At 37.8% G+C, this 72089-nt stretch overlaps 2 protein-coding genes across 2 annotated transcripts; both read right to left on the bottom strand.

Annotated features, from left to right (window-relative positions):
- Nucleotides 1-6176: 6176 nt before the first annotated feature.
- LOC135712249 (uncharacterized) lies at nt 6177-9165 on the bottom strand. Its single transcript, XM_065235206.1, has 3 exons — nt 9034-9165; nt 6501-6689; nt 6177-6383 (listed from the first exon to the last, which is right to left on the bottom strand). The coding sequence occupies exons 1-3, from the start codon at nt 9163-9165 to the stop codon at nt 6177-6179; spliced, it is 528 nt and encodes a 175-aa protein (XP_065091278.1).
- Nucleotides 9166-17181: 8016 nt separating this feature from the next.
- On the bottom strand, nt 17182-61067 carry LOC135712293 (uncharacterized). Its single transcript, XM_065235260.1, has 3 exons — nt 60900-61067; nt 28298-28396; nt 17182-17975 (listed from the first exon to the last, which is right to left on the bottom strand). Exons 1-3 carry the CDS (start codon nt 61032-61034, stop codon nt 17583-17585), a joined length of 627 nt encoding a protein of 208 aa, XP_065091332.1. The 5' UTR covers nt 61035-61067; the 3' UTR covers nt 17182-17582.
- Nucleotides 61068-72089: the final 11022 nt, after the last annotated feature.

Below are 72089 nucleotides of genomic sequence, written 5' to 3'. Positions count from 1 at the left end.
CCGAACTATTGGGAAGTCCTATAAATGATAAGGTAAGGCCTGCCGAACTTCGGGAAAGTCCTGCAAAAGTTCAAGGAAATCCTGCCAAAGTTCAGGGAACTCCTGCCGAAGTGATTTATTAGATTTTTCGACTGGTACGTATGGAGATTTCTTCTATTTGGCTTTCTAAGTCTAGGATAATCCAAACAGGGAAATGCAAAACTGACTGTTTGGATTACCCTAGATTGAAAAAGCCATATAAAAGAAATCTCCTGCCGAAGTTCAGAGAAGTTCTACCGAAGCTCAGGGAAGTCCTAACAAAGTTCCGGGAAGTCCTGCCAAAGATTAAAGGAAGCCCTGTCGTAGTTCAGGGAAGTTTTGTCAAAGTTCAGGGAACTCCTGCTGAAGTTCAGCGAAGTCCTGCAGAAGTTTAATTATCTTATTATCTTTAAAAATACCAAGATATATCAAATACCCTCATAAAAAAGGCTGACATTTGAAAAAAAATGTACTCTAATACTTGTGAAACAACTTGGTAAATTTGAAGATCAAATTGGTTTAAAAAATGGCAGTGGATACCTGCTGATTTTTAGTACCTATTGATTAGTATATAACTCGTAGATAAAAGATGGATTCTTCAGTGGTGTTGAGTACTTGGCACTGATGAAGTCTGCAAGTAGTAGACGAAATACGCGTATCTGTCAAAAGATAAGCAATTATAACGGAATTTAAAGGAAATAAACCAACCCACTCAAAGCTCTTCATAAAGGGATTCCGTTAAGAGGTTCGACAAATTTAAAGGATTAAAAAATATGTTTTTGATGATTTCTACAATATTTGAAGCTATAGTTCAATTTATCTAATTATCGTTAAAAATACCAAGATATATCCGAATACCTTCATCAAATAGGCTGAAACTTTCACAGAGTATCCTTAAACTAGCTTACGCATATACACAGAATTGTTTTTATTTTATCACAAATACACGCGTTTCCAACATGAACAGCGATTTAATATGTTGACGCACAAAACACCCCTCAAATCACGATTTTTACCTTGATTAAGGAGATAAACGCGATTAAAGATTTCAAAGCCCAAAACACCCCTGAAATCACGTTTTTAACCTTGATTAGGGAGATAAACGCGATTGAACATTTCAAACTTTAAAGCATCCCTCAAATCATGATTGAGGATTTTATTGAGGAGATAAACGCTGTCGAAGATTTCCCCAAACACCCCTCAAATCGCGATATAGGCCTTAATTAAGGAGATTAACGCGAATACAGATTTCGAACCCCAAAACACCCAACCGGTCAAGATTAAGACCTCAATTGAGGAAATAATCACGATTAAAGATTTCGAAGCCCGAAACACCCCTTCAGCATGAGCTTGAGCATGATTGACCGCCCGCGGATGCCACTCCGTTATTGCCAGATCAGTTGTAACTACAAAGAGAACTAACAGATGATGCTTTAGTAGTCATCTTCAATGTGAAAAATCGGAACAGCCGTGTCTACATGCAGGTCAAGAACGGATTTGGTAGGAATGTTTTAGCGTGACACTCGCTTTGTTGGAAGGCGAGAAATCCTCTGCACTTCTACGAGAAATCACTGGGATCTTAGATACAAAGATTGGTTATACAGCAAGGTTCAGTTTTCTCTGAATTACAGTGATGGGTCGAGTTAAAAAAACCTACTAACACATCTGGAATGTGGAGTGGTATTAGATTAAACTCATGATGGTCTGTTCAGTAAGCAAAAACAGTTGCTCTCAGGCCACCGAGCCCATCATATTGTTGTAGCCATTCAAACACGGCACCGATGAAAACGACGGAAATTTTCACAAAACACGGTTTGCGAACCAATATTAGTCCTTGCTCGCTTTCTACTCTCTATATGCAATTTTAACACTGCTTTACTCTGACGGAACTATCAATTCTATACTTTCATCTCCTCATCTATCGTATAAAAATTACCACTTTAGTCTGTTATTTGAAATTAGCATCTTCAACTAGGTAAATTAATTAGGCCAGTTAAACCCATGGAACCATCAAAGTGAACTTACAACTGTCTAGATATCAATAATGTGAAAGCTATTGCATGAAATTTTTAATTGACGAAGAAATGCATGAGGTTTTGACGAAGGTTTATGTGAGAGTTAATTCTTCCTGTGACAATGTCAACATTTATTCTGTCAATATCGCGTGAAAACTTTCAAGGCAATTGCAGGGTAATTCCAAAAACATCATAATAAAAATAGTGAGTACTTCAGAGAAGTACCAGTATAGATTAAAAAGCTTCAAGGTGGTCCTTTAACCTTCGCTAATATTCAAAGAACTTTAGAAGTACCGAGAATCATTGAGAAGTTTCTTGAACAAACTGTGGGACCATAATACAAATTCCTAAAAAATCAGGAAATGTTTTGGGCTCTGCTAGGAAGCTTCAAGAATTATGTCGGCATTGGTCGCAAATTGATATGGCCGGTGCGGACCTGGGTCTCCCATACGTTGTACTCGTGAACTGAAGCCTGACTGTGTACTAGTAAACTGAAGATGATGGAACGTGGACGTCCTTTTTTCCTATGCTGAGATCCCTCTAGTTTGGGTAGCTAGTGTGTGTTTCGTGGTTGATGGGAGTTTACGCTGCTGTGTGCGAAATGAAAGGCGAGAGGGAACACCGGTTGAAGAAGTAGTGGCAACTTATCTATGGGAGCTCTTCGAAATCATCGTGATGGACTCCTTTGCATCATACCGGGTAAGATCTGTCCTTTATTGTATATTTACAGACATTAAATCCTAGGTGCGGGAGGGTCCACCAGGGCACCATGTTGAAGTGAAATGCATAGGAAGAGTGGAAATGTCTATAACATTTCGTGAATAGAAGGTGGGCTCTTCTCCCTACTCATTGGGGCAACTTCCTGTTGGAAGGGCTTATTTTATGACCGGTTGTATTATCCTGTTGTTGGAAGGAGATTCAAATTTATTCCGTGGATTCACTTAGGTGATGTTACACACGAATTCACCCAAACCGTTTCTGGTCCTTTATACAATGGCAGATTGATTATATTTAGAGGTTATTAAACTTGATCAAGTCGAACATGCGAGGATAGTCCACAGTCAACAGACAGTTGTCTGTGAGTGGTAGTTCCATATCATCATCATCATCATCATCATCATCATCATCATCATCATCATCATCATCATCATCATCATCATCATCATCATCATCATCATCATCATCATCATCATCATCATCATCATCATCATCATCATCATCATCATCATCATCATCATCATCATCATCATCATCATCATCATCATCATCATCATCATCATCATCATCATCATCATCATCATCATCATCATCATCATCATCATCATCATCATCATCATCATCATCATCATCATCATCATCATCATCATCATCATCATCATCATCATCATCATCATCATCATCATCATCATCATCATCACCATCATCATCATCATCATCATCATCAGGAAATATTGGGGGATGTTCGAAGAACTTGATGAAAATTATTGAAACTTTAAAGAAGTTCCAAGAAGCTCATGGAAGCAAGGTTTAGTAATCTTCAAGGAAGCTCAGAGATTAAATGGGCAGTTTCACTAACTTCAGGAATATTTCGAGTGGTGTTTCCTTTTAACGACCATTTTTGGTTTCTCGGGAAACGAGAAATTTGGTTTCATTTTTAATCAAAGTGTATTGTAACTTCGTACGTGAAGTTTACGATTTCCAGAGCTGGGAAGAAATGCTATACTAATATCAACATGAAGCTTTAGTGTTATAATTTATAAGCTACAGAAAGTTCTTAAATTAATAGATTGTCAGTCCCTCTAGAGTACGACAGTCTGAAAATTGAATAGAAGTTGAAATTGAGCGAAGGGCCATTTATGCGACCATTCTAATTAATTTTAATAGTTTTGCTTCTATTAGAAAAATAATACCATGAAGCTAATTTCCTTTCGACTTGTGTCGTAAATTTACGTTACTACATGAGAGCTTATTTTTAACCCACAATCTTCGCATAGGCAACTCAGACGAACTTCTGAATAAATTCTAGGAGAGTTGGAAGAGACTTCTGGGAGGTCTCTTCCAACTTTCAAGAATACATTCAAAAGTTTTTTCTGGCTTCCACGATAGCTTCTTTTGACTTCCGATTGAAGGTTCATCCAACTTCTTCAGCAAGCTTCTAATAACATTAATTTGATTGTTTTAAGCTACGCCAGGATTCCACATCCCCTGAAGTTTATTTGAGTCTGTTTGGCTTCGCACAGAAATGTCCTCAGATTTGCCTTAAAGTTTTTAGTGGAAATTTTATCTAGCTCCCCCGAAAAGATCTTCCGACTTCTTTTGGAACTTTCATCCGATTTACCTTAGCAGATCTTCAGATTCCTCTGGAAGTTAATCAAAACTTTCTCTTTAGAAGTTTCTTTTCGCTCCTCTGGGAAATTTCTAGGATTTTTCACCCCAAAAATCCTTCTAAATGTGTTTCTCGAAAAATTGGAACAGATTTCCAGGATGTCCCGGGTAGGAAACAACAATTTCGAGAATTTATGGAAAGTCTAGGCTTTTGAGATGTTTAGTAAACCGATGGTCCATGATGGGCATCCCGGAAAAATTCTCAACAAGAACCAAAACCCGTTGTATGACATATCAAACTTTTTGATTTTACATGACTTGACCGGTAATGGCTATTCATTCACGGTTACACTAGCCCTCTTGGCCATGTTCTGGTGTCTGGTGCCCCCAGAAATGTTCCGTTGCTCCCGGTTCCCCGGCCAATTCTCCAAAAAGCCCAAAACTCGTCGTGCGACAGTTAAAACTTCTTGATTTCACAAAACTTGGCCGGTAATGGCCTTATTGATAGGCCATGGTCCAAGACATGCACACTAAGAAATACCTAATTTTACACGTGACGGAATCCATCTTTGACATAAAGGATGAGACGTAAATAAACATGTCATGTAAAATTAAGTGCTCCGAGACTGAAAAATTCGTTACTCGACGAAAAGTACGTTTGATTGAGCTGAATTTCGCGTCTATTATGACTCAATTTTGTGTCATAATTGACGCTCGTATATGTCAGTCTCAGAGCATCTAAATTTACATGAATTTTTCTAAGTGTGTGGAAATAATCCGGTGCCCTCCGGGAACTGGCCAATTGTCAACTAGAATTAAAACCCGTCGTGCGACACATTAAGTTTCATGATGTTGCAAAATTCAACCAGTAATGGCCTTACTCAGAGTCCACGGTCTTCCCGTATGCTTCCGTGCCCATAGCAGTGTTCCGATACCACGAGGAAATCGCCAATTTCCAACAGGAACCGTATCAATATTGATGATGCTCTCACATTCAGAACTTGCGGCACTATACATGATAAATATGGCAATTTGGAACAAAGGACTGGAATATCGTCAATCTGCAAACAGCTCGAATGAAGGTAAATTTCATATAGATCACTACGCACATGGATAAAAAAATCAGTGAGTAACCAGCTCTAAATTTACCATCAATCTCTGACTCAGTCCAAAATGAACATCGCAGTCAATGCCGGAAAGGAAATCCAGTAGAACATCGAAATCAAACTTGTTATACCTAGTCCAACGCAAGCTCATCAATCTCATTCATATTCATATCCATATCGGAAATTTTCTAACATCGCATTTTTCCTCTAATTGCTTAACACGTGAACATATGATTTTTTTTTAAACTAGTAACTTTAACACATTTTAGGTGAATCGTTTCTTATCCGCTAATGATATTTGATGTCGTGACCTTCAGCGTGAGAGGCATTTTTAAGAACTAATATCTACGATCAAGTTCAAGAAGGTTCCTTCGATTCAACAAAACAAGACCCAACCAAAATATTAATGCTTCATGTATTATTCCATTTAAATACCAGAGAATGCTTAACAATCAATACAAGTTGCAACCTACGAGCTAATGGTAACTGTTCCACCGGGTAACTGTCTCCCTCCATGTGTGTAACTCTTAAAAACTAGATGTAAATAAATTAACAGTGAGTGTGTTTGTGATTCCTGCACCCACTATACCTGCTGCTGCTGCTCCTGACTGCGATAGTTCCTCCTAAATCTAAATCTAGTAGTAGTTCAATTAGAAAAATCCCTTGAATAGCTTGGCAGTTTCTCAGTTTCATCTCAGTTAGGAACGACAGCCTATTTGATTTCGTTGGTATCGGCACTGCTGACAGTCGTAGCAGCAGTAGTTGTTGTCATAGCAGCAGTACTGGTGCTGGTGGTCGTAGCCCGTCTGGTCGTAGTCCTTGCCGTCGTGGTCGTCGTGGTCGGAATTTCAATCGTCAGATTATTACCGATCAGCGGTTGGAAGATCCACAGGAATTCGCCGGCACGGCGAGCAGAGTTCTAAAAACCGAAAACAAAAAATGCATAAGCTCATGTTAGTACTAAAGCCCCGATAAGCGGGGGGTATTTCACAGATGGCGCTACGAGCTAAAAGCTCGCGCTTTCGACGTCGCCTACCATGATCAGGTTGCCGAACTGCGTTGAAATGTTCGTTACGAGCGAAAACGAGCTTCCGAAGACGGCGTCCGGCACCTGGAGGGAGACTTTCTGCCGATTGAACTCGACAGCGTCGTCAGTGGGGGACTTCGGAGGCGGTGTGGTCGGGTTGATGGCGTCCTTTACGGCTTGGTTGGCCTGTTGGCTGGCCTGGAAGGGTGAAAGCGAAGATGAATAAGTGAATAGTTTTGTCAAATGTGTGAGAACTGTGTTGTATGCAATAGGATTGTATGGTAGATGAAAAATAGGTCGATAGTCAAATAATAAAATAGACACTCTGAAATATCATTTGAAGTGCATAAAGTTTGATAAAAGTTTACGACAAATAGTTTTGGTATCTTCGGAGCACTTCTGTTTGTCTTCACAAGAAATAAGTGTACCAAAGACTTGTAATTTCATCGTAGACAATCCAATAATATGTTCGTTCCTATACTTTGAATCTACAATGCATTGGTAATGAGGGGCTTAGGGACATAAGGTCGAAAGCATGCTTGGCACACACAGTTTTGGTCATTAACTGCTCATTTGCTAATAATTTTGCACACAGTTGACGAAACATAGTTATTTTAGAGGCAGTAGATAGAATAGAGTTTAAGCTTGTTATAGATACGTAAAAAAAAAGTAAATATTAATTCTAGTAATAAACTGTATTTGATTTTGCGTTGTAAAAATGAAGTGAAAAATGCTCGCTACACATCTCGGACTCTAAGTGTAAAAATTCATTGGTGTTGATTCAAATGATAATATTTACCTACCCTTTGCATATCTATAGTAATCTATGATCCCAATCTATCGATTACTTTAAAGAAAAACAAATTTCAACACCTGAGTGAAAAGTTATTAAAAAATGAGCAGTTGGTGTATACAACTGTGCAATTCAAGCCTGGTCGAAAGGCCTAATCTGATGTGAATCTCGATGAACATTCCAAAAAATCTTACGCGGTGAATGAGAACGACCCAAATTTAAGTTTAGTTAACTCATAAATCAGATAAAGTGCAGGAGCTCAGCGATGAGTAAATTTACCTTATTTATACTCAGGATTTTTTTCAGATTTTTCCAGGAAAAAATTCCCGAGTATGAGAAAAGTAAAGATTGGATTCATTCAGTCTACTATAATACCACAACTAGTACTGAGTAAAATTTTCGTCAATTTTCCTCATTTACTGGCAGATTTTTTAAGTTTTCCACAAGAAACCAAGAGGCAAATTTACTCATCGCTGAGTTCCTGTACTTTTGGTGAGTATGAGTCAACCAAACTAATATTTGGGTAGTTCTCGTTCGCCGTGTATCTGCATTGATCGTTCTATTCACAGTAACCGCAAAATACCCAATAATGACTACAAAGTAAGCATTTTCGAGGGAAACTGGGACTACCCATTAAATGAGTAGTATTTTACCCATTTATGAGTAATTACAAATAAAAAAATTAGTAGTAAGTATTCATATGTGATTAACAAATACTCATAAATGGATTTTTTTTTTCTATAGTCACTTTAACACTCTTGGGTCATTCGTGACTTGTCCGGGGGTGAGATTTGAACTCGTGACTTTGGCGTGAGAGGTATGGATGCTAACCACTACGCCGGGGTCGCCCCCATAAATGGGTAATCTTTTTACTCATTTAATGGGTGTCCCAGTCTCCCTCGAAAATGATTACTTTGTAGTCAATATCGAGTATTTTATAGCCATTATTGGGTATTTTGCAGTTACCATGTTTAAGGATTTTCTTTTTCGTTATAAACGCAAATACACAGTTAAAAAGTAGTGTAAATTTACATACTACAAATTTACTTTTTTCTACCGAGCTCAACTGTGCAAATATCGGCAAAAAAAGTTTTCCTGAGATCTCAGCAAATATTTCATTTGTTTGCTGAGATTGAGCTAAGGATTATCCAAGACTCAGCAATCAAATGTCACTTTTGTTGAGATCTCAGTGAAACATATTTTTGCACAGCCGAGCTCGGTAGAAAAAAACTAAGTGTGTATGATGCACATAAATGGAACATCATATATCCTACAAGCCTACAAGTTTACACTGGAGATGTGTAAATTTATAAGACATGTCATGCAATATTCCATGTATTGTATGCAACTGTCCATTTCTTGCAAGCTCCTAGTTACGTGAAAAGGAAGTTTACATCATCAGTAAAATTCAGATTTTTTTTTGTCTGTGTTCTTTTGAATTGTTTATCTAAAAATATTTTGAAACTGGTCTGTCATGACTTAAAACAAATTCTCAAAAGCAAAATATGACTTAGTTCTGATTTCCCTTCTGTTCGTGAAAGCTACTCGTGCTTTTAAATTTGATTTACAGATGACTTATGTTTTGAGCTGCTGAATGGCATCCTTAACTTCCCTCAGCGTGGGAGTTGGATCAGTTCCGTTCTCTGCTGCACTGACGTAGTCGTTTCCTCCATTGCGCTGGTCTCCCGTGCCTACGTTCTCCTCGCCATTCAGGTGCGCATCGAAGTGCTGTTTCCACCTTTCAATCACCTCACGTCCGTTCGTCAAGAGGCTCCCGTCCTTATACTTGCACATTTCGGCTCGCGACACGAAGCCGCTGCGGAATGCATTGAGCTTCTGGTAGAACTTCAGTGTTTCTTGGGAACGGCACAGCAGTTCCATTTCCTCGCACTCCGCTTCTTCCAGGCGGCGTTTTTTCTCCCGAAAGATGCGGGTCTGCTGTTTCCGCTTCTGTTTATACCGTTCCACGTTCTGTCGGGTTCCATGCTGCTGCATTACCGCTCGCGCTGCGTTCTTCTCCTCCAAAATCGCTCTGCACTCCTCGTCGAACCATTCATTCCGTCGACTTCTTTCCACGTACCCGATGGTGCTCTCGGATGCGTCGGTAATGGCTGCTTTTACTGTACTCCAGCAGTCCTCTAGAGGGGGCACATCGAGCTCGCCTTCCTCTGGCAACGCTGCCTCAAGATTCTGCGCGTATGCTAAGGCAACATCCGGTTGCTTCAGTCGCTCTAGGTTGTACCGTGGCGGGCGTCGGTACCGTACATTGTGGTCAGAGTCGACGTAAGCGCCACGATAATGTCGGAGAAGTGCAGTCCATCAATCAGAACGTGGTAGATTTTCGATTCCGTCTGCTGTGGTGATCTCCAGGTGTAACGATAGGGGAGGCTGTGTTGGAAGAAGGTGCTACGTATGGCCATGTTCTTGGAGGCGGCGAAATCGATGAGTCGTAGGCCGTTCCCGTTCGTCAGCTGAACCTTGCAATCGCCGGTCTGAATTCCTCCTCCTGGCCTACCTGAGCGCTTAGGTCTCCTATGATAATCTTGACGTCGTGGCTTGGACAGCGATCGTACTCGCGGTCGAACTGCGCGTAAAATGCGTCCTTGTCATCATCAGTGCTTCCGGAGTGGGGGCTGTGCACGTTGATTATGCTAAAGTTGAAGAATCGGCCCTTGATTCTCAACCTGCACATTCTTTCGTCGATCGGCCACCAACCGATCACGCGCTTCTGCATCGCGTGAGTTGCCGCAATTATGGTAGATGGTATGATTACCTCTAAACGTTCGCACCATGGATCCTGTCCAACACACCTCCTGCAGCGCTGCGATGCCGAATCCGCGGTCCTTCAGTTGATTGGCGAGTATTCGGGTGCTCCCGATGAAATTGATAGATCGACAGTTCCACGTGCCGAGTTTCCAATCGCAAGTCCTATTTCGTCGCTGGGGTCGTTGCCGTTGGTCTCGGTTCGTATTCCTCTGTTGTTGATTTTCCGTTGCAATGCTTTGTTTACGGCTGGCTCGCACCAACCTCCTAACTTTCCGCAGGACCAGGGTGCACAGTTGTGCTTAGAGACCTTCACTGGCACTCGGATGTAGATAAGCCACCCTAACATGGGGAACAGACGCTTTTGTGAACCGCTCCTCCTCAAGAACAGACGCTCAGGCTTGCCGAAGCAAACCCCCCCCCCCCTTTCCTGTCAGCCTATGACCAAAGCTCCCACCGGAGTTGGTTACCCGATCTTCCCTAAGGTTGCTCACAGTTCCCAGCCGGTACCATGGGGAGGTAGGGATAGGTGTTGCTGGGAAGAGGCTAGTGATCTCAATAGGATCTGTATTGCGCATTACCCAGAATTTATCGACCTATTAATCATGGACGAGAACGGCTTTCCTGGGAAGCTAATCAGACTGATCATAGCAACGATGGACGGTGTGCAAAACTGCGTAAGGATTTCGGGTGAACTATCCAGTTCATTTGAATCTCGCCGGGGACTGCGACAAGGTGACGGACTCTCATCAAAATCGCTCTAGAAGGTGTAATGCGATGAGCTGGGGTACGATTTTCACGAAATCCGGTCAATTTGTGTGCTTTGCGGACGACATGGACATTATCGCAAGAGCATTTGGAACGGTGGCAGTACTATACACCCACCTGAAACACGAAGCAGCAAAGTTCGGACTGGTGTTGAGTGCGTCAAAAACAAAGTACATGCTAGTAGGCGGAACCGAACATGACAGAATTTGTCTAGGAAGTAATGTCACGATAGACGAGGATACTTTCGAGGTAGAGGAGGAATTCGTTTACCTTGGATCCTTACTTACGGCTGACAACAATGTGAGTCGTGAAATACGAAGGCGCATCATCAGTGGAAGTCGTGCCTACTACGGGCTCCAGAAGAAACTACGGTCAAAAAAGATTCACCCCCGCACCAATGGTACCATGTAAAGAACGCTAATAAGACCGGTGGTCCTCTATGGACACGAGACATGGACTATGCTCGAGGAGGACCTGCAAGCACTCGGAGTTTTCGAGCGACGTGTGCTAAGGACGATCTCCGGCGGTGTGCAGGAGAACGGTGAGTAGCGGCGAAGAATGAACCACGAGCTCACTGCACTCTACGGCGAACCCAGCATCCAGGAGGTGGCCAAAGCCGGAAGTATGTGGTGGGCAGGGCATGTTGCAAGAATGCCGGACAACAACCCTGCAAAGTTGGTGTTCGCTATTGATCCGGTTGGCACAAGAAGGCGTGGAGCGCAGAGAGCACGATGGGCGGACCAGGTAAAGCGTGATCTAGCGAGCATTGGGCATGACCGAGGATGGAGAGCGGCAACCGCAAACCGAGTATTGTGGCGTACTATTGTTGATTATGTTTTATCTTAAATGTGATGTTGTACAAATAAATGTATGTATGTATGACTTATGTTTAGCGACGCCGGTGGTGAAGTGGTGAGCGTGATTACTTCTCACCCCAGCAGGCCTGCGTTCAATCCCAGTCGGCGCCACCGGGATGTTCTGAGGCATAACAATCTCTGGTCACGTCTTCCTTCGGAAGGGAAGTAAAGCCGTTGGTCCCCATGTGTGTTATTGAATGGGTGCAATATCCTACTCAGGTGTGGAAGCTGCCTTCTTGCACATTCGATTATCGTCAATGGATGGCAATCGATGTCCGTCGGTGATTGGTCTAGATTGCGGAACAGAGACTGACGTTAAATTAAGGAATGAAGAGAGAAAAATTCCTTAAAAATGTAACATTTTGATTTCTTACAAAATTACCCAACCCTAATCATAGAAAATAACTTTCGAAATGTAGCTTTAAACCCATCGACAGATGATTCACAACCTAAAAGTTTAACATAACATCTCTGATCACGGGAAGTAAAGCCGTTGGTCCCCGGTTCATGAGTTGATGGGTCGATTGGTAGGGTCCAGGTGTGGGAGCTACCTCTCTGGCATCGGTAGAATTGATGGCCGAGATGGGCACCACCGATCAGCTCGGCATTTTATTTTGTTGGATCTCAGTGAAAAACTTGCCAAGATTCAACAAAATATATGTTTGTTAGCCGAGATCTCGGCAAAACTTCCGTTTTGTTAGCTGAGATCTCGGCAAGTTTTTCATTGAGATCCAGCAAAATAAAATGCCGAGCTGCTCGGTGGTGGCCATCTCGTCAAAAAAATGTAAGTGTGTTTGACCTAATCTCCTTTGATCTATTGACCTTTGGTCTAATGACGTTTGACCTAATGACCTTTGACCTAATGACCTTTGACGTAATGACCTTTGATGTAATGACCTTTGATGTAATGACCTTTGGCCTCATGACCTTTGATATAATGACCTTTGACCTAAAAACCATTGGTCTAATTACCTTTGACCTAATCACCTAATGACCTTTAGCCTAGTAACCTTTGGCTTAGTAACCTTTGACCTAATGACCATTCGGTATAGTGATGTTTGACGTAATGACCTTCATGGAAACATGGACACAGCTGGGTGGCGTAGCCTGGGCAATGTTGCCAGTGTGGCAATAGGAAAGTGACGCGAACACTGACGCGGTAACCATAGTACGGTGATAGAGGAAATGCTTCACTAAACCCGAGCGGCTGATCACCGTCCTAGTGCCAGCGTGGGACTCTAAACAGAGCTGTGCACGATGGTCCCCGGCGAGACAGGGGGTTGGGGTAGGCTCAACAAGCCGTCCTGGAAAAAACATAAAGTTCCAAATTTTGAAGAAAGAAATACGGATCGGAACAATCGGCACAGACCTACGCGACGAAATAAGGACTACGATTGGAAACTCGGAACATGGAACTGCAAATCACTCGGCTCTCGGGTTGCGATAGGTTAATCTATGACGAACTTCAAACACGCAACTTCGAAGTCGTAGCACTGCAGGAACTTTGCTGGACGGGACAAAAGGTATGGAAAAGCGGGCATCGAGCGGCTACTTTCTACCAGAGCTGTGGCACCACCAACGAGCTGGGAACCGGCTTTGGGGTGCTGGGTAAGATGCGCCAACGCGTGATTGTTTGGCAGGCGATCAACGCGAGGATGTGCAAGTTGAGGATTAAGGGCCGTTTTTTCAACTACAGTATCATCAACGACGCGTTCTATGCGCAGCTGGAGCAGGTGTACGACGGCTGTTCGCAACAGGATGTCAAAATCGTCACGGCGACATGAACGCTCAGGTAGGACTGGAGGCAATGTATAGATCGGCAATCGGGCCGAACAGCCTGCATGTCGTATCGAACGACAAGGATATCCACAAAGCCACCTGGAGATCACCTGACCAACACACAGAAAACCAAATCGATCACGTTCTAATCGACGGTAAATTCATTATCAACGTCCGCACGTACCACAGTGCGAACATAGATTCGGACCACTACCTAGTTGCAGTATGCTTGCGCTCAAAACTCTCGACAGTGCATAACACCCGTCGAAGTCGAACGCCGCGACACAACATTGAGCAACTACGGGACGCCGGAGTTGCTCAGGACTACGCGCAGCAGCTGAAAGTTGCACTACCCACTGAAGAGCAGCTTGGCGCAGCTACTCTTGAAGATGGCTGGAGGGACATCCGTTCCGCCATAGGTAGTACTGCTGCAGCAGCACTAGGTACTGCGATCCCGGACCGAAGAAATGACTGGTGTGACGGCGAATGCAAACTGTTAGTAGAGGAGAAGAATTCAGCACGGGCGAGAATGCTGCAACACCGCACGAGATTGAATGTGCAGCGATACAGACAAGCGTGGAACAGACAAAGCTCTGTTTTCCGAAGGAAGAAGCGTCAGCAGGAAGACCGAGATCGCGAGGCGATGGAAAATCTGTACCGCGTAAACGACACACGGAAGTTCTACGAGAAGCTAAATAGTTCGCGCAAAGGCTACGTGCTGCAAGCCGATATGTGCAAGGACTTGGACGGATTGAGATGTTTAAGTAATACTATGACGAGCACCTCAACGGTGATGCAGCAGAAAACGAAGGTGGCACTGCAACAGACCTTGAAGCAAGCGCAGAAGACGGCAGGCTACCAGCCTCTGATCTTCAAGAAGTTGAGGAGCAACTGGTGTAGATCAACTACCAAGTGAGCTATTAAAATACGGTGGTAACGCACTGGCTAGAGCACTGCACTGGGTAATTACCAAGATTAGGAAGGAGGAGATACTATTGGAGGAGTGGATGGAAGGTGTCGTATGCCCAATCTTCAAAAAGGGCGACAAGTTGGATTGCTGCAACTACCGCGCGATCACACTGCTGAGCGCCGCCTATAAGGTACTCTCCCAAATTCTATGCCACCGCCTGTCACCATTTGCAAGAGAGTTTGTAGGGCAATACCAGGCGGGATTCATGGGTGCCCACGATACCACGGACCAAATTTTCGCGATTCGGCAGGTTCTGCAGAAATGCCGCGAATTCAACGTGCCCACACATCATTTGTTCATCGATTTCAAATCCGCATACGACACAGTTCAGATTGACGGGGACGAAATCGAGGTGGTCGATGAGTTCGTATATTTGAGCTCACTGGTGACCGCCGAAAATGATACCAGCAGTGAAATTCAAAGACGCATTCCGGTCGAATAAAATTCGCTGCCACAAGACGCTGATTAGACCGGTAGCCATCTACGGCCACGAGACCTGGACTATGCTCGTGCAGGACCAACGCGCTCTTGGTGTTTTCGAACGGAAGGTTTTACGTACCATCTACGGTGGAGTTGGATGATGGAACGTGGAGGAGGCGAATGAACTACGAATTGCACCAGCTGCTGGGAGAACCATCCATCGTCCACATTTCAAAAATTGGGCGACGATTGCGGTAAGAATGCCGCTCGACGACCCAGTGAAAATGGTTCTAGAAAGCGACCCAACAGGAACAAGAAGAAAAGGCGCGCAGCGGGCAAGGTGGATCGACCAAGTAGAAGGCGACCTGCGAACCCTTCGCGGACTACGAGGCTGGTGAAGTGTGGCCATGGATCGAGTAGAGTGAAGACGACTTCTTTGGACAGCAAAGAACAACAAGGCCTTAGCCTGATTGGTAAGGTAAGGCTTTCACAATATAGGAATTTTTAAAAAAAGGGGGTGACCTGTGGGTACTGTGAATCCATGTCTGACGCCATTTTTGAATCCAAGATGGCGGCTTCCGGTTGGTAAAAAACTTAGAGAATACTGTCAAATACCCCACAATATGGATATTTCTGGAACAGTGATGACTTGTAGGACCAATTTCATTACTTCATCAGACATAGGTTAAAAGTCCCTTTACGTCAGTCCAATTCCAAAATCACTCATATTGTGGGGTATTTGACTGTATTTTCCAAGTTTTCTGCAACTGAAAGTCGCCATCTTGAATGTGGTATTCAAGATGGCGACTTCCAGTTACAGAAAACTTGGAAAATACAGCCAAATACCCCACAATATGAGTGATTTTGAAATCGGACTGACGTAAAGGGACTTTTAACCTATGTCTGATAAAGTAATGAAATTAGGTTGTTAGCGGAATGCTTAAGAATAAAACAGCAAAATAAGGTTATCTTCCATTTAATTCCACTGAATTTATTTTGGTATCCATGACCGATACGTATTTCGACTACAATGTGCAGTCTTCATCAGTGTCATTCCCACCAAAGAACTTATACTCATCCCCTAGGTAAAAAAGTCAAGATCACAGGTATAAAAATGAAACCACAATGTGTTAAATCGGAACCTACCTAAATAATTAAAACCAAAGACTTAAGTAAACTAAAGGAGACAAATCTATACAACTCTCTGATAAGGGAAAAATTCCCTGACAAGTCTGAAGTCCCCTTGAACTGGCTAATCAGTACCCAATGATTCCAGACTCAGACATCAACTGAAACTGGCCATTGTTGTCTATTTCGCTAAAATCACCGGAAAGGGATCGTGATATCCGGTGTTGATCAAAAGTTCAGAAACCCACCTTCTGCAATCAATCCTTGAACAGCCTTGCAGCAATCTAGCCGATCGGATTATCAATCGATTATTTCCCGCTCAGTCCATCATCGCTTGCACCAATTCGTCACCATTGTGTAATCATTGATATGCACAACTTACCGCACCAGCTGCAATAAACCTTCAAACGGCTCCACCTTTGATAACTTCAACTTCAACAACAACAACAACAACGGTAACAAGAAACAGACATGCAACTACGCTACACTCATCAGGTTTTGTTTTCATTCGTTTGTTAGAGTACAAGGTGCCAAAACAGCAACAACAACAACAACATCAGCAAGAACCAAGAACAACAACCTTTTCAAGATACGCCTGCAATCGGTGCGAACAACATATTTACATCAGAATCGGACCGTCTTCAGCCAATATCAGGGATTAGTATGCATCAAAAGAAACATTCAAAACACAGGTTGGTGGTTAATTTGTCTGTTAAGGTAGCTTTTATTACTCTCTCTCTCTCTATCTATTTCTCTTTCACTGTCTTTCTTCACCTTCTTCGTTTTCTTCCATTTATTTACAAGTGTTTGAACAGATTTTTTGTTTGCTTTTGATTTTTTTATAACAATCCGTATTTTAGTTTTCGTTTAATAATAATAATGATAAACTTTCGAAACAACACCCCTAGCTTTAGCTGTAATAGCGACTCCGTATGACTCTTCCCTAACTCTAAGAACATACAATTTTCCCTGCTTGGAGATTTGCATTTCCTACACACACCTTAGGTTCATGGATGATCGCGAGATGAATTTGATTTTGTGGTCGTCATGATTTTTTTTTGTTTTAATGGAAATTTCGTCGATTTTTAATGGAATGACGTTTAGCCTTTAGCGCATGGAACATTTATACACGTGAGCATGAGCGTGCAATAAGACCCTTAATATACCCTCAATGTAAATAATTTTTGTTTTCTCTATAACGTCGGCGTCGGATTAAAAGCATTTTGACACAAGCCAATCGATTTGACCTGCCGAGGATGGGACGGTTCATGGGTGCACCGCTTTGGAATCGAACTTGTCGGAGGAGTATGGGGAAAGTTCAATCTAAGAAAGTTTAACTGTAACAAACAATTATGCGGAAGTCAATTGGATCCTTATGGGATATTGAGTTTTGAAAACCCTGTAGCATGTTGGGAAATTATCATCGCTGAACAACTTTCCGCTTTCAATTCGAATGAAAATTGCTTCAATTCCAGAACACTGCACCGCACACCACCCCAATCCCCTTCACGAATCCCTTTTCATAACCTCAAAAAAATAAATGTCTTCAATTGGTACGGCACTTCAAACGCGAGTCCCCCTTCCTCCGCATCCTGACCATCATTGCCTTGGATCTACTCATCGTCATCGTCATGATCGCCCAGCGAGACCGAGTTGGATCCCCCGTTCGAGCCGGACGATCCGGACAGGATGGGTCCGGAAAGTTTCAACAGCGACGACAAAACGCCTCCCAATCCTGGTGCAGCTTGGCCGCCGTTGCCGTGGTCCGAATCGTCGTTGCTATGTCCGTTGCTACCGCCCGAAGATCCACCCAGCAGTCCTCCGCTGAACGATCCGAGCTTGGAAGTGAAGAACTGCACCTTCGGCGTGATGACCGACGACACCAACGTCTGGAAGCTGGTGATCGGCTTCGGCGACTCGATGTGGTACTGCTTGTTCTTTTCGATGTTGGCGTGGTCCAGTTTGTCCACGAAGCGCGTTTTGGCATCGATTATGGAGTTGATTTTCTGTTGGGACATGCACAGGGAGGTATTTGAGGATGGGTTGCCTAGCTTGTGAGTGTGTGTTCTTGGTGAGAATTCGGTTAGATTTGGTTAGTTTTCACCACCGTTAGGGAATTAATACATCAGCAACCGGATTGTTGTTAGTAGGTACAAATTCATCAAACCTAAGCGTCAGAGAAGCTTGAATTAAAAAAAACCAAACGACCTTAACCAAGTAAGCAAACCCCCTTCTCGAGTTGAGAAGATCGTGTGTCTTTGCAGCGAGATACAGATCTCTTAGCATGGAGGTGATCGGAGCCCGTCGTGATGATCAAATGATTATGATGGAGTGTGTGTGTCACACACGGGTGACCTATTGTTTGCACACGAATGACACGAGACTACCGCATGTGTGCCGAGAGTCAACAGTCAGGGACTCAGCCATCCGATAAACGTAAACAGAGGTTTGAATTGGAATTAATTCACTGCTGATCTGAGTGGCTTCTCACGTTTCAGTGTTGATTTTTTTTATCTAATTTATTATTTTGGCTGGAGAAGGATCTACTTATCTCGAGAGATCTGATATTTGATTCGAACGAAATGATCAAGGTAGTCTTCGTGGCAGTGTGTAATATTTATCAATCTTTAGAATTGATTGCCCAAGCCCATATGTTGGGGTCATGAATCATACTGGAGGGTGGGTGCAATGATTGCACATACGAAGGAATCCTCTTAATACATATACAATCAAAATAGCATGAAATTTTAAAATTTATCGCATGTGGGCTCAAGTTTTCATTTGTGTAAACAAATTGAATAAATGCCGATAAAGACAGGCATTCTGTTCTTTAAATTGTTTGGGTGATTGGTGTCTTGAGCGAAGTTTCTCCTAATAATTAGCACCATTTGTTGACATAAACAGTTAGTTAGATATTCAACCGATGTGATGGCATCAAAATAAAACATTTTGTTCTGACATTCTGGAGACTTGACGACAAAGTTGTTCATCTTATCAAAATAAACAACGTTTTTATAGACGTCAAAATTCCACAGCCTACTGTTTTCGAGTTATTTGGAAATCAAAAACTACAAGGGACAGCCCTATGGGGTTGAATGCAATGGTGACGTAGGACTACGTAGTCTTGTATAATAAATCTTATTTTTTAACTGTAGCAGGAGCTTGTGTTTTGTGTAGGAATTTGAGCGGGGTTCTCTCTATTTATACTCTTTAGTATGATGCGCTTGACATAGATGGTCCACAGCAACTTACGAAGAGCTACTGATTCCGATCAGCGGTGTGGTTTCTTCCTTCTTCTATGGATGCTCATGTGAAAATGCTGTCAGTGACGAACATGTGTAGATTTTTTATTAACTGAATTTGTAACGAAATTAACACAATTATATGGAATGAACAAGCATCTACGTCCTGCACTACATGGATAACTATAATGTGCCACATAATGCACGATATTACACTTTTTGTTACCAGGTGAAACTTTGTCATTGACGAAAAAATTAATAAGATTTTGGCGAAAGTTTTTCTGAGGATCAAGTCTGTCAGTGACTATGTGAAAAACAATTTTGTCAATATCGCACGAAAGTCTGGCAATAACAATGACAAATCTCAGCACTGACAGTAGCCCCTCCATATATGTGGTGGATGGTTTCGTTCACCCACCACTGTTCCTCAGCTGTTCTTCAACCAATTGAGCTGATTATCTGTAAATAACTAGTTTATGATTGACACTAATCACATTTAAAAAATCAACATACTTGGTTGAATGATAGCCGAGACATAGCAGTAGATAAATGATACCACCCACCTCATATATGGAAAGGTTACTGTACAAATTCTTGAAGCAAATCTTAAGAAATTATTGAAGAATTTCATTGAAAATTCTTGTAGAATTTATTTGTAAATTTCTGGAACGTTTTATTCGCGAAACTAGAAAAATTCCATTTAAAATTCGTGAACTATTTCAGTCAAAACTCTTGTGAAATTCAATCCGAGTTCTTGAAAGATTTGATTTTATTTTCATCATTTTATGAAATAAATATATTTTTATATTATAGTTCCAGTAGAACTTAATTCGAAATACTTCCAGGATTTTATTTGAAATTCTTGCAAGAATATTTTCAAAATTCTTGAAGAATTTCATTCGAAATTCTTGCAGAATTTCATTCGAAGTTCTTGCAGAATTTCATTTGAAATTATTGCAGAAATGCATTCAAAATTCTTGTAGAATTTCATTTTAAATTCTTGTAGGATTTTCATTTAAATTCTTGTAGGTTTTCATTAGAAATTCTTGAAGAATGTCATTTGAAATTCATGATGAAATTAATTTTAAATTTATTGTGGAACAAAATTTTAAATTACAGGTATACCTCGATATACCGTAACCGTCACTTTGGACTTCTATCGTCAATACCTCGCTAATAACAATTGAATCATACCAATAAATACTAACAATTGATGGAGAATTATCTCATCTGTCCGATGGTGATATTGCTTTGCTTGTTTGAATGATTGTTTACAAAAAATCAGCGATGAAATTCAAAAGTGACAGTTACGTTATATTGAGGTTAACCTGTATGATAAAATTTGTATTCTGGTCGAAATTAATTTGAAATTCTTGAAGAATTGAATTTAAAATCATTGTTGAATTAAATGCAAAATTCGTGTAGAATTTAATTTCAAATTCTTTGAGAATATCATTTGTAATTCATTAAAGGATTTTATTTGAAATTCTTGTAAGAATTAATTTAAAATTCATTGAGGATCAACTTGAAATTCTTGAAGACTTTATTTAAAATTCTTGGAGAATTAAGTTTGGATTTTTTTAGAATTTCATTTAAATTTTGCGTAGAATTTCATTTGAAATTGTTTTAGAATTTTATTAGAAATTATTGTATAATTAAATTCAAAATTCTTAGGAATTTAATTTTAAATTCTTGGTGAATTTTATTTGAAATTAATGATGAAGTTTGTTCGAAATTCATGATAAATTTTATAAAAAATTCTTGAACAATTTGATTCGATATTCTGGTAAAATTTCATTTGAAATTCTTGTAGAATTTGCTTTGAACATCTTGGACTTTTCCATTTATATTTGTTTGAGAATTTCATTCAAAGTTCTTCAATTAATTGCTTGTAGAATTTCATTTGAAATTCTTGTAGAATTGCATTTGAAATTATTGTATTATTTCATGCATTTGAAATTCTTTAAGCATTAAATTTAGAATTGTTTATATAATTAAACTTTGAATTCTCGTAGAAATTCATTCGAAATTATTTTAGAATTTTATAAGAAATTCTCGTGTTATTTCTTTGAAATTCTATTTGAAGCTTATTTAACATTCATAATGGAGTTCATTCGAAATTCATGATGAATTTGATTGAAAATTCATGTAGAATTAAACTACATATTCTTGAAGAATTTCGTTTGATATTTTGATAAAATTTCATTTGATATTCTTGTAGAATTTGCTTTTAAATTCTTGCACTATTCCATTTGTAATTGTTTTAAAATTTCATTCGAAATTCTGCAAGAACTTGATTTAAAGTTTAAGTAGCATTTCATTCAAAATTCTTATTTAATATCAATCTAAATTTTTGTTGAATTTCATTTGAAATTCTTGTTGAACTTCATCTGAAATTCCTTAAGCTTTAAATTTTGAAATCATTTTGAATTGAATTTGCATAGAATTTAACCTTGAATTCTGGTAGACTTTCATTATAGATTCTTGTAGAAATTAATTTGAAATTTTGCAAAAAATTATTTGAAATTCTGATAGAAATTGTTTTGAAATTCTTGAAATTATTTTAGATTTTTGTTTTAATTTTTTAGAAAATTAAATGTGAAATTCTTGCAGAATTCATTTTGATATTATTGAAGATTTCATTTCAAATTCTTGTAATTATATTTGAAATTCTTAATGATGTTTTTTTTTTTTAATTCATTTTGATTTTTTATTCTGGAAGATTTTTTTTAGAAATTCTAGAACTATTTCATTTGAAATTCTTAATGAATTTGTTTAGAAATTCTTGCACAATTTCATTCGAAATTGGTTTAGAATTTTATTTGAAAATCTTGAAAAATTTAATTCGAAATTTTAGCAGAATTTCACGCAAAACTAATGAAGAACTTCACTCAAATATCATTTTGAACTTCATTCGAGATTCCTGTAGAATTTCATTTTATATTCTGGTATATATATTTTTTTAAATTCTTACAGGATTTGATTGCAGATCTTAAAAAAAATCTTTTGATAATATTGTCTTATTTTATTGTTTATTCTAGTAGAATTTCATTTGAAATTATTCTAGGATAGAATTCGATTTTTTTTTTAATTTAATTAGAAATTCTTGTATAATTTCATTAGAAATTCCAGTAGAATTTCATTCTACATCCTTTTCGAGTATGAGTTGGAATTCTTGTAGAATTAAATTTGAAACCCTTGCACAATTTCATTTGAGAATCTTGCAGAAATTCATTGGAATTTATGAAAGAATTGTGGTGAATATTCTTCGAGGATTTCTATTCATTTTTTTTTAATTTTTATATAAGATTATAGAAGAATTTTATTCTTAATTCTTGACGAGTTCTTATTAAATTTCATACGATATTTATGTAAAATGTTATGCAAAACTCTTGCAGAATTTCATGATAATTTGTTGTATAATTCTAATCGTAAACCTTGCAAAATTTCACTCCAAATTCTTGTAAACTTTCATTCGAAGTTCTAGTGTAATGTTTAGTCGAATTTCAATCAACATTTCTCAAACTTTGCCATTCAATATTCTTGTGGAATTCCTTTCAAAAATATTGAGGGATTTCATTCGAATATTTGTCGATATTCTTTTGAAATTTTTAATCAAATTCTTTCAGGATTTCATTGGATGTTCCTGTGAAACACTACTTTAATTTTTGTAGAATTTCATTCAAAATTTCGTGAAGAATTTCAACTGCAATTCTTGTTAAATTACATTTGAAATTTTTGAAGAATATTATTGAAATTTATTAAAATATTACTCGTGCATAATTTCATTCGGAATTCTACAGAATTTTATTTGCAATTCTAAAGAATTTCATTCAAAATTCCAGAATAAATACATCTGAAACGCAAGAAGAATTTGTTTTGGAATTCAAGAAGAATTTAATAAGAAATTCGAGCAGAATATCATTTGAAATTCTTGTAGAATTTCGTTTAAAATACGTGCAGAATTTTATTTAAAATCTTTTAGTATGGTATTCTACATTTTTATATAATTTTATTCAAAATTCTTGCAGATTTTAATTCGAAGTTCTTGCAGAATTTTCTTCTAAATTCTTGAAGAATAGCATTTGAAATTTTTGCATAATTTAAATGGAAACAACACCATTTGGAATACTATATGAAATTCTCATAGAATTTCATTTGAAATTCATGAAGAAAATCAATTGCTATTCTAGTAAAACTTCATATTTAACTCTAAAAGAATATTATTCGATATTCTTGCAAAATTTACTACGCAATTATAGAAGAATTTCATGAGTAATTCCAGGAGAATTTCATTCGAAATTCCAAAAGAATTTCATTTGAATTTTCAGAGGAATTTCATTCGAAATTCCACAATAATTTCATAAGACATTCTAGGAGAATTTCATTCTAAATTCAAGAAGATTTTAAATTTAAACTCAAGTAGAATTTCATTCGAAATTCTTGTAGAATTTAATTCGAATTTCGTGAAGAATTTCATTCGAATTTCTTGAAGAATTTCATTCGAAATTCTTGTAGAATTTCATTCGAAATTCTTGTAGAATTTCATTCCAAACTCATGCAGAATTTCATTAGAAATACATACATAATTTCTTTGAAATTCTTACATTTTAGCAACAACATGCTGTGGAATACTTTATGAAATTCTTGTAGAATTTCATTCGAAATTGATGAAGAATTTCATTTGAAATTCACATAATTCTTCATATGAAACCATGAAAAATATTATTGAATAATCTTGCAGTATTCAATTCGAAATAAATAAAAAAAAACAATCAAAACAATTTGTAGAATGTCACCAAATTCTTGTAGAATGTCACCAAATTCTTGTAGAATGTCATAATATCAAATCTCCGTTGAAATTCTTGAGGAATTGCTTTTGAAATTTTCGAAATATTTTCTTAGAAATTCTTGTAGAATTTCTTGAAAAATTTCCTTAGAAATTCTTGAACAATTGACTGAGAAATGATTGTTGAATTTGTTTATAAATTCTTGTAGAATTTCCACAGATATTTTTGTAGAAATTTAAAAAATATTCTGGTAGAGAATCTATAGAAATTCTTAAAAAAAAATCTTGAAATTCATGCTTATAAATCTTGTTGAATTTCTTTAACATTTCTTTAAAAGTTTCCAGAACAAATACATTCGAAACGGAAGAAAAATTTAATTTGAAATGCCAGAAAAATTTTGTAAGAAATTCGAGCAGAATATCATTTGAAATTCTTGTGGGATCGTGTTTGTTTACTGAGCAGAAAATTATGGGTTTAATCCCAAGCTCTCCGTCATGACTCTTAAAATTTATGATCACTAAACAAAATTAATATGTTCTTTCGATAGCCGGCTATCGAGAGATTAAATAAACAACAAATAAACAATACATACTTTTGGTTGCATCGCCAACTTGAGGTGAATCCTAACCGAATACCCTACCCAACCCTCCAACTCCGTAGCACTTATGAGGGTGTCGCTAAGTCGGTGGCCTCTCGTTAAGTAAGTACTACATCAACATTTCCTTCCCTATCCCTAGTTATGGTAAAGATGGGCGTGGCCGGGAATAGCGACAGTCATGCTTCTGTTACTCTTGTTTAGATTGGAACCAATGTTTACTCCCCAGCATTATTCCTGAAAGTAGTCTAACTGAGAATTTCAGATGAGACGTGAGTGTCGCTAGTATCCAATCTACGAAGTATATCATAACAACGCTAACGCTAATTTCATTTGAAATTCATGTAGAATTTCATTATAAATTCTTTTAGAATTGCATTCTACATTTTTTGTAGAATTTTATTTGAAATTCTTGCAGAATATCATTCGAAATTATTGCAAAATTTTCTTCAAAATTCTTGAAGAATAACATTTGAAATTCTTGTAAAATTTCAATTAAAACATTTCCAACAGCACCCTTTGGAAAACTTTATGAAATTCTTGTAGAATTTCATTTGAAATTTATGAAGAAAATCAATTTCAATTCTAGTAAAACTTCATATTAAACTCTTGGAGAATATGCTTCGATATTCGTGCACAATTTAATTCGAACTTCTAGAGGAATTTCGGAAGAGATTCCAGAAGAATTTCATCTAAAATTCTAGGAGTATTGAATCAGAAAATCAAGGAGAATTTCATTATTAATTCAAAATGAATTTAATTTGAAATTCGAGAAGAATTACAGTCGAAATTTTAATAGAATTCCATTTGAAATTCTTGTAGAATTTCATTAGAAATGCATACTGAATTTCTTTGAAATTCTTGCAAAATTTAAATCGAAACATTTTAACATTAACGTGCTGTGGAATACTATATGAAATTCTTGTAGAATTTCATTCGAAATTGATTAAGAGTTTAGTTAGTTTAGTTTTCTTCATTATCGGTTCGTCTCGTAAATGATGAAGAATTTCGTCTGAAATTTATATAAATCTCCATATGAAAGCTTGGAAATTCATTTGAAATTTTAGAAGAATTCAATAAGAAATCCTTGTGTCCTTAGTTATTCTTGTACAATTTACTAAGAAATGATTGTAGCATTTGTTTAGAAATCATTGTAGAATTTCTATTGACATTCTTCTAGAATGTCTGTAAAAATTCTTACAGAATTTTCGAGAAATTCATGTACAATTTCTTTAGAAATTATTGTAGAATTTCTTAAACATTTCTTTTAAAATTCTAGAACAGTTTTCTGAGAAAGTTCTGTATAATTTTATTAGAAATTAAATTACAATATCTTCAGATATTCAGGTAGAATATAATTAGCTCTGAAAGAATTTTTATTAGAAATTATATTTTAGATTAGATTATAAATTCTGGAAAAAGTTCAGTAGGAATTCAGATAAAACTTCATTAGAATAACTTGTACAGTTACATTCAAAATTCTTGTTGAATCTTATTTGGAACTCGTTTGAAATTTCATTTGAATTTCTTGGATATTTTTGAGAAGAATTTGATTTGAAATCCGTGTACAGTTTAATTTATTGTTTTAATGGAATTTTGTTGGATATTCGTTCGAAATTTTTTAATTTTTTTTTCGATATTCTTGTGGAATTTCATACCAAATTCTTCAAAAATTCATTTCAATATCCCTATGGAATTTCATACGAAATTAGTTTGAATTTCTTGTAAAATTTCGTTTGAATTTATTATAGAATTCAACTCAAAATTCCGGCATAATTTCATGCTTAATACTTGATAATCTTCATTCAAAATGATTGTATAATTTGACAAGCAAGTTCTGCATTATTTCCTTTAAAATTCTTGTAGAATTGGATTTGAATTTTTTGTAGAATTTCATTTGAAATTCTTGTAGAATTGGATTTGAAATTCTTGTAGAATTTGGTTAACAATTATTCTTTGAATGAAAAGATTTCATTCTTTTTTTTTTGTAGAACTTCATCAGAAATTCTTTTTGAATTGAAATGAAATTTTTTGTCGAATTTCATTAGAAATTTTTGCAGGATTTCGTTATGAGATCATTTCAGATTTAAATACAAATTATTTTACAGCTTAATTACAATTTTTTCTTCGGTTGAATTGCGTGTACAATTTCATTCGAATTCTTGTAGAATTTCATTCGATATTTTTGTGGAATTTGTTTGGTAATTCTAGTAGGATTTGAAATTTTTGTTTAATTTCTTTCAATGTATGTGTCCACCTGCATTCTTAATCAGTGTTTAGTTTTATTCAAAATTCTTGCGGAATTTCATTCGAATTTTGTTTTTTTTTTTATCTTGTGGGATTTCATTCGATATTCCTGTTGTGGAGTTGCATTCGAAATTCATGAAATATTTCAATCCCAATATAGGACTTCAACTAAAATTCTTGTAGAATTTCATTAAAACCTTCTAGAAGTATTTCAGTCAAAATTCCAGAAGAATTTACTTTAAAATTCGTGTAGTATTTCATTAAAATTTTTATAATAATTTAATTTGAAATTCTTGCAGAATTTGATTCCAAATTCTTGTAGAATTTCTTTCAAATTCATGTTAAATTTAATTTCAGTAGAATTTCATTCTTGTCGAATGTTATTCCAAATTCAGAATTTCGAATTTCATTCGAAATTTAAATAGAATTTCAGTCCAAATTCTCGTATAATTTGATTCGAACATAGTCTTTCATTTTAAATTCTTGTAGAATTTCATTCAAAATTCTTGCATAATTGCATTTGAAATTCTCCGATAATTTCATTCGAAATTTCTGAGGACTGTCATGCGAAATTATGGTAAAACATAATTCAAAATTTTGTTTTAGCTTTCGGTTGAAATTAATTTAAAAAATAATTACAATTTCAAAAGAAATGCATTTTAAAATTGAAAAATTCTCGCAAAAATCATTTCAGAATTTAATTGAACTACAAGTATCGCAATCGCAAATCTTTAGAAGGTCATCGAACCTGTGTGAACGGAACAATCAATTTCCCAAACATCCATTATGTCTTTATGCCATTCACTCCCTATGTTGACCCAATACTCGCCGAAAACGCTTCGTAATGTGCTTCCAAACAAAACTGCCCAAATGACGGGCAAATGATAGGGTTTCAACCGACTTAAACACCGCACACGATCTCCTCGGTTTGATCTCGTTACGCCTAGAGGTCACAGTCACTTACGTTGTGATCTCAAGAGGGATCAGGACCGAAACCTGTCATTATCGGCACACACACACACACATACCGTAACCATCAGCAGCAGAACCAGAGGCAAACGAAAAAGCGATCACCGAAATTAGCATATTAGTTAGTAGCTCACGACAACACACGCAGTATAATCAGTCATGACAGCAGCACTTGTTTCGTGCACGTGACGTCGTTGTCGTCGAAGAGGTGGTTCGAAGGTAGGATGATTGAAGTTCAAAGCAGCTGGTCGGTCAGTTTGGCATGGTGAAAGTCAGGCGCTTAGTGTTTAGGCACCGAGGAATTGTGCCCTTCGTAAAGTTCAATTTTTGGACTGGTCTCCAAATGGTAGGGGGGTAGTTTTTCAGGACAGTCAGTTCTCCACCAATAATGCTAGCAGTGCTCAGTGCGTCAATTTGACTTTAGCTTTGCAGTGTTTACGTTATAGGTATGGTTATAGGAAAGGAAAAGTGGTCACAATACTCACTCCAAACACGAATCCGAGGATGGCGTTCTTGGCCTCGAACTTGGGGTCCGATGGAATTTTCCGCTTGTCACGGTCAAGGTCGTTGCTGAGCGAGGCGTCCTGTGGAAGAAAGTGGAAGGAGAAGAGATTGCATGGGTGGTGGGTGTGTAAGGGTTAACAAGGAGGTGTGAATGTTTTTTTTTTTTATAAATGACTGACGGAGTTGTAATCAGAACTGGTGAATAATGACATTGATGATGAGAAAAAGTTTCGATCATCCTTTCTTCAAATATTAATATTGACTTCAAATTGTGAAATTGATTTTCAATCCTGTGAATTCTACAAGAATTTCACTCATCAACAAGATCGTGCTAGGTTTTCCTCTGCAAGAATGTCAAATAACAATTCTTGAAACAGTTCAGACAATGGTACTACACTTGTTGTGATATTTGATTTGATATTTGAAATTAACATTTTCTTATGAATATTAGCACCAATCTGGCTCTAACCAGATCAATCAATTTAATAAACAATTAAAATGCTATGTACATCTTGCTGTCAAGGAAACCTTCTCGCCTCATAATATAAAACCTGGACCAAGTCTTATTAATAGTTTTCCCTCATCAAAACAAAAAATACCATCAGTCAAACCGCATCGAATCCAATCAATTTGTGCCCCAAAAATCAAAAGCTCCATCTTCGCCATTCCAAATTTCCCCACAATCAAACAATCATCCGACTTTTGACCGGCACCGGTCTCTCAAATCGATCCAAGGTCGTCCGATGATCATCGGAAAATTTTCCGCTTGTTAAGTCCGATATACACCACCGCTGCCGGGTAGTATATTACCCAAGCAGGATCGCGCTTTGAAATCGCTCCTCGGTCCACAGTCACAGTCAGTAGGTAAGTCGGCAGCTGCAACAGCTGTTTGGCTCGATGTCATAATTTCTGCTGCAATAGAGAAAACTCTTCTCTCGCTCCTCTTCTGGCCCCGTCGCATCGCATCCAAGCGCAAAGTAAGTAAGTCGCTCTCGCACACAAGCCGCTAGCTAAAACTGGCTAATAGGTGGGCAAACAGAAGAAAATCAGATGGCCAAATGGCCACGAATCCGAGAAAAAGTGGGTAAATTTCTTCTTCTCACCACTTTCGTCCAGGTGATGAAAATTGACTGATTGGATTCGATTCGATTGGATGATTGTTTAGGAGGAACAGTAATTGATTGCGATTCGAGCGTTTTTCAATTATCCAAAAAATTAAAAAGCTTATGCAAAAATGTTTGCAATTTTTTTTTGTTTGATTCTCCGTTCGGACGGTTGTCGCCCAATGTGCAATATTCCACGCCACCAAGACCGTTTATGAGTGGTTTTAAATTATGCAACCGCACGTCGTGCCTTCTCCGTTCGTCGGTTGAGCAGAGCGCGCGGATGATACAGCCTGGCTGAGCATTCACCGGAGAGATTGTTTGCATTCGACGTAGGTTTCAGCAGAAGCCATGGGGCTTGAATCACCTGACTGGCCTGGTTTCGAGGCGATGGTTTGGTTAATTTGAACAGGTTTTGAGATCAGGCTGAATGTTTCGGTGTTGATTGTTTTTGCCTATTGTAACTTTCAATCCATAGCAATAAAATTGAATTTGGTTTAGAAAAGTTTGGTTTGTTTCTATTTCCCGTTCTAAGAAAGCATCAATTGGAATTTAGTTTAACCTTCAAGTCCAAGCCCTCAAGAATATCAATTTCGTTTCACAAGTTCAGCAGACTTTTTAAAATTCTGCATAGTTAAAAAATGGCTGATAAAACTAAGCCTAGCCAAAACCTGAACCGTCAACTAAATCCTGGAATAGTTTGAAGCGAAATTGTACAAGAATTTTAAAAAAGTCGTCCAGCTTATGAATTAGAATTCTTGTTAAATTTCCTTCCTTCGTAAAAAATTCTAAAGTCTGTTCCATTTATCATTTGATCGCACAAAATGAATCATTCCTCAAAGAGGAATAACATACAAAAACGCTAAAAATATCATTTTGTAGGTTTTTCATCATGTCTTACACAGTAGTACTGTACTACCTTATCTGCCATCTTTTCCCACCACTTCTCCAAATCAGATGGTGTTTAGATTGTTTAAAATAGACCAACATTTTCGATGGGTCGAAAATCTGGTCAATTTGGTGGATTGATACTGTTTTCAATAAAATCGACTTTATTCTGCTTGTACCATTCAATGACATCCCTGCTGTATCGACAGCTGGCTGACTAAATGAATGGCAAAAATCTCTTCTGGACACATTCCTTCATGGTAGCTCCAGTGATGAATACTGTTGTTATCTTTCCACAACTGCAGATGCATTGCCAAATCATCAACTTGCGAGCAAATTTATCTGCAAGGACAAATTTTAACTCACGTTTGTCCGCTATATCCAAAGTTCATTTTTACGTAAGTTTCATCGTTTGTTTTCAACGTTAGTGTGCAACATTTTTCAACGGCTCTCGAGTTCCATTTTCGATAGCTTTCATATATGAAAGTTTCACCAATGAATGAAAAATCCTTCCAGATCAAAACGCTGTCCACAGTTTCTTGCCTGGACAACTAGAGACGCAACAAGAATTAAAAATAAGCGGCAAAATAGTTATACTGATGAATTTTTTGTAGAATTTTCTTACAATTTTATTAAAAATTCTTGTAAATTTCCTTTGAAATTCTTGTTGAAATCTTGTATAATTTCCTTAGAAATTCTTGTAGAATTCTCTTTAATGTCTTGCAGAATTTTCAAAGAATTTCATGTTGAATTTCCTTAAAAATTCTGTTAGAATTTCCTTGGAAAACCTGGGGCATTTCCTTTGAAATTCCTGCAGAATTTACTAAGATATTTTTTAAGAACTTCATTTGTTCTTGTAGAATTTTTTAGAAACGCTTGTAGAAATTTAATTGAAATTCTTGTTGAATTTCCTTAGACAATTTGCTACAATTTTCTTGTAAATTCTTGTAGAATTACCTAAAAAAATTTTGTAGAATTTCCATTGAAACTCTAGTTGAAATTCTACTAGAATTTCTTAGGAGATTCTTTTAGAATTTTCTTAGAAATTTCCATAGCACTTCCATAGGAATTCTTGTAGAATTTTCATAGACATTCTTGTAGAATTTGCTTTGACATTCTTGTTGAAGTTACATAGAAATCCTTATAGAATGTTCTGAAAATTTTTTGAAGAATTTCGTTTAAATTCTTATAGAATGTCTTTACATTTATTTGTACATTTTCCTAAGAAATTCTTATATAAATTTCTGAAGAATTTCCGTAGCAGTTATGTTGAATTTTCTTCGAATTTTTTTACAATTTTCTAAGATTTTTTTGTATAGTAACCTCAGGAAATTCTTGAAGAATTTCTGTAGAACTTTTTGAAGAAATTTCTTTGAAATACTTTATGAACTTTCTTTGTAATTCTTGAAAAAATGTCTATCAAATTCTTTTAAAATTTTTTCTAGAATTTTACCAGTATTACTTGGAGAACCTCATTTAAATTTCGTGCATAATTTCCTAACCAATTTCTCTAGAATTTTGTTAGAAATTCTGGAAGAAATCCTTTAGAATTTTTTAAAACTTCCTTAAAAATTCTTGTAATATTTCCTTTCAAATTCTTGTGTAATTGCCTTAGCATTTCGTGTAGAATTTTCTAAGAAATTCTTGGAGAATTTCCTGAAAAATTCCTGTAGAATTTCTTTAGGAATTCTTGTAGAATTCTTATAGAAATTCTTGAGGAATTTCCTTAGAAATTTTAGTAGAATTTCCTTAGAAATTCTTATAGCATTTCCTTGAAAATCCTTGTAGAATTCCATGCGCAATAAGTGAAGACTTTTGTTTTAAATAAGAATTTGTTTAGAACTTTTCATCAAATGTAGTTCGAAATTTTAATCGAATTTCCTTAGAAAGTTTTCGAAAGAACTTGGAATGAAAAGTTTCTAAAGTAGAAATTCCTGAGAAATTCTTCTAGAATTTCCTTAAACATTCTTGAAGAATTTCCTTAGTAATTTTTGAAAAATTTCCTTATAAAGTCTTGAAGAATTTCTTATGAAATTATTATAAAAATTATAGAAATTCTTGAAGAATTTCCTTAGAAATTTAAGCAGAATTTCTTTAAAAATTATGGTAGCATTTCCATGAAAATCCTTGTAGAATTCCATGAGCAATTCGTTAAGACTTTTGTTTTGACTATGTTATAAAATTTCTTTGGAACTTTTCATCAAAACTAGTTGGAAAGTTTAATAGAATTTTCATAGAAAGTTTCCGAAGGAACTTGGAATGAAAAATTTCTAAAGTAGAATTTCATTAAAAATTCTTGTAGAATTTTCTTACACATTTTTGTAGAATTTTCTTACACATTTTTGTAGAATTTCTGTTGAAATCATCGTAAAATTTTCGGCAAAATTCTTATAGAGTTTCCTTAGAAATTTTTGTAGAGGCACTTCAAATTTTCTTTGATATTAAAAAAAATCTTTGAAATTTATGAAGAATTTTCATTGAAATTATTTTCAAAATTAAATTGAAAACTTTATATACTTTCTTTTGAAATTCTTGTAGAATTTGCTTATAATTTTTTTTTTCTAGAATTTAATGAGACACTCTTGTAGATTTCAATCTGAAAAAAAATAGAGTACCTTTTTTTGAAACTCATGCAAAATTTTCTTAAAAATCCTTGTAGAATTTCTTTAAAATAACCTTAAAAATTCTTAAGGAATTTCCTTAGATGTTTTTAAAGAATAAGCTCAAGATTTTTTAGTAAAATTGCAATCGAGTTTTTAATAGAAATTCCCTAGAAATGGTTCTAAATTTTTCAAAAAAAATCTGGTATCATTTCCATAGAAATTTAAGAAAAATTAACATAAAAATCCTCGAATAATTTCCTTAGAAATTCTTGTAGCATGTCTGTTGATACTATCGTAGATTTTTTTAATACTCGTAGAATTTCCTAAGAAAACTACCGTATTTTTGAAGAAATTCTTGAAAAAATTTCTGTGAAATTTCCGAAGAATTTCCTTTGAATTTATTGAAGAATTTTCTTTGAAATTTTTGAAGAAATTTCTCTTAATTTCTTGCAGATTTTTTTAAAGTTCTTGTTGAATTTTCCATATAAATTCTTATAGAATTTACTGAAACGATATTATTGATTTTTTTTTGATTTTTTTGTAGAATTTCCTTTAAAATTCTTAAAGAACTTTCAAAGAAACTGTTGTGAAAAATTTCGATAGAAGCTCTTGTAGAAAATATTCTAGAATTTTCTAAACAGTTCTTGTATAATATTCTTTGAAATTTCTGTAGAATCTCCTTTGAAATTCTTGTAGAATTTTCTTAGACATTCTTGTAAAATTTATTTACAAATGATCGTAGATTTTTCTTTGAAATTCATGTAGAATTTCCTAGTTAATTCATGTAGAATTTCCTCAGAATTTCTTGAAGAATTTTCTAGTACATTCATGAAGAATTTTCTTTGAAATTCTGGGAAATTTCCCTTTTAAATTCTTGAATATTTTTTTCAAGAAATTCTTGAGGAAATAACAAACACATTTATGTAAAATTTTATTCGAAAAATTTGGAGAACTTCCACATAACTTTAATGTAAAATTGTCGAAGGAATTCCTTTAGATTATTTTTAATTTTGTAGGTTTTCCGTAAGAAGCCGTGCAGAATTTCCTAAGAAATAATTGAAGAATTTCCTTTGAAATTCTTGTAAAATTTCCTTAGAAATTCGTATATAATATCCTAAGAAATTCTCGTTGAATTTTCTTTGAAGTTCTTGTATAAGATCCTTAGAAATTCTTGTAGAATTTCCTTAGAAATTCTTGTAGAATTTCCTTAGAAATTCTTGTAGAATTTCCTTAGAAATTCTTGTAGAATTTCCTAAAAAATTCTTGTAGAATTTCCTTAGAAATCCTAGTAGAATTTCTTTAGAAATGCTTGTAGAATTTCTTTAGAAATTCTTGTAAAATTTCTTTAGAAATTCTTGAAGAATTTCTTTAGAAATTCTTGCAGAATTTCTATAGAAATTCTTGCAGAATTTCTTTAGAAATTCTTGTACAATTTCTTAAGAAATTATTGTAGAATTTCCTGGGAAATTCTTGTGGAATTTACTTAGAAATGATGGTAAGATTTCCTTAGAAATTATTGTTGAATATTCTTAGAAATTCCTAATAAATTTCATAAGAAATTGTTGTAGAGTTTGTTTTGAAATCTTGTAAAATTTCCTGAATTTAAATTTTTTTATAAGTTCTTGTAGAATTACTTAATAAATTATTGTAGAATTTTTTTATAAATTATTGTAGAATTTCTTTAGAAATTCTTGTAGAATTTCTTTAGAAATTCTTGTTGAATTTCTTTATAAATTTTTGTAGAATTTGATTATAAATTCTTGTTGAATTTCTTTAGAAATTCTTGTATAATTTCTTTAGAAATTCTTGTAGAATTTCTTTAGAAATTCTTGTAGAATTTCTTTAGAAAATCTTGTAGAATTTCTTTAGAAATTCTTGTAGAATTTCTTTAGAAATTCTTGTTGAATTTCTTTTTGTTGAATTTGTTGAATATTTTTGTTGAATTTCTTGAGAAATTCTTGTAGAATTTCTTTAGAAGTTCTTGTAGAATTTCTTCAGAAATTCTTGTAGAATTTCTTAAAAAATTCTTGTAGTTTCTTTTAGACATTCTTGTAGAATTTCTTTAGAAATTCTTGTAGAATTTCTTTAGAAATTCTTGTAGAATTTCTTTAGAAATTCTTGTAGATTTTTTTTTAGAAATTCTTGTAGAATTTCTTTAGAAATTCTTGTAGAATTTCTTTAGAAATTCTTGTAGAATTTCTTTAGACATTCTTGTAGAATTTATGTACACATTCTTGTTTATTTATTTTTTATAGAAATTCTTGTAGAATTTCTTTAGATATTCTTGTAGAATTTCTTTAGAAATTCTTGTAGAATTTCTGTAGATATTTTTGTAGAACTTTCTTACAAATTCTTGTAGAATTTCTTTAGAATTTATTCTACAATTTCTTTAAAAGTTATTGTAGAACTTCCTTGGAAATTCTCGTCAAATTTACTTAGAAATTCTTGTAGTATTTCCTTAGAAATTATGGTAAGATTTCCTTAGAATATTCTTCGAAATTCCTAAAAAGTTTCATAAGAAATTGTTGTAGAATTTGTTTTGAAATCCTTGTTTAACTTCATTAGAAATTCTTTTATAAATAATATAAATAAATTTCTTAGAAATTTTTGTAGAGAACCAAGAAATACTTGAAGAATTTTCTTTGAAATGCTTGTAGAATTTTCTTTGAAATTCTTGTAAAATTTTCTTTGAAATTCTTGTAACTTTTCTTTCGTAATTCATGCAAAGTTACCTCAGAAATTCTAGAATAATTTTCTTTGACATAATTGGAGCTATTTTTTAGAATTTTTTGTAGAATTTAATAAATCATTTTTGTAGAATTCAATCAGAAAAATTTGGAGAATTTTATTTGAAATTCTTGTAAATTTCATCAAAAAATGTTGTAGAATTTCCTGCGATTCATGTAGAACTTCTTTAGAAATTCTTGTAGAATTTCCCATGAAATTCTTGTAGAATTTCCCATGAAATTCTTGTAGAATTATGTTTGAAATTCTTGAAGAATGTCCTTAAAAAATTCTTGTAGAATTTCCTTAGAGATTCTTGTAGAATTTACTTAGAAATTCTGGTAGAATTTCCTTCGAAATCCTTGAAGACATTCTTGTAGAAGTTCCTTAGAGATTCTTGTAGAATTTCCTTAGAAATTCTTGTAGAATTTCCTTAGAGATTCTTGTAGAATTTCCTTAGTCATTCTTGTAGAATTTACTTAGAAATGCTTGTAGAATTTCCTTAGAAATCCTTGGGGAATTTTTTTAGAAATTCTTGCAGAATTTCCTTAGAGATTCTTGTAGAATTAACTTAGAAATTCTTGTTGAATCTCCTTAGAAATTCTTGGGTAAATTCTTTAGAAATTCTTGTAGTATTTCCTTCGAGATTAATGTAGAATTTACTTAGAAATTCTTGTAGAATTTCCTTGGAAATTCTTGTAGAATTTCCTTTGAAATTCTTGTAGAATTTCCTTAAAAATTCTTGTAGAATTTCGTTACAAATTCTTGTAGAATTTCCTAAGAATATTTTGTAGAATTTCCTAAGAAATTCTTGTAGAATTTCCTAAGAAATTCTTGTAGAATTTCCCTAGAAATTCATGTACAATTTCCTTAGAAATTTTGGTAGAATTTCTTTAGAAATCTTTGTAGAATTTCATCAGAAGTTCATGTAGAATTTCTTTGTAAATTATTGTTGAATACTCTTAGAAATTCTTGAAAAATTTCCTAAGAAATAGTTGAATTTGTTTTGAAATCCTTGTTAAACTTCCTTAGAAATTCTTGTATAACTTACATTAATAATTTCCTCAGAATTTCTTGTAGAGAAACCTCACAAATACTTGAAGAATTTTCATTAAATTCTTGTAGATTTTTTTTTAAATCCTTGAAGCTTTTTTTTTAGTAATTCTTGCAGAATTACCTCGAAAACTCTTGAAGAATTTTCTTTGATTTATTGCAGCTATTCATTAGAAATTTTTGTTGAATTTTGTTAGTCATTATTGTAGAATTTAATCTGAAAAATTTGGGGTGTTTCATTTGAAAATCTTATAAATTTCCTCTTAAATTCTTGTAGAATTTCCGTAAAAATTCTTGTAGAATTTGCAAAGAAATTCTTGTAGAATTTCTTTAGAAATACCAGTAGAATACTATTAGATTTTTTGTAGAATTTTCTTAGATTTTCTTTTGGAAGTTCCTTCGAATTTTTGGTAGAATTTCATAAGAAATTGTAGAGAAATTTTCTTACAAATTCTTGTAGGATTTCTTTAGAAATTCTTGTGGAATTTCCTTAGAAATTCTAGTAAAATTTCTTTAGAAATTATTGTAGAATTTCCTGCGATTAATGTAGAATTTACTAAGAAATTCTTGTAGAATTTCCTTAACAATTCTTGAAGAATTTCCTTAGAGATTCTTGTAGAATTAACTTAGAAATTCTTGTTGAATCTCCTTAGAAATTCTTGGGTAAATTCTTTAGAAATTCTTGTAGTATTTCCTTTGAGATTCATGTAGAATTTACTTAGAAATTCTTGTAGAATTTACTTAGAAATTCTTGAAGAATTTCCTTGGAAATTCTTGTAGAATTTCCTTTGAAATTCTTGTAGAATTTCCTTTAAAATTCTTGTAGAATTTCGTTACAAATTCTTGTAGAATTTCCTAAGAATATTTTGTAGAATTTCCTAAGAATATTTTGTAGAATTTCCTAAGAAATTCTTGTAGAATTTCCTAAGAAATTCTTGTAGAATTTCCCTAGAAATTCATGTACAATTTCCTTAGAAATTTCGGTAGAATTTCTTTAGAAAACCTTGTAGAATTTCCTTAGAAATTCTTGTAGAATTTCTTTGTAAATTATTGTTGAATACTCTTAGAAATTCTTGAAAAATTTCCTTAGAAATGGTTGTAGAATTTGTTTTGAAATACTTGTTAAACTTCCTTAGAAATTCTTGTATAACTTACATTAATAATTTCCTCAGAATTTCTCGGAGAGAAACCTCACAAATGCTTGAAGAATTTTCATTAAATTCTTGTGGATTTTTTTAAAATCCTTGAAGCTTTTTTTTTAGTAATTCTTTTAGAGTTTCCTCAAAAATTCTTGAAAAATTTTCTTTGAATGATTGCAGCTATTAATTAGAAATTTTTGTTGAATTTTGTTAATCATGATTGTAGAATTTAATCCGAAAAATTTGGAGAGTTTCATTTGAAATTCTTGTAAATTTCCTTTAAAATTCTTGTACAATTTCTTCAGAAATACCAGTAGAATATTCTTAGAATTTTTTGTAGAATTTTCTTAGATATTTTTGTGGAAGTTCCTTCGAATTTTTGGTAGAATTTCATTAGAAATTGTATGAGAAATTTTCTTACAAATTAGGGCAGGATTTCCTTAGAAATTTTTGGAGAATTTCTTTATTTTTGTAGAATTTTATTTGAAATTCTTCATGAATTTCCCTACAAACTAGTGTTTTATTTACATAGATATTCTTGAAAAAGTTCCAAGGAAATTTTTGAAGAATTTCCTTAGAAATTTTTGTTGAATTCTCTTAGAAATCCTTGTTGAATTTCTTTAGAAATTATTGTAAAATATCCTGAGAAATTGTTGAACAATTCCCTTGGAATTTATTTTTTTTTAAATTGATTAGAAATTTTAAGAAAATTTCTTTAGAAACCTCCTAAAAGAACTAAAATGAAATTCCGCAAGAACATCGAAAAACAAATCAACAAGAATTCAAGCGAACTTTCACAAGAATGTCGAATAAAATTCCTCAAAGAAATCCAATTAAGCTGTATACGCATAATCAGGGTTACTTCCACTCACTTGGTATAATTTTTTTTTATCAGAGTTATGAAATCATTAGATATTATAATGATAATTCTTACTTTTAAGTTACAAGAACAGGTCGTGAAGTATGTGTTTGACACATTAAATCTGTCAATATTGCTTCCAGTACGTCACAATCAGTGATTTTATGATTCGTGAGCGCTCACTCTGAGTGAATGCTCACGAATCATAAGATCGCTGATTGTGATGCTCTGAAACCAAAATTGACAGGTTTTATGAGTCAATCACATACTTTATACCCTTTTCTTGTTACTTACAAGTACAACATACCATTATATTATCTAATGATTTCAGTATTCCAAAAAACATTGTTTTATAGCAAGTGAGTGGAAGCAACCCTGCGCATAATGAATGAAATTCATCATCCAAGAAATTTGAACGAAATTATTCTAAACCCTCAAATGAAATTCTTTCAGATTTTCTATTTTTTTTTGTTTATAAATTTATTTGATTAGGCTCAATTGAATTGACTATACAGAGCCGAGAATTCTTATTCACTATACACTACATCTTAAAACAATAGTCAAAAGGTACAACACAATAAACACTTTATTTGCCGCTATCCAATAAGCCTTCTCTATAACAACGGGACCTGCTTCCAGTGATTTCATTGTATGGCAGTATAGCCAACGGTGGGCAGAGCGCTTCCATTGCAGCAATGGACGCAAAACGTGGTCCTCACTCACACATTCATCACGAAACGGTTGCTTTCCAAAGTCGACAACGCATCGACCGGAAGGAACTGCTGTTGAAGAATAATGAGGAGGACCACACAATGGTTGCTGTCGAGTAAACAGGCAATCGCGTGACACACATTGAGAGTGGCCTAATTCTTATATATATATACGAAGGCATTTTGAAATCTAAGGTTCAAGAAAAATATCTGAGTACTGCAAACTAACTCAAAATGCTTGTCATCAGGAAGCCGAGTCAAACTGTCAAACGGGAGCCAAACATTCAAAAGAGCTCAGAAGTCACGTAGGTAGTTACTGTTTGAACCACAAGTAAAGGTGTTGCCACCAACTGAAAACAAATTAAGAATTATAATTATGAAACTGTCGAAACATCAACCTTAGTAGGTGGATAATGTAAATCAGTGTTTTTATTTGATATTAATAATGCCAAAACTGTGTTGCTGAAACAAGAGTGTGATCAAACTTTATAAAAGTCATGTGAGCTTTGTGGGCGGGTGCACTCCCATCACCATGTATACGTTATTTCTGGAGCAGAGGAGGAGGAGCCAAGAGTTCATTTGACAGCATTTATATGCAATTTCGTGAGCTGTTTCAGCAAAACAATTTGAAGCTTCGGAAGATTTTCAAGATGTTTGAAAAATAAAATCGGCTGGGTTCGCAGTAATCAGATAAATATAGGTATTTTTGGAATCGGTATTACGTCTAGAGAATGAAAACCGATATAGGGGAAATGTTTGCTTGGGCAATACCTTAACCTATTATCGTCAGGGGGTAAACAACGTCCTTGAGGGCTCAATTTTGGTATCTGGATAAATTGTGTTTGAGAGCATCCATTGGCCAAATTTGAGTGCTCTAGGACTTTGCTTACCCCCTAATACCGATAATAGGTTAAGGTATTGCCGAAACAAACATTTCCCCTACGACAACATCTTGAAATCATGATGGCAGCTTTCGGTTGAAGAAAAAGTGGGAAATTCTATCAAATACCCATACATACGTTCTTTTTTTAAAATCGAGGAAATGTCTAGAAGCCGAAAATCGATATCCGACGGCATTTTGAAATCCAAGACGACGGCTTCCGATTTGAGGAAAAGTGTCAAGCACTCTAAAATATGGGTATTTTTGGAACGGGGATGACACTTAGATGCCGAAAATCGATGTCAGACGCCATAATAAAATCCGAGTAACGTCTAGAAGCCAGAAACCGAAGTTTGACGCTGTTATAAAATTTGGTGGCTAGTCCCCATTCCAAAAAACCCATATTGTAGGGTATTTGACACTTTTTTTGAAACCCGATGGCTGCCATCATGGATTCCAAAATGGCGTCGGCTGTGCTACATTTTTTGACCAATTTGTTTTGGGTAGATTGAGAGTAGCTTCTGCGTATTTATTGATCCAGAACATTCAATCGAATCAACATCTCTACAATAAAGTAGCATTCAATGATGTTCTGACATGTTGAAAGTTCCCAATCAATTAAAAGTTCTGTTCGACCGCCATGTTCAAGTGCAAACTGTGCGATTCTCAACATTGTCATAAGTGTACAATTCACGTGGGAACGATTCGAACAATCCATCATTTCGTGTATGATTAGCATAAACACTCGGCAACCAGCAAGTTCATGCCAGGTGTGATTGCGTGTAATTTGCACTCTAGTTATGATAGGAGCTCCCACAGCCGTCGAGATGAAACGACTCGATAAACGTTCGAGTGTATCTGAAAATGGCCGGAAATCTTCATTCCACCGCAGGACAATCACCACATTACTCGAAAAATCAAGGACATACTCCTGGACCAACAGCGTAGGTGAAAGGCGAGTGTTGAACATGTTTTGCGAGCAGCCATCAATCAAAATACAGTTCATGCAGCAGATCGCTCGACCTTGAGTGCCCAGTTTAATAGGGTTCGTTCAGAGCTCGATTTCGCATTCCGTGTTAACGTTTGTAAGGACCTTGCCAGGTGATATTTATCTGGAGCAAAACTGTTTCGATTAGCATACGTAAGTGTAGCCTGCATCGATGAGAATTGCCTTCCCAAAAGCTACAAAGAAGTGCTTGATGGTCATTGTTTTCAGCCTTATCTTCAAAGCACTTAAATGTAAGCTGGAGTCGTAAATCAGCCTCATTCTTCTGGAAATTTCCCTCGAATCCAATCGAGAAAACCTCATTCTAACCGCCCATGTCCCACTGCCCAGGAGATCAACTCGACATTTGAAAGCCACCGGTGTGCAGTGCAAAACGAGAACATGGCAAAATCCGATCGCAGGCGTCGATTCCGAAAGGCGGCGGTAGCAGCCAAGGAGAGTTAGTTTTTGCACATGTTCGACACCGACACCAACACCAGCATCGCCAAGGTGCGGTGGGCACTCTTAGTTGCAGCTATTCGCAATGTTTTTGCTTCAGTTCCAAATTTGGACAGCATGCAGGAGCTTTTTCTAAAGGGTGAATTTGATTTTCGGGGGAAAGACTTTTGCTGAAATTGATCGAAATTAGTGAACTGCCTTTGCAGATCGCAATCGGATCCGATCGGAGGCAATGACTTTGAGATATGGTTAGCGCGGTGATCGGAACTTAGGCGGTAGTGGGGTAGCAATATCAGCAAGCAAGCGAGCGAGCGTGGTGTGTGGTTTGGTCCAGTGTGGTGTTGAAGGCAAAAGTGGCTATAATGTGCAATGCGGCCGACGAGAGGTTAGCGATAAACATGTGCTATTTTTTTTGCTGCGCGCGTGAAGGGGGTGGGTTGGATTTTTCCGCTTGCCTTAGATGTTAGGACGACAAGACTGGCAAGACTGGTCTGGTTGGTATCTACTAAGAAGTACCAGTTAGTGGTGAGGCAGTTTTGGAAAGGTTGCTGGGTAGATGTAGATTCGATTCAATGTGTTGGTGTTTTCCTAATCTCAGGCACTAGAGGTCTCGAAGGCTAGTAGATGGAGTTTGAACTAAAGCAATTCTGAACGATGATATGTGGACGGACGAGGGATGATCGAAAAACTACATCGGAAACGGTACCTACAAGAACAAGAACGTAGTTAATCGTGCTCTCCTCAGAAGATCATTCTGTACGTACGTGAAATGGAGTTGACTAAATCCAACGATTTACATAAGATAACCGACACACTTTTCCATCAGTTGAAATTTCGTTTGCATAACAGCGATAGGCAAACCGTGTCATCCACGGATAGAAATCTTCAACAAAAACTTTGAGGCATCACACATAAACTGGTTCGAATGTGTGCCACTGAATTTTGATGCGGTTCGATGCACCCTGGGTGGATGATATTGGTAAAGAGTAAATGGGACGACACAGTTTGTCATCCAAAGTGCAAGGTTAGGGTGATGCAACGTTAGCTTAGGTGGTCAGTGAGATGTCGTTGACACTTTTGTGGTGAAGGATGGTGTGCTGTCATGAATTTATTTAGGAATTCATAGTCGAAATTGAATGCTTTGGAAGGGAGATAATTCACTATAAACTTTGTTTTATTATTATTATAAATCAAATACATGGCTTACTTCGCTTTTCGACCGAGGTTCTGTGACATTCCCTGAACTTCTACAAAACTCAACCTTATTCATTTAGCTTCTACATAGATAGCTGAGTTACCATAAATTCGATTCACTTCTATGAAGCAATTTGAACTTTTGAGAATTTAGTTGATTTTCTGTCAAGTTCAATTAAGTTCTATACAAATGTTGAACGTTTACGGCATCCCCTAGATTATTCCAAATTCGATCTGCCTAAATGTTAAACGAGGGTCCCGAAATTTGAAAAAGCTAACTTTCATTCACTTCATCCTCAAACTTGTATAAGTTTCCCACTGCTATGGAGATTTCCTGATTTATTTTGAAGCTCTCCGAATGTATATTAGATTCCCAGCATTTTTTTTCTCTTGAACATCTCCAAAGTCACTGAAGTTTCAAAAAAGGTCTAGAAAAATATGAGAACTTCCCCCAAATTTCTATAAAATGCTACACATTTTTATGTAGTTCTAGAAAATGATCTGCATTTCTACGAAGTTCATTGAAGTTTTGCGATTTTAACTAAATTTCCATGAAGTTCGCTGAGCTTTTACGAAGCTGACTGATCTCTTGTCTAATTTGTAACTTTTTTAGAAAGTTTCCATAACTTCTACGCAGTCCCTGAAGTTCTAAGAAGTTTTCTTAACTTCAATATGTTTCTGGAGATGTATGAAGAGCCTTGATATTCTATAACATTTCCTAAACTTTTACCAAGTTCCCCATCCTTTTAAGGGAGTTCCATTTTTGTTTTAATGTATGATGGAGGAAGCTTTTAACTAGAGTGACATATAAAAAGGGCCTATGCGCCAAATGTAAACAAAGACTTTTAAACTTCGATTTCTCGTGGTTTCATCTTGGCACACGAACACCAGAATCTGAGAGAAATTTTACTCTATCAGATGGTATAGTTAGTTTGTGTGTGTGGGTGTGTTGTAATTCATGAGCAATCGAGGTTTGAATGCATTGTTGCATTGAACGAACGGCTTGTATGACTTTTCACATGTTACTGAGCGCTAAGTTTCTGTAGTTTTTAGAAATTTCTCCATACTTCTGAGTAAATCTGACTCTCTATCTGTCAGTGGCAGTGTTAATCGATTACCCAAATTTGGGTTAACGTTTCTGAGCGTGTTGGCAGTTTGTTTCCTTTCTGTTGCCAATCTGGTATGTGAAGAGGGATGGCAGATATAATCTATCTTTGCCTTTATTTGTTTGGTTCGCCTTTAAGCTAATAGTACCTTCATACCATAGCTGATATAACGCTCTATAGGTTATCTTGATATCATATTATATAACGATACATCAGCTATAGTCTGAACGTGGTATAATGTCATGACGGCAGGGTGGGCATGTAAGATTGCATGAGAAAGCTAAAACTGTTTGCCACACCTTTTATTTTACAAAATTTATGAATTGATTACACGCTAAAATAATAATGTCACGAATGGTTTCAGTAACTTTTCTCACCGGGAGAGGGTATTACCATAGAGGTAACTCTAAGACTAGAAGGTCCCGAAGAAACGTGCTCAACTTTTTGGCTCAGCTCTGGTACTCTCTTCGGTTCCAAGCTAATCGATGCACCCCTCGAAACATAGGAAAATCCACGAACCCCTCATTTTACCTGTCAAACTTTCATAGCGAATCAAAACAAACATAGTGTAGTACTTGAATGTCGACTATAATGGGGTACGTTCATCGATTTGCTTGGGACCAATAGGCTAGTCAAGTAGTGAGCCTATTTTAAATTGTTAGTTCCCACCGGTTGGTATTACCGTTGCGTCTTTTCAGAAGCATATGGGAATTCGGGATGTGGGCCTTATTGTTATTTTATAATATTTGGTCTTATCATGTATTTCCAGCGGGTCTTTTTTGAAGTGCCCTCGGACCTTCTCTCAACTTCTTTTGGAAATTGTCTCGGAACCTTTTTCTAGTTTCCTCTGAACCGTTTCCAATTCCTCTCGGATTTTTTTTTTAAGTTCCCTCCTAACGTTTTTCAAGCATCCTCGGAACTGCTTTCAATTTTGCTCGGAGCTTCCCTCGAGCTTCCAGTTCTCTGAAGTTTTATCAGACCTTCTTTGAAGTTCCCTTCATCCTAGCCGGTAGTTCCAGTGGGCCTTCTCTGAAGTACCCTCGTACCTTCACCCAAGTTCTCTCGGACTTCTCTCGAGTTCCCTTTGAACTTGTCTCAAGTTTCCTCGAAACCTTTTTCAAGATCCATCGGAACTGTTTTCAAGTTCCCTCGGAACTTTTTTCAAGTTCCCTCGTAACTTTTCTGAAGAATGTTCGGAACTTCTTTCAATTTTGTTCGGAGCTTCTCTAGAGTTCCCAGTTCTCTGAAGTTACATCAGACCTTCTTTGAAGCTCCCTTCGTCCTACCTTGTAGTTCCAACGGGCCTTTTTCCTAACTCCCTCGGAACTTCTTTCTCTTGGAACTTATCTCAAGTTCCCTCGGAACCTTTTCCAAGTTCATTCGGGACATTTTCCAAACATCCTCGGAACTTCTTTCAATTTTGATTGGAACTTCTCTCCAGTTCCCACGAAACCTGTTTTAAACTCCCTTGGAACTTCTCTCAAGTTTACTCGAAATTTCCCAGAAGCTCCTTCGGAACATCATTTTACTTCCTTCGGAATATTCCTGAAGCTAGCTTGGAATTTTAATGAAGTTCTTCTGCAACTTTAACCCATTCACATTCATGTAAATTTTTCAGGAGCCCTTTTATCACTCAAATTTCCTCGGAAATTCCCAAGAACTCCCTCGGAACATCTCGGTACATCTCTCGGAGCTTTCCTGAAACTCGCCAGGAACTTTACTGAAGTTTCGTTGCAACTTTTATGAAGTTCTATCAGAGTTTTGAAAAATTGAATTCCATAAAAGTTCAGAGAGTATTTCAGCTCAAAAATGTCCATAGAAATAAGGAAATAACAAACATGCATTCAATTACAGATACCATAAAACTACTGAAAAGTTTTTACAATTTTTAGACAAAATGAGCTATTTTCAGAGGAATTCATCAAACTTCAGAGAAGATATCGAAGCATTAAATAAGTTTACGCTATTTCAGAGAAGGTCTTAACATAACAGAATACTTCACGGAACTTCCAGATCTCAGGCAAACTTCTTGGAAATCGATGAAAATTGTTGGATGTTCAGACACCTCCACGGACCTAACGATAAGTTCACGAAGCTTCCGACAAGTTTCATGAATTTTAGAGAAACAAAATCCCGATACCTCCGACAACAGCATTGAACTTCCAACTAGTTCAAGAAGCTTCCAACAACTTCAAGTAGCTTTTGACACGGTCACAAAACTTCCAACAAGTTCGCGAAGCCGCATTGAAAATGTAAGAGAAATTGATTGAACTTCAGGGCTGCAATTTCCAGAAAATTCTGGGAAGGTCAAAACGATGAAAATGCCCGCTCTACCAAATATTCTCCAAAAAACAAAACTTGTGGCAAACTCAGAAGCAAATTTCCGTTTTTTTAAAAGGCTAAAAAAATGGCATGTACAGCAAATGCAAGTGTCGATTTCTTACATCAAATGTAATGACAGTTCTTATAACTGGACTGTACTGCCTATTATCAGTCCCATATGGAAAAAGTAGGCATTGAAAAAAATGGTAGGTAACGAAGTGCGATTCCCATGTAAATATATGAAAAATCATAGCAAATTAATCAATAGTTGTTCAAATCAGTTGCATTGAAGCTTTCTGGTAATGTTGCATCAGCGAAATATACGGCAAATCGAAAATCAGAACTGCAACCAAGGCCCCACGAAGTCACTTTCAATCGAAAATCATCAAGCGACGATGAAGCTGTCAACCATCACTTTCAATTGAAAGTCATTCTGTCTTCTCTTCAAGCAGATCCACGTCAACATCAACAGAACCACTTTTGATCTGTTTTCATGCTGTTTGTTTTGGCTTGACTCGTGTTCATTTCTTCTTTCATTGTCAAAGGAACTTACTTTTGCATTGAAGCAAAGCTGTTCGATCCAAATTCGTGCAGTTTTTATGACTTTTGTTGCTTGTTCACTCGGTTCATTTAAGTGTATGCGTATAAATCTGTGCACGTGGATGTTGGTGGTTTGTTTATCCATCAATATGGGTAATTTTTTTAATCGGGGTGACGTCTAGAGATCAAAAATTGATATGCGACGCCATTTGGAAATCCAAGATGGTTTAAGAAAAATGTGAAATGCTGTCAAATACTTATCAATAAAGGTATTTTGGAAATCGGAATGATGTCTAGAGAATGAAAATCGATGTTCGACGCCATTTTGAAATAGAAGATGGCGGCTTCCGATTTACGAAAAAGTGGAAATACAGTCAAATACACATCAATATTGGTATTTTTGTAATCGGTATGAGGTCTAATTGATATGCGACGCCATTTAGAAATCCATGATGGTGGCTTCCGATTTCAGATTAAGTGGGAAATACTGTCAAATAGCCATCTATATAGGTATTTTTGGAATCGGGATGGCTTCTAGAGGCCGAAAATCGATATCCGACGCCATTTTGAAATCCTTTCTATTTGAGAACAAATGGGAAATGCTGATACCGTGCCATCAATATGGATATTTTTGGAATCGGGGTGACTTCTGGAGATTGGAAATCAATAGCCGACACCATTTTGAAATCCATGATGGCGGCTTCCGGTTTGAGGAAACGTTGTCAATTCTATCCAATACCTATAAAAAACAGTTTTTTTTTAGAATCAGGGTGTCGTCTAGAAGCCGGAAATCGATATCCAAAGCCATTTTGTAATCCAAGACGGCTCCGATTTGCAGAAAAGTGTAAAATATCCTAAAATATGGTTATTTACAAAATAGGAATGAGACGTAGATGCCGAAAATTGATGTAGCGCCGTCTTTAAATCCAAGCTGGCGGCTTTGGTTCAGAAAAAAACTGTGAAATACTGTCAAATATCGATCAATGTGGGTTTTTTTAGAATGGGGTTGACATCTAGAAGCCAGAAATCGATGTCCGACACCATCTTGAAATTCAAAATGGTGGCTTCCGATTCCAGAAGAAGTGTGAAATAGCCTACAAATGGCATCGAATATCGATTTTCAGCATCTACGCGTCGTCCTCGTTCCGAAAATACCCAGATCTTAGGGTGATTGTCCCTTTTTGTGAAACCCGATGGCCACCATATTGGATTCCAAAAATGGCATCGGATATCGATTTTCGGCATTCACACGTTGTCCCTGTTCTGAAAATAACCATATTGTAGGGTATTTGACACTTTTTCTGGAACCCTATGGCCGCCATAGTGGAGTCCAACATAGCATCGGATATCGATTTTCGGCAGCCACGGGTTGTCTCCGTTCCGAAAATACCCATATCTTAGAGTATTTGACACGTGTTATGAAACTTGATGGCCACCATCTTGGATTCCAAAATGGCGTCGAATATCGATTGTCGGCATTCCGTTCCGAAAATACCCATATAGTATGATAGTTGATACATTCTGAATCCTGATGGCCGCCATATTGGATTCCAAAATATCGTAGAATATCGATTTTCGGCACCTTCGCGTCGTCCCTGTTCTGAAAATAACCGTATTGTAGGGTATTTAAGACTTTCGCTGACCCCCGATGGCTGCCATCTTCGACTCTAGCATGGCCTCGTTAATTTAATTTTCGTTTAATATAAAATAATATATTATTAATTCATATAATCCGGATGCCATCCCTATCGGCAACCGATATTGTGTGGATACTATCCGGATACTATATTTTGATGCCTGCGTCATCAGGTCATGACCATGCGAATGAGCCCCGAATTGAAGTGAAAGTGGAAAAAAACGAAGGAAGCAGTTTTCGAGTCATTCATTGCGTCAATGAAAACAAGTCTTTGCTTCAAATGAAATGAATTGCAGCACTTGACAAACGAAACAAGTGATAGTTCAGTCATGTTTGAAAAGAGGAATGTTCATCGTGACTCGCTAACAAGAAACACGATGACTTACACGAAAATGATATTGCTCGAAATGAAGCGATTCTGCGAAGAGTTCATTTTCTTTTCGTTGTTTCGAAAATGTAGAACCCTGACTGTAACTTCACCTCTGGACGATTGAATTTAAGGATGGGGCTGATATGAACCGTATTCTAAATTGATTGATAACCGTTTTAATAGAATAATTGTATACCTTATTACGTTGTTGTTTTTGAGAAAACATTTTTAAGTAAAGTGAAGCTTAAATTGAATTGAATATTTCTTTCTAAATGTGAATGACAGAGTTGTCAACTAATGACCAAGATTGCTGACGAGAGTGACATTCTAATTAGTTAAAATGTCAAATAAAAGTAAAAAATATAAGCGAAGCTAAGCTCCAACGATCTTTGCGGAACAAATTCTCAATTTTGACTATAACCATATAATAGTGAATTCTCTGCTGAACCGTTTACCTTAGGATAGGTCTTGTTCATCTGAACAACTTTGCCCAAGACGGGAACCTTCTATCTAGTCAAGATGTTAAGTTAGGGCAAACAATGGAAAATTAATGTCACACAAGCGCCTCTTGGTGGGGTCCCGGCCCATGTGTGTTGAATGGGTGCGATATCCTACGCAGGTGGGGAAGCTGCCTTCCTGCACATTCGATTGCCGTCAATGGATGGCAATCGATGTCCGTCGGAGATTGGCACTAGATTGCGGAACAGAGACCGACGTTAAATAAAGGAAAGAAGAAGCGCCTCTTGGTGGGTGAATTCTGAACAAAACTCTGTTTTTTAAGATAGCTGTTGTCCATCTGAACAACTTTGCCGAAGACGGGAACCATCGATTTAAGTAGGATCTCCAGATAGTGTTATATCATGTGTATTTAAAATGGCGCAACTTGATCATTTTCGATTTAGCGTCATCTACTGATTAATTTTTTTTTCTTTATTAGAGAGATTTTCAGCCTTGGGCTGGTTGTTTACGATCCATGATTTACGTCCAATATGGATTACGTCTTGTGTAAAATTAGTTATTTCTAAGTGTGATATACAATGGTTGCTATGATGAGTTTTCAACGTTTGCTCTCCAGTTTTAAAAATGACGTCCAAGCAAGAGGAGCAACGTGTCAAAATTTTGCTCGCGTGGTAAGACAATCCGACGTTTTCACACGCCAAGTTGGCAAAATAGCTGGATGTGGCCAAATAGACCGTGACAATCAAAACAAAAGTGTTCGGGGAGCGTCTGTTGACCGCCAGGAAGCCTGGAAGCGGCGGCAATCGTAATCCGGAAGTGGCAGCGACGGCGAAATATTAGCGGAATCCTAACCTCTCCATTCGGGACGTCGCTGGCAAGTTCAATGTCTCCCATACTACTGTGCAGCGGCCCAAGAAACGAGCCGGGTTGTCGACGTTTAAGAAGGTGAAGGTGGCGACCCGAGATTACTAACAAAACACGTCGAACCTAGATTACAAACAAAGCAGCGGTCCCGAAAGCTGTATACGAATCTGCTCACAAAGTTCGACTGTGTCATCATGGACGACGAAACTTATGTGCAGGCGGATTTCAAGCAGCTTCCGGGACAGGAGTTTTATAGCGCATCAGGAAAAGGGAAGGTGGCTGAAATTTTCAAAACCATCAAACTATCGAAGTTCCCGAAAAAAATATCTCGTCTGGCAGGCCATATGCACGTTTGGTTAAATAAGCGGCATTTTCATTACTACGGAAACCATCAATCAGGAGATCTACGTCAAGGAGCATAATCAACATAATAGACCTGTGCTGTTCTGGCCGGACTTGGCGAGCTGCCACTATGGGAAAACGGTAATCGTGTGGTACGATGCGAACAACGTGGTTGTGGTAAAGACCACAACCCTCCCAACAGCCCAGAACTCCGCCCTATCGAACGGTATTGGGCCTTGGTCAAACGGAATCTCAAAAAACTAATAAATCGATGGAAAACGAGCAGCGTTCGGCGGTGCATAAGGTCGATAAGACCACTGTGCAAAATTTAAAGGAAGGGGTTAAGCGGAAGGCACGGCAGTTCAGATTTGGCAAACCAAAAGAATAATCGAGCATTTTTTCCTTTAAATATATAAACTGAACTACCAAAATGAAAATAAGAAGATTTTTGTGATATGAATTTTGACAGAAAGAAATGTTTATATTCCACTAAATTTACTTTGCAAATCATTTGAAATTTCAGAATTCCATTGAAATTTCGTTAAGATACGGCAGTTTGAATTTGGGGTCAAATTAAAAAAACATTGGTGCTACTCTGAAAAATGGAAGCGCGTCTCTTATATTTGGAAGGAGAAAGAGACAAAATAGAGAGAGATTTCATACCTAAGTGAGAGCAAATAGTTGGTTTGCACACGTGCTACTTGCGTATAGCACAATCGAGTAGTGCACGGTGTTATGACGGGAGTAGCACTTTTGAATCGGGGAAGACGTGGATCAGAGATTAACGGGAATGACAGCAAACGTTTGCATAATATTTAATATAGGTTGCACTGACTGGCGTGAGAAATTACCACATTTGATGCTTTTCCTGAAATTGCAAGTGATATTCTTTTATTTGTTGTGAAGAAGCTATTTTGGGTCAGTGTGAGTTACAAAATTGTAGATAACTTGAATCCATTGTAGGTTTGCATGCAAAATGTCCACTAAATCAATCTGTCAACTACACACTTAAAAAAAATCATGTAAATTTAGGTGTTCTGAGACTGACATATATGAGCGTCAATTTTGACATAAAATTGAGTCATAACAGACGCAAAATTCAACTCAATCAAACGTACTTTTCCATTACACTGCGTCCTAGCAAGAAGTACGGTCGACTTAGTTCGCGCTCCGCTATTTTGGAAGTTTTCTCGCTATTCGCTTGATTTAAATTGTCAGTTTTTTCTCGCTTAGAGTTCCCAGCTAAATAATTAACTAAAAGTGAGTTTTTTCTGAGAAGAAAGTGTGTTTTCGGCATCATCGGAAGGAAAATTGTTTTTACGATTGCCAATTCGCCAACCATTTTGCGCACCATCGGTGCGTGGTAACGCATACCTGCACACGGATCATCGTCATCGAGTGTCAGCATCTGCCTCCGCATTTACACCGCTCATCTATCATCGTGTGTTCAGCTGAGTGCCGACCCTCACATAAGCACACACCAACGAAGACCGCCCGCACACGCTGATCGAAGATCATCCACGCTGCGCGTCGCTCCGCTGCTGCCGTTTATACGCTCGGTGGTAGTAGTATAGGATTATCAGATAAGTTTTTGTTCTTGTTTCTCTCTTTCGCCCACAGTTAAATTTTAAGTTTGTGTTCTGTGTTTGTAGTTTTTTTTTTGTGTATTGTGTCCGAGTGATTATCGTTTCAGTGGTAGAGCGTTTTTCGCTCCCACTAGTACGGCAAAATGGACATTTTGTCGCAAGACGAAATGGACGTTTTGTCGGAAGATGACACCACTTTGCCACGCGATGGCAAGAAGGGTCGAAAACGTACGTCATCTCTCCCTGGTTCATCGTCTCAGTCTGGCAAAGGACAGGCTCAGATAAACCCCCGATCGCGAGCCTATCCAGATGACTCGACTGGCCCATGGGTTGTCTACTTTCAGCCCAGAAACAAACCTTTGAATGTAATGCAAATTACTAATGATCTGACGAAGCGATACTCGGCCGTGACTGAAATCACGAAGGTTAGGCACAATAAACTTCGTGTCTCCGTCTCTAACCTGAAGCAGGCTAACGAGATTGCTGCCTCCCAGCTCTTCACGCTCGAGTACAGAGTTTACATCCCAGCTCGTGATGTGGAGATCGAAGGTGTGGTCACCGAAGCGAGTCTGACCCCCGAGATCTTGGAGAAGCAGGCGGTTGGCCGTTTCAAGAGCCGTTTGCTTCCTCCGGTGAAGATACTGGATGTCCAAAAACTGGGCTCAGTATCTGTCAGCGAGGGTAAAAAGAGTTTTACCCCCACAGACTCGTTCCGTGTGACCTTTTCTGGTTCAGCCCTTCCTCACTACATCGAGCTGGGAAAACTTCGACTACCTGTGCGTTTGTTCGTTCCCCGGGTCATGAACTGCCAAAACTGTAAGCAGTTGGGACATACGGCCTCCCACTGTGGCAGCAAGGCACGCTGTTCCAAATGCGGAGAGAAGCATGGGGATGACACCTGTGCAGCTACCGCACCAAAATGCGTGTACTGTAAGGGAACTCCTCATGGTATCTCGTCATGCCCGGTGTACAAACAACGCGGGGAGAAATTACAACGCTCACTTAAGGAACGTTCCCGGCAGTCTTTTGCAGAAATGCTGAAGACGGCCACGCCATCGACCAACGACAAAAATCCCTTTTCTCTTTTGTCAGATGACGAGACTGACTCTGACTTGGCTGAGGAGGGAACTTCTTTCTGTTTTTCAGCACGGAAACGAAAACGCATCCGTTCGCGGAAAGTTGAGAATGAAGAACCCCAAATCAGCTTGCCCAAATCAAGGAGTGGTGGAAAAAAGGAAGTTTCTACTCCTCCTGGATTCAGAAGAACTGACTATACCCAGGATTTTCCACCTCTCCCGGGGACATCCAAAACCCCTGATGTCCCATTTTTAAGAACAGAAGCCCCTTCTTCATCTGGGTTGTTCTCATTTGATAAAATTGTGGACGATATTCTCAAGTACCTGAATATTTCTGATCCTCTCAAAAGCATTGTTCTGGCAATGCTTCCTACTGTGAAGACCCTCTTGAAGCAATTGACATTGAAGTGGCCCCTCATTGCAGCAATCATTTCCTTCGATGGATAATTTTCCAAACGAGGTCGGGGATTTGATCACAATTCTACAGTGGAATTGTCGAAGTCTTATTCCTAAATTAGACTCTTTTAAGTTTTTAGTTCACAATAATCATTGTGATGCATTTGCTCTTTGTGAAACTTGGCTCTCTTCAGATATAGATCTTCCTTTTTATGATTTTAACATTATTCGACTGGATCGTGAGGATTCGCGTGGAGGAGGGGTACTTTTGGGGATCAAAAAGTGCCATTCTTTCTATAGAGTGAATCTTCCACAATTTACAGGTATTGAAGTTGTCGCATGTCAGGCTATTTTTAAAGGTAAGAGCCTTTGTATTGCTTCTGTTTATATTCCTCCTAGAGCCGTTGTTAATCGAAAACAACTTTCAGATATATGTTCGGTACTTCCTGCTCCACGGTTGATCATGGGAGATTTCAATTCCCACGGTACAGGCTGGGGGGAACTGTATGATGACAACCGTTCTACTTTTATATATGACCTCTGTGATAACTTCAATATGACAATACTTAACAATGGAGAAGTAACACGTTTGGCTGGACCATCTTCGAATGGAAGTAAATTAGACCTCACACTTTGCTCTAACTCATTATCGTTGGATTGCACGTGGAATGTGATCCAGGATCCCCACGGTAGTGATCACTTGCCGATCAAAATTTCGATTGCCAGTGGGTTCAATCCGTCGGAACCCGTTAACGTCGCGTACGACCTCACCCGTAATATCGATTGGACAACGTTCAAGACCGCGATAGAGGAAGCCGTGTCGTCGGTAGAAGGGCTTCCACCGTTGGAGGAATATAACTTCCTCTCCAATCTGATCTTGGACAGCGCGCTTCGAGCTCAAACTCGGCCGGTTCCTGGAACGTCTTTGCGTAGGAAACCTCCTTCCCCTTGGTGGGACCACCAATGCACTGAGGTTTATCGTAAAAAGTCCGACGCGTTTAAGCTTTTCCGGAAACGTGGAACACCCGTGTATTTCGAAGCGTACTCGGCTCTTGAACGCGAACTCAAGAGCCTCATCAAAGCCAAGAAACGCGGATACTGGCGGCAATTCGTGGACGGATTGTCGCGCGAAACGTCGATGAATACGCTTTGGAACGCGGCGCGAAGGATGCGTAACCGGTCTTCGAACAACGAGAGCGAGGAGTACTCAGATCGTTGGATTCTCAAGTTCGCGCGAAAAGTATGTCCTGATTCCGTGCCGGCACAGATGATTCCTCGCGAAACGACGAATTCTGTAGACGAGATCAGCCAGCCTTTTTCAATGCTGGAACTCTCACTCGCGCTCCTTTCGTGTGGCAATTCGGCTCCGGGGGCTGATAGAATCAAGTTCAACTTGTTGAAGAACCTCCCAGACGTCGCTAAGAGGCGCATGTTGAACTTGTTTTGTCAGTTCCTGGAGCTCAATATTGTTCCGGATGATTGGAGGCAAGTGAGAGTTATAGCCATTAAAAAGCCTGGAAAACCCGCTTCAGATCATAACTCGTATCGTCCCATCGCGATGTTATCGTGCATTCGAAAATTGTTGGAGAAAATGATCCTTTTTCGCTTGGACAAATGGGTTGAGACGAACCACCTACTCTCAGATACTCAATTTGGATTCCGTAGGGGCAAGGGAACGAACGACTGTCTCGCGTTGCTTTCCACAGAAATTCAGTTGGCTTTTGCTAAAAAAGAGCAAATGGCTTCTGTATTCTTGGATATCAAGGGGGCTTTTGATTCAGTATCCGTTGAAGTCCTTTCAGACAAACTCCACGCTTGTGGCCTTTCTCCATTAATAAATAACTTTTTGTACAATTTGCTGTCAGAGAAACATATGAGCTTTTCTCATGGAAACTCTACAGCTTCTCGATTTAGTTACATGGGTCTCCCCCAGGGCTCATGTTTAAGCCCCCTTTTGTATAATTTCTACGTCAGAGAAATTGACAATTGTCTAAGTGACAACTGTACGTTGAGACAACTTGCAGATAACGGCGTAGTGTCTATGACAGGGCCCAAAGGGGTCAACCTGCAAGGACCCTTACAGGATACCTTAGATAATTTGTCTACTTGGGCTATCGAGCTAGGTATCGAATTCTCCTCGGAGAAAACTGAGTTGGTCGTTTTTTCTAGGAAGCATAGCCCAGCACAACCGAAGCTTCAACTTTTGGGTAAGCCGATCACTCAGTCCATGTCTTTCAAATATCTTGGGGTCTGGTTCGATTCCAAATGCACCTGGAGATTCCACATTGAGTATCTGAGACGAAAATGCCAACAAAGGATCAATTTTCTCCGAACAATTACCGGAACGTGGTGGGGAGCTCATCCGCAAGATCTTCTAACGTTGTACCGGACAACGATTTTATCGGTTTTAGAATACGGTAGTTTTTGTTTCCAGTCGGCGGCTAAAACTCACATCATCAAACTGGAACGTATCCAGTATCGTTGTCTTCGTATCGCGTTAGGATGCATGCACTCGACTCATACGATGAGTCTCGAAGTGTTGGCGGGCATGTTGCCACTATCGGATCGGTTCTCGGAATTGTCCCTCAGGCTCCTCACCCGTTGCGAAGTTATGAACCCACTGGTAATCGAAAACTTTGAAAAGCTTCTTGAGCTGAACCCTCAAACTCGTTTTATGTCATTGTACTACGTGTACATAACACAGGATGTCAGCCCTTCACAGCATAATCCTCATCGTGTATGCTTCTCCGACTTCGGCAATTCAGTTAGTTTTGATTTATCTATGACGCGGGAGATTCATGGGATCCCAGAACATCATCGTTCCTTGATTGTTCCGTCAATTTTCGCTGCAAAGTTTGGCCAAGTTGATTCCGCAAGATCGTTCTTCACAGATGGATCACTAATAGAGTCGTCCGCTGGTTTTGGTATTTTTAACGAATTTCATAGCGCCTCTCGAATGCTTCAAGCTCCTTGTTCCGTATATGTTGCTGAGTTGGCGGCAATACATTATACGCTAGAAACGATCGCCTCACTTGCACCAGATCATTATTTTATTTTTACGGATAGTCTCAGTTCTGTCGAGGCTATTCGCTCTATGAGGCCGGTAAAGCACTCCTCGTATTTTCTCATGAAAATACGAGAGCTTTTAAGTGCTTTATCTTTAAGATCTTTTGTCATCACCTTTGCATGGGTCCCATCTCATTGCTCGATTCCGGGCATTGAGATGGCTGACTCACTTGCTAAGGTGGGCGCTATGGAAGGCGATATTTACGATCGACAAATCGCCTACGATGAATTTTTCTTCATTTATCGTCAACAGTCACTCGTCAGCTGGCAGAATAAGTGGAGTGAAGGGAGTTTGGGACGATGGCTATATTCGATCATCCCTAAGGTGTCGAAGAGTTCTTGGTTCAAGGGGTTGGATGTGGGTCGAGACTTCATTCGTATGATGTCTCGCCTCATGTCCAATCACTACTCGTTAAACGCTCACTTGTTCCGTGTTGGGCTGAAGGACAGCAATCTCTGTGAATGTGGACAAGGTTAACAGGACGCTGATCACATCCTTTGGTCTTGTGTGGAGTATCGTGGAGTCAGATCACATTTTTATGATTCCCTTCGGGCTCGAGGTAGACAACCTAATGTTCCAGTTCGGGATATTTTGGCTAGACGCGATCTGGAGTTTATGAAACTCATATATGTTTACTTTAAGAATATTAACATTAGATTGTAAGTTTGATTAACCTTGTGTTTAGTTTGTATTTTGTACGTGTGGGTTTTTTTATGTTTGTTTTCAAGATGAATAGAAATAGTTCATGTTTTAGGATTAATTAAATATTTGTATCGTAAACCACATTTCAAACCTCCCTTTCCCTTTTCCCATCTAAAAAAATTGTAAATCCCCACTAACCTCGAGACAACCGCGAGTATCCGGTCCAGCTCCTTTAACTTTAAATATAAGAAATCAATAATGTATAACAAAAATGATAACTCGGCTCTGTAAAGTTTATTCGATTGAGCCTGTACAAATAAAGTAATTAATAAAAAAAAAAACGTACTTTTCAGTCTCGGAGCACTTAATTTTACATGAAATATTTGTTTACGTCTGACCGTTTCTGTCAAAGATGGATTCCGTCACTTGTAAAATTATTTATATTAGTTATTTCTAAGTGTGTAGGCAAGGGTAGTTAGCTGAGGCCCCACTGGCGCAGTCTGATTCAAACACGCATGATGTGTTTGAAGTGGCGGAAAAATCAAATTTGGGTGCTAACAGTCCTAAATCGAGTTGCTTTAAATATTATTTATGGGAATAGGGCTCCACTCCACTTCATTGTACACCACTTTGCATCGTCATACCCTTCTAATTCAAAATCACTAATTCTACGCATATGTCAACATCAATTTTAATCTTTTTCGAGAGCAAAGAAGGTTTTCCGAAAAGGTTAGTAAAATAGTTTTGCTTTTATGGTTTTTAGAACATAGAACGGAAACGGGTGCCATACGACGAAGTATCCCGGAGCCCTATTTGAAGTAATTAAATTCATCGTAAATTCTTGTATAAATATTAGCGATCGGCTCCAAAGAACCAAAACCTCCCTTTGTAGAATTGAACCATTTTTGATCAATAGAATATTTTAGAATCAACCGATTTGTGAATTTAAGTACTCAATCTAACTTCAAGTGATTACAAACCAAGTTAAAAACCCTGGGTCCATGAATGTTGATTAATCCACCATGGTAAACTTAGTGAAATGAACTGTCGATGTTCATAGGATTACCTTACGCTTTTTAGCTAGAAAAAAACGAAATGAATTTCATAAATTTGCCTTATGAAAAAAAAAAAAACTGAGGAAACTGGAATGGACTGGAAGTCACTCTTCTGTTAATGCTTACTAAAGGCACATAAAGCTGGGTTTAGACTAGGCAAGTCATTTAATCAACTCAGTTGAATTCAATTGGCTTGAAAAGTTGAGCCTGGTTCAACTTTTTTCAATTTAAGTGAGTTGATCAATTCAGTTGAATGGCATGGTCACATTCAATTCGCGTTCCAGTCAGTTGAATTAAACTGAGTTGATCATTTGACTTGCCCTGTCTAAACCCAGCTTAAAGGCTATCTTCGATGCTAGCTATCTTACAGCGCTACAGCGCACACAATCGGAGAAGCAAAAGAGAGAAAAAGAGAGTTAACACCGTTGGAGCGGCAGCTCTCCAACACAAGAAGAATGAAATGTGCACAGCACGTTCTAAAATGCTCTTTCACGTCTCTTTGGAAATGAAAGTGCTATCTCGCAACAGTGTGTGTTTTACTGGCACCCGATCTCCGGTGGCATGATGGATTTTGATTTAAAATGATTTTACCACTTCCTCGGGGATACTCGGAACAAGTCCGGGTGTGGCCAACATGGTGCTGGTTACTCATCATGACTCTTATTGGTCTTTTTTTCAAATTCTCATGTGAATTGATTTATCGTTTGGTGGGTTTGGCATTCAATAACGTTCTATGGGACCATGGTATCTTTCTACTGAGCAATACTGTGCTAAACTAATGCAGCATCGTCATGGCATTGTGACTGACTTGCGGTTAATTTACTCATTGACGTTAAATGTAATCGCAAGTCAGTCCCACTCAGATTTTAGTCATAAAATTAAATTTTCACGACATTTTATCTAATATTTTTTACTAAACATAGATACATTCTATCACATTGCACGTTTATTTTCAAAATTATCCCTTCAAAATAAGTGTAAAATGTGAAAGCTTGTAAAATCTTTGAACGGCGTTTTCTCATTTCCAGTCTTTTTCATAAAGGACTGACTTGTGGTTATGGGCAGTATAGTGTTGTCAAATTGACGGTTCTTCCAGTATGGATACCATTTTTGCATTTTGCTAGAATCGAAGAACCTACCACTCGATAGTTTTAAATTTTTGGATGATCTTAGACCACTAAAAATGTGGATTAATTTTAGAACAGTAAGAGTTTTTCAACTTAGACTTGGATTGTTCTACGTGACTCGCTCTGTAATGTGAATCTTACTGGAGGCTTCATTAGACTGATGAAAAATATGAAAATTTTACTTCACAGGGCTCAAACGGTTTCAAATTGGGTTCTGATTAGCATCCCAAAATTTGAACTCATTTAGTGAGCAACTGTCTTGAAATTACTGTAGGAAAAACAAATTTTTTGTTCATATCTTTATTCAAGACCACTTTTTGATCAACCATAAGGAGCAAAAGTTACTAATTATTCAAGACACTAGTGTCTTATGATTAGGCTCAATCAACTGTTCAGCAGGCAACATTGGTGTTTCTAGCGTGTAGTCTAGAGAGTACAAAAATCACGCCTACTATGTCACACTGTTGAAATCAGTGTTGCCCACAAAACAGCTGCTGGATCATGCCTAAAGAGTATCATTCTCTTACACTATTAATAACTATTTAATGTAACGTTTGGCTGAAAAATGATCTGCTGCTAAGTTGTAGCTGAGAAAATTTTCCAGGCAATACCATTCTACAATATGGAAAAAGTCTAGAAGACGATGAACAAAAAGTTTGGTTTTCCCATAGTAATTTCCATTTGTAAACTTCAAATCGATTGTGCCAAGTCAGTTTCTTATCAATTGAGTTTAAATTTTGGGAGGCTTATCAGGACCCGATTTGAAACCGTTTGTGTACTGTGGAGTGCAACTCTTAAATTTTGCATCAGTCTAATCGTTCACGTCTTCGTTTTTCTTAATTAGATAGAATCGCATTTCAGTCGATGGATATATCTCAATGAGTTCTAGGAACAAGGAAGTCAATATGTTTTTCACCCAATCACAAAAACAACCTGAAGATCGCTTCCTTGATATCTGCTGTAGAGTATGATCGTCATTTCTAACAATTACGCGTAACTTCACTCAATCGCCGCTTCACAATCATATGGCAGGCAAATTGCAGCAATTTGCAAGCTATGTTGATCTTGATCACCAGCTCTTATCAAACCGTACCGTACGTACTGGGCTATCTTGCTGGCATCGCAGCGCTAATTATGATTGAACTTGAATTGCTCGTGCCAATTGCATTTGAACCACGTGTTCTCGCTCAAACAAACAAAAAACGCTTCCCACCGATCATCGACAAACAACAGCACAGAAATAGTGTTCATGGTCCAACTATTCATCCCACGCACCATCATCGCTTATGCAAAGCGATCATACACACACACACTTGACCTTGATTCTGGCGGATGCGTCCTTTCACTCACCCGCTCACTCTCACTCTCACTCTGTGTTATTTCGATCATGGCACTAACCTCGGACCCAACTGGGTTCACCACTTCGGCACTGATCTCCGAGTCCTCCCGCTTGACCCGGGTGCTGGGAGCGGCCAGGGCAGCCCCAAGGCACAGGACCACCACCAAACTCGCACTCCAACCGAACGGCTTCATGGTTGCTGTTTTGTTGTTCTTCTTCTTCTTCTACTACGAAACTGTCGTCACACACTTTTCGGCTTTTCTTTTCGGAAGTTCGCTGCTGGTAGATTTTCCGGTTCCCGTGGGGTTCTTCAGTTGGACACTTTAATCTGCAAAAAACAAAAAGAGGAAAGGAAAGCGAAAGGGTTGGAATCGCAAAAGGAAGTTAGATCGAGTGCCAAACAGAGCATGACAGAGGTGGATAGTAGGAAATGGTGTAGAAACAGAAAAAAAAAAAATTCAACACAAACAATATTCCAAGTAGGTCCAATGTGTGATGCGAGCCCGCGCGAGGTGTGCCTCAAACCAATCCAAACGGCGTAATGATCGGTTGGCCCCAGTCGAAGTTGCCTTTTGCCGCGGCGTCCAACACCAACGGCGGCAGCACGCTATGGCAATCACTGATCGCGATCAATTTGGATATTTTTTGCCTTTTTTGCCTCAGCTCTCAGCAGCCATCGCTACTTTTTTCTTATGATTATGACCAACTATTTACAGCTTCGGAAAGCTTCGATGGGTAGCTTTTCCGAACGACCCCATCGAAAGTGAGAGTGATCGCGTCTCCCACCACCCACTTTCCGTACGACGGTCGCTCTCGCGATTGTTAGCTGAAATTTCCAAAAAACGAAAAGCTCCATCTCCAACTCTCTCCCGCTCTTGGCCGTACATAAATCGCAAGAGAGAGAGAAACGATCGAGCTTTCCAACTGGGAGAGACGGAGAGCTTGAGAGTGTGGTGAAAAACACTTTGATCTGGTGGTGATTTGCGTCGACGGGGTGGTAGATCATGTGCATTATTCCGAGCTAATAAACACAAATTACCAACCTGCAATATCTCGTTGGAGGAAAACTGGTTTTCTTCGGCGACGTTTTTTTCTTATTTTTCTCCTACTTTTTTTGCATGCGCAAGTTATACTTAATCCGTTCACGATCAACTGGCTCTCGACGACGATGACAACCGGTCTCCCAATATATGCTTACTGATCCAATGGTGCTAAATTGTAAAATGAACTACTTGCTAAAAGTGGCTGCCTATTTTGTAGTTCCAGCTTGGGAGGGAGACCCACTCGTATCTGGGGAAGGTTCTGTATCTCCGTCATCTGGGTCATCGGTTCCGAAAAATTGGCGAATGCGACGAAGCGCCTAGCAGAGGCTAATCGATCCGAACTTGTCTATGATGTTAGAATAAGCAAGCTAACGCGATCTCCGAATGGATCGGATGGCAGTGGAGAGACACTTTTGTTTACGACGATGTTTGGTGGTGTTGTTGTTGTTGTTGTTGGCTATTTTTGGCAAGGTCGGTTGATCTGATGAACTTCAAATATTAAAACTAGTCAGGTGGTTAGTCGGCGGTTGGAACTTCCTGGGTTGCGTTAATCAGTTGTGTTGCATGGGCTAAACATATTCAAGAAGGTGTTTGACTGGTGTGATAAACGATGAATATATTTAATTGGCAATCAAAAGATTATCTTTAACAACTGCCTTGAGTCAATTTAGTTTTCAAGTGAATGAGTGAGATTTTTTTTAAATAACTTAAGATAGATTTTCTAAAACTCAAAACCGTCTGTTGGTCTTACGATATATAATAGTTGGAAAACATTTCCTGCTCTTCATTGTGGCTTTCCTCCATCCATTTTTTCTGATTATATTTTATATGGATTTCTGAGATACTTACCTTACCATTTTAGTACACAACATTTGTTGATGCTTGACCACGATTCTTGCTTCATGAGTTGCTTTAAGTGATGTCCAGGAAAATCCGAAACTTCAACTAAAGTTTTCCGGGAAGATTGGCTATACAAGATTTTTTGAATTTTTGTTTCATTTATATGATCATAAACTCAACCTGTGGGCAAAATTGCATAGCATTCTGAGAACCTTCGGCCCATTCTGACCGATCCTGTAAAAATCCTGTATAAACACAGTAAAATGTACACACTGGAACTCCAGAACTAATAATTTGCAAAACAAAAACCAATGAAGTCACTCCGCATGAATTTAAAATCAACTACTTTCTGTTACTAATATTATTTATGAAGAGCTTCGAGTGTGTTGGTTTATTCCCTTTTAACTTCGTTATAATTGCTTATCTTTTGACAGATACGCGTATTTCGTCTACTACTTGCAGACTTCATCAGTGCCAAGTACTCACAAATTCTCAGTGCCAAGTTCGACAAATTTAAAAGATCATGTATTCCAAGCTTTCAGAACCTAATAGGTAATATTGATAATAGAACAATCGGGATATCGGGAAGGTCATTCTTGTGAAACCGCGTTGAATTTGGTATTAGCGAAGTGGAAAAATAACTTGGAGTGTAAAGATACGATTGTTGCTGTTTCTTGGGTCTTAAACGCGCTTTTGAAACAATGTCTAGGCCCTTATTGTTAAGATCAATCAAGCACTTTGGAATTACGAGTACTGCATATAAATGGTTTGAAAGCTATTTGTCTGACAGAACTCAACGGACTGTTTTTAATGATTCTGTTTCCAGTCCCGTGGGGAATACCCTTGGAGTGCCCCAGGGAAGTGTATTAGGGCCCCTGTTATTTATTATGTATATTAATGACTTGCGACGTGTTTTGAGATTTTGCGACATTAATCTTTTTGCAGATGATACTGTGTTATTCATGGCAGCTAAGGATTAAGATGATGCCGTTTTACACTTGAATGAAGATTTGCGTTCTCTAAGTAGATGGTTGGAGTTTAAGCAGTTGAAATTGAATACAAATAAAACTAAATTGATGGTAATTTCGCGGAATCGAGTAAATGAGAACGTCTCTGTTGTAATTGATAATGAGACTATTGATCGCGTTCGGGAGATTAATTATCTCGGCGTGATTATTGATGACACAATTAAGTTCAACTCTCACATTGACAATGTCATCAAGAAAATTGCCAAGGAGTATGGAATTTTATGTCGACTGAAAAACGATTTAACTATTGCCAGTAAAATACAGCTATACAAATCAATCATCTCTCCTCATCTTGACTTTTGCCCTTCCATTTTATTTCTGGCCAATGCAACACAAATATTGAGATTACAGCGCTTGCAGTATAAAATAATGCGTTTTATTTTGAGATGTAATAGATTCATTTTGATGCTAGACGCCTTACAATGGTTGTCGGTGAAGCAAAGAATTGTATATTTGACTATGGTGTTCATTTTTAAAGTAGTTAACGGTTTGCTGCCTCGATATTTGTGTGATCGAATTGAAAGAGGAAGTGACTTTCATAGATATAATACTAGAAACGCGGTTGAAATAAGAACACCACATTTCTTGACTTGTGCTTCACAAAATTCATTATATTATAAATGAATAAATGTTTTCAATTCGATGCCTAGACATATCAAACGTTTAGCAACACTTACAGAATTTTAAAGACACTGCATTTCACACGTTAAAACTGTCTTTTGAACAGTTATGCAGTGATTTTTTTATGAATTGACAAATTATGTATCTTGACGAAGTTATCTCTAACGGATTATTTTATATGGATAGCTGTCATAACGACTTTATAATAATTATTGTAGCACTGCAAAAAACTATTTCTGTTTGCCACGTTGGTGATGATGGATTTTTAATATTTGATTTAAAAGTTGATTAATTAAAAAAAAAAAATTGTCTACAAAGGTTTGAGCCTCGCACGCGTATTACGGATATAGAGAACTGAATTAAACATTTAATTTAAAAAAAAATGCAATTTTGAAGCTTATTTGGAAGTTACCTTGAGTTAGTTGTAAGTTTTCTGTCAAATGTTGAGGATTCGTGAGCATTCCTGCTGAAAATTATGATAGCTTAAAACTTATGAATATTTTAGGTGGACAAAAAGGCGAACTAAGAGGAGGACGCCTGAGCTTTTTCACATTTATATCGCTGTGAAGCAACTGTAAACTCTAGAGGTAATTTATATCTGTAACTGAAACCAGTCCGATTTTGTTTGCTAACCTGGTTAAAATGTCATATTTAATTGTCTTAAAGATAAATCGTCCAGCTCATTTTTTGGGTAAGAGGTGGGACCATCATCATCATCATTTATATGCTATTTGAATAATTTAATTGAGAAAAGGCAAAAGTCCATTAGATGCTAAAATACGAGATATACCGAAATATTTATTAGGATGAGGTTTGCCAATACCAGTGAAGATTCAAAAACAAAACAAAAGTTGAAAAATTATTTCGATGTGAATCACTTCAAGCGGCACTTTTCAAATCATTTTGTAAACAATCACTTCAGTGGATGATTTGTAAACTCTCACGCAAATAAACAACACCAGCTGATAGGAGAAAAATTTCCCACCTGATGGGGGAGTTAGTTTGCACTAGCATTTAAGCGAAGATAACATCTCAAAAAAAACTGGCAACTCTTCTATTTTCTCATACAAACGCTATGAGACAGGTACAAGCTCGCAATCTTCCGCTCAAAGGTAAATGCTTCGAACGAATTTGACAGCAAAGATTACATCCTCAGAAGAACGGTTTGTGTATTTGCACATTTTCTATACGTTGCTTCCACCTTCACTCAAGCACAGCGCTACGTCGCTTGGATTCTGGCAAAAATGCCAGTCTTCTTGATATGATGTCTTCGATTTAAGACAAATAACCGATTGATGTGATGGTTTACAAAATCCAATACATCGATTTTAAAAGTGACACTTGCCCTTTGTCTTACCAAAAATCACAAACAATTCAATTTTTATCTTCATCCGATAGGCCGAAGTGAATTCATTGGCATTTCAATGGTGTTTAAATGCGTTAAGCCGAGTTTAGAATCCGTAGGCCGAGTTTGGTGGCGAGAAGCAGTGTTAGACTTTTGACAATATTTCAATGATTGGTGTCTCTTTTTCAAATCTTACGGTACGTACGGAAAGGCCATCAGTAATAATAACATTCCATTTGGTGCTCAACTGCGCTAGATTAAGAAATACTAAGTGCGGGTTGTGCTTAATAGGCCGGAAATGGGGTAGTTAACGCTATGTTCGGAAAAATAAAGCCACAATTAACGTTTACAATGTTTTTTATGATAAAATAAGCAATCTAAATATAGTGTTGCCAAATATTATATTTTTGTGTTTAAAAGATAAACAGAATTTTATCCGAAAGAGTATAATTGGATTTCCATTCTGACAGCACCATCGTGTTCCTCATCCTTTTACCTTTGTTACTACCGTATCATAGGTATTAAAATCGGATTTCACACGTCTTGCCATCTGTGACGACCGATAGCCATTCACACAAGCTATCTCACCTTTATAAAACATTCCCAATCGATAGAACTCTGCTCGATCTGGCTCGACAGTTTGATTGCGTCATCGTAGAATCAAATTGAATATGAAAAATCCATCCGGCAATCAGAGTTGAAAATTATCTGGGGAGAATCACCCGGGTGCAAAAGATATCATTCTCTGGGGTGAATCTCTGCTTGTCTCCTCGGAGATTTCTCCTGGCGCCACTTGAGAGATTTTTAGACACAGCACGAGAGAGTGAGAATGTTGACAGTTCACTTTTTGTCTGTTTATACACTCACTTCCGTGAGAAAGATAGCAGCGCAAATGCGTCATTGTTTTTGCAAAGATTCCGGCAGAGCTTGACGTGAGTGAGTGAAAGCATCAATAAAATGGCTGAAAAACGTATACAAAGACAAGGACGTAGCCAGGTTTTGAGCTAGGGAGAGGCGAAAAAAAATTTACTATGGAAAATTTTGCCGAATGCCATTTCACCGAACGCCATTTCACCGAACGCCATTTCACCGAAAGCCTTTGTGTTGCTGAGTTTAGTGCGGTTTGAGGACAGTACCGAAAAAGTGGTTGTGAATGTTGTGCTTTGCAGGGCAAATGAAAAAAAAAACATTAAAAGTGGTCACGGTATTCAACTTGAAGCTGCATCTCGTCAATATTCATCGGGTGTTCTGGTGTGGCTAGATCGCTGCTCCTCTCTCCATTTTCGCTACAGCTGCTGACGGCATTCCAAGTGCCTTCTTCTCGACACATTTCAACGACGACATTCTCTACGTTAAGGACGGGCATCTCCCTTCACAAAACTGCCTCGAACCTTGGACAGTCGAAGACCACATGCTCCGGCGTTTCATCCACGTTGCCACACTCCTAACAGAGGGGTGACACTGCGTGTCCGAACCGATGCAGATACTTCCTGAAGCAGCTGCGGCCAGACAAGAACTGCGTTAGGTGGAATTTGACGTCTCCGTGATTTCTGTTCACCCAGGTCGAAAAAAATCTGTATTAGTCTACGTGGTTAGGTTAGGTTATCTTTAATAGCAAGACTTTCAGCCAGAGGCTGTTTCATCTCTTTATTAGTCTACGTGTCCATCTACCGTTCTCTGCCGTGTTACACTCCTGTTGCCACTTAGCCAACGACTCCGCTCTCACAACTTTCCGTACTCTTCCGACTTCCCTCCGCCTGTAGCACTCGCTGTCTTCCACTTTGAGGTTATGGCATGCCCCCGACGGTGATATCTTCCCGCTGTACCGCTTTACAGTTACTGTCCAATAGAACTTCCGTTTTATGATGGACCATCTGCAGCTTCGCTCCTTACATCCAGTTACCAATCATGTTGATCACCTCGGTCGCCAGCACTTCCACCTCTTCCAGTGTCTCGCCTGTTACCGTCAAGATGATGTCGTCCGCAAAGCCAACGATCTCAACTCCTTTGGGCAGTTTCAGCGTTAGCACGCCGTTGTACATCCCGGTCCAGAGCGTTGGACCAAGGATGGAGCCTTGTGGAACTCCCGCTGTGATCCTAATCGATCTCTGTCCCATGTCTGTCTGTCGACTAAACTGAAGCAAATTTCAATAATGGTGCACTGATGCACTTCCCGTATGCGCATTTCCAAAATGTTTACACCAAATTTTAAAATAATTGACTACGGTACGTTAGAAAGAGAAAAAGTAACCTTTAAAAAATCTTTGTATGCAACAAACCTAAGAGGAAGAGAAGACAATACGGGGGGCGAAAACGAATCACTTTTCTGTCAAGCGCGAACCAGCTCGTGATTGGCCGATTGGAAATGCGTAAGATAGAGATAGATATAGAAATAGAGATAAGTCAGAAGTCAGTTGTCTCCTCTTCCTCTTAGCAACAAACTAACAACCAAAGGCTTCACCGGGGTGATTCTCCCCGGTGAAGCAAACGAACTCTCTACGGTGCTCCCTAGTGATCACTCATACGCTCGTGTTGGACTGGTGGAGGTGCGAGGTCAGAAACTGGATTTGTTTGCGAAGTGGGAGAAGCGATAGAAACTGAAAATAAAATAAAAATCTCTCGGGTGAGTTTGCTTTTGTCTTAGTGCGAGGTGTCGTTTCAACTCATCACCCTGCTTACACTGGAGAGAATGGCATCCCTGCCGGCAATATGAAATTTGCTGGTGTCTGTACGTGCGTCTGTGAACGCGTTGGCATGGCTTATCCGAGCAATATGGTTAATATGTGCGTGTCATAAAACCCGTTTTGTTTTTTTTTTTTTTTTTTTAAGTCAGAAGTAAACCCCACACGCATCAATATATTGACGCGAAGGGGAATTATTGACAATATTATTGATGATGTGAATTCAGAAATATTGTCAATCTCGATATAGTGACGTCAATATAGAATGTATTGACAATACGATTATTGTCAATAAAAGCAATCGTGTAGGGTCCACTAGAGGGAAGGTTTAATGTTTTGTTTGGGCAATATCATCTGAAGAAGAAATCGTACGCATTTGTATTGTGTTGATGCCAAGAGTTTTCATACTTTACAATGTATTGCAATAAGACCAGTTGGATGTTGTCCCTTTAAATTTGTGCACGGCTGATGAGATCAATCCAAATTATAGTTCAGTTTATTCTTCGCAAAAAGTGCAGAAACTCTGCGATGAGTAAATTATCCCCATGTTTTAAAACATCAATAAACTGTTGGAAAATGAGAAAAATTGACGACTATTTTATCCAGTCTAGCAGACCGAGAAAATCAAAGCGCCACTGTTATCATATTCTGGATTTTTTTTTTCTTAAAAAAGCGCAAAAAAGCTGAACAACATGAAGCAAATTTACTCATTGCTGAATTCCTGCACTTTTTGCGATTTATGAATCAATAAATCAAATTTGGGTTGATCTCGTTAGCCGTTTACAGCGAGTTTTTCCACCTTTCTGCACACGTTATTTTTAAACATCCAAAAGTCAGTAAGACCTACTCATTTACATTAGAAGTAGGGATACCCAATATTGAGCAAACACGACTGTAACTGACAAGATAACAAATTAACATTCGGATTCAAGTCGATGTTGCTCATTCGTCATCTTGTCAGTCCCAACTTTGTTTACTCAATTTGGGTGGATATGAGTAGATCCTATTCAAAATTGGGTTGTTTAGAAATTGCTTGCACCCATGCATAAACTGAGCAATTCGCATAACCTTGAACTAAGCATCTAAAGCGGACGTTACACATGTCAATATATTCACAATAATCGTATTCAATTTCAATTTCTTCAATATTTGAAGATTGACATTAATAAACTGTCTTTATGCCATCAATATTTTTTACAATATTTTCCAAATATTGATAAGTGGAACTAGCGCTTTGAATCTTTGTCTATACATCATCCTCATTCTTACAATCGCTATCAGAACTGGTAATTCACGAACAAAACTAATGAGACATTAGCGTGCTCAGGGGCACCGGTGGCGTAGTCGTAAGCGTGATTGCCTCTCACCCCAGCAGGCCTGGGTTCAAACCCAGTCGGTGCCGACGGGATGTTCTGAGTCAAATGTTCAAGTCAGTTGAATTCAACTGACTTGAACGCAAATTGAACGTGTATACCATGCCATTCAACTGATAACATCAACTCACTTGAATTGAAAAAATCTGAACCAGGCTCAACTTTTCAAACCAATTGAATTCAATTGAGTTGATCATTTGACTAGCCTAGTCTAAACCCAGCTTAAGGCCTCGTTGATGTCTCCACTTTACTCGATCCATGGCCACATGTCACCAGCCTCGTAGTCTGTAAAGGGTCCACAGGTCGCCTTCAACTTGATCGATCCACCTTACCCGCTGCGCGTCTCTACTTTTTTTCCCTGTTGCCAGCCCACCGTAGTCACCTAATTTTTGCAGTGTGGACGATGGATGGCTCTGCTGATGCAATTCTTGATTCATTCGCCTCCTCATGTTCCGTCATCCATTTACACTTCACCGTACTCAAATGGTATGTAATACTTTCCGTTCGAAAACACGAGCATAGTCTATGTCTCGTGGCCGTAGAGGACCACTGGTCTAAACAACGTCTTGTAGATATTTAGTCCGCTTCATGCGGCGGTGAATTTTATTCGACCAGAGCGTCCTCCGGAGTGCAATGTAGGCCCGATTCCCTGCCGTAATGCGTCTTTAAATTTCTCTGCTGGTATCATTTTTGACCATCACCAGAAGGCTAACATGGTCTTCCCTAGAACATGTATTTTGCCTTCGATGCGTTGATGGTAAGTCCAACCCGCCTAGTTTCAGTCTTCAGTCTGATGTACGTTTCCGCCATCGTCGCAAAGTTCCTTGCCATGATGTCGATGTCATCGGCGAAGCCAATAAGCTGGATGGACATCCTGAAGATCGTGCCACTCGTGTCCAGCTCTTCATATCACACCTTCTAACGCTATTTCAAAGCAGACACGAAAGTCCATCACTTTGCCGTAATCCTCTTCGAGATTCAAAGGGACCCTGATACTCGAACAATGCACATCACTCGATCCACTGTCGCAATGACCTATCACGTCAGTTTATCCGGAAATCCGTACTCGTGCATAATTTGCCATAGCTGATCTCGATCAACTAAATAGCTCTCGATGTGTATTAAGAAGAGAAGAAGAACGCGATGGAGATCACTCCTCTTAAAAGTGAAATATAAACGTTGGATATCACATTGGCGATCCTGCCAGGTATGTAAATCTTGAAGAAGCATGAAATCAAATGTGTATTCCCTGGGATGAGTCATGTTTAATTGACTTGTAGCTCGTAATGTTCATGTCCTAGATCAATTGAATCAAAACAAAAACATCGCATGCACTGAGTCTTCTATCTAACAATAATATCCAAAAAGAAATTATACTGTGAAACAAAGGTTCTATTCACCTGCCCGGTGAATCAATATGGTTTTTTTTTTCATAAGAAACATGGGATACGTGATTGTACAAATCGTGGGTGACTATATAATGGTCAACTGATACGTTTTGCAGAAAATATCGTGTTTCGACGCAGGAAAAAAACATGGGATTAGTGATTTTCCCCACACCACAATATAATCTACAAAACAAGCATCAATTTATACACCTGGCCACATCCGTACCATCGCAGGGGAGGGAGGGAGAGTTAATCAAACATCTACTTAAGAAGGTACATGGAACGCATTCTACCTTCATAGATGTCACAGGAAGGGAAAAGTTGTGTTGTGTTATTTAATTTGTCTTGAACCCCCGCAATCACTGATAACGGTCTTCTAGCTTGTCCCTTTGTTCTACTCTTTTTTTTTACAAAAAGATTGTACTTTCTTGTGTGCATAAATGTTTATTGCATGAGTAAAAATTTAAGAAATTTTGAGTAAAACTAGCTTAGAGTATAATGTTTACATGTGCAAAATCTCGTCACAATCTGTCAAGTGGTTGTCGAGATGTGCTTCGACAAATAATTATGGGAGCATTCGTGCAAAATCCAGGCCAGTCCCACAGTTTGGAATCGACAATTCGACCATGTCCCGTGTGGTAAAATCGTTCAAGGCGAGCCAGCGACGAGCTGACAGCGGAAGAAAAGCGAAGACTATCGATTCCGTGAACGCAAGGAAGGTGAGGGATTACTTCAAGCGCAATCCGAACCTTTCGATTCGGGACGAGGCCTAGATGGTCAATTCTTCCGTCTGGTTCGTTCACCAGACAATGAAGTGGGCAGGACTTGATGTCTTCAAGATAAGGAAGGCGCTTAACCGAACCGATAAACATAATGCGGTGGCCAAATCCCGCGCCAGGAAGCTGTACCGCGAGTGGTTGATGCAGCCGA

This window comes from Ochlerotatus camptorhynchus, unplaced genomic scaffold (assembly GCF_037179485.1).
Source record: "Ochlerotatus camptorhynchus isolate MF236.1 unplaced genomic scaffold, CSIRO-AGI_Acam_v1.1 ptg000467l, whole genome shotgun sequence".
Taxonomy (NCBI): domain Eukaryota; kingdom Metazoa; phylum Arthropoda; class Insecta; order Diptera; family Culicidae; genus Ochlerotatus; species Ochlerotatus camptorhynchus.
The sequence above is the reverse complement of the archived record's forward strand: the minus strand, read 5'-3'. Positions and strand labels throughout refer to the sequence as shown.

Coding starts and splice junctions, on each gene's coding strand:
- LOC135712249 (XM_065235206.1), bottom strand. CDS start 9,165: ATGGAACTGCTGTGCCGTTCCCAAGAAACACTGAAGTTCTACCAGAAG. Junction 6,690..9,033: donor TCTTGACGAACGGACGTGAG/GTGATTGAAAGG, acceptor TCACCCTTCCAG/GCCAGCCAACAGGCCAACCA. Junction 6,384..6,500: donor AGTTCGGCAACCTGATCATG/GTAGGCGACGTC, acceptor TTCGGTTTTTAG/AACTCTGCTCGCCGTGCCGG.
- LOC135712293 (XM_065235260.1), bottom strand. CDS start 61,034: ATGAAGCCGTTCGGTTGGAGTGCGAGTTTGGTGGTGGTCCTGTGCCTT. Junction 28,397..60,899: donor TGAACCCAGTTGGGTCCGAG/GTTAGTGCCATG, acceptor TTTCTTCCACAG/GACGCCTCGCTCAGCAACGA. Junction 17,976..28,297: donor TCCTCGGATTCGTGTTTGGA/GTGAGTATTGTG, acceptor ATGTCCCAACAG/AAAATCAACTCCATAATCGA.